The following is a 70,632-nucleotide window of genomic DNA, read 5'->3' as shown; positions in this document are numbered from 1 at the left end:
GTCTTTATCTTCTTTCAAATTTAGATGGCATTGAACCCCTAAATAAACATGGAATAAATACTAAAAAAATCAGAGATTTTAATTACATCTCCCATCCCTCCAGATCTTTCCCATGCATAGTGCAAAATTAAGGGTTGAGCCCATCCGCTACACAGATGCACCCCTTTGACAAACAGTAGAATTTCCCTGGGATCAGAAAACTGCAGGAAACATGGAGAAGTTTTCATCCAAGCTGCCATTTTCTTAGCCCTTTGATGTCAGACTGACAGTAAATGAAAATGGCCATCCAAACATGCGCTTCCACTCCATAGGGATGTTCGGTTGCCACCCCAGCAGCCAAACATCCGCTGGATCCCGTGGAGCTGTGCGAGGGGCAGCAGAGGAGTCCGCTCATGTTTATTCCCTACCAGAGCGAAGTGCGATCGTCTGAGTGCTGAACACTGCACATTTACTGATGCATAACCAGAGTTTTTCTCATTTAGCCAATTGCCCTGCACTCTGGCTGTGGGTGTGTAATTTGCATAATCATTGCCCAGGTACAGAGCAGTGTGCGCGTCCCCCTGCTCTGGCAATCAGCCACCGCTCACCCAATCAGGGATTTACATAATCCCCTTGCAGCTCTTTCCCAGCAGCTTCACTCTGGATATGCAAATCCCTCCATTCTCGTTGGCTGCTGCAACTCCTCTGTGCCAATTGGTTTCTCTGCTGCTTCATTTTTCAGATGTTTTCCAGCAATAAAGGCATTTCTTTTGCTCCCGATGTCCTTTGCCATGAAAAGCAGAGAGAAAACACGCTGGAATTTCCATGCAGATTGGTCTTTCCAGTAACTTCCCCTTCCATTGCCTTTTGATCTTCCCTATCCCATCATCCCACCCAGGGCCAGGCTCCCAGGCAATCTGTCCTGGTTGTGGCTCCACCAGGAGATCCGTGTCACAATTTCCACTCAAGCTCTGCAAGATGACAGGTACAGGCAGGCCAGGTCCTTTGGGAAGGAGAAGGGGAAAGGAGAGGATGCAGGGGGGAACACAGAAAAACTTTGGAATGGATAGATCACCTCCAGAGACACAGGTCCTGGTTACCTTACTGTGCTTAATCTATATAATTTCCACTGCTGCTTCTGGCCTTTCTGATCTTGGACCATTGAGTCTGATGTGTTTTCAGGGTGATGCAGTATATAAAAGTGGTTAAAATGAGCTCCACAATATCAGTGTCCCTCATGTATTCCATTTAATACCACTGTATATTATTATTATTTATATTAATCTATAAAACTTAGAGGTAAAATCCTGGCTTCAGAAAGGGCAGTGAATGGTAGAAGCCCATTGCATAAAAGAAGCAAATAAGTGGGGCTGATTTTCCCTTCAATTCATTTTAAATGAGCATATGCAACTCCATTTGCTTTTAATGTGTTGTACCAATCCACAAGAAAAACACATATAATGAGTGCATGATGACTCATCGATCTCAGAAATAAGGTTGATTACCAACACCAACATTATCATAATGTTGAGGTCATGGCTTCAATCTGGAAAAAGTATTTTAAACCTCAAGATAATTACTTTGTTTTGAAAAAAAAAAAAAAAAAGAAAAACGAGAAAAAAAACCAAAACCTTCCTGTAAATGATATTAACTTCAACTAGTAATGGAGTAAAAGGTGCTCCCAGTCTGACTTCTGAGGTCATAGGCTATTTATGATATACAACACCTTTTCCAAGACCTTTCAAGGAAATAACCTTAGGAATGATGTATGGCACAGCCTAATAGTCTAAGAAGAGCCTTCTGCTGACCAGTCAAATAGCCGTGCACTCAGATTCCCCACATCGCAGAATACCATAACCCATAAATCTTTGGTAAATACCTACTTGTCTCTAAAGCACCTATACACATTGTTGACAACGTTTTTGTAAAACTGTAAATTCTTACTAGTTACAGGTATTTTAATGTTTCTGCAGCTCAGATATTTACTGATCTGCCTTAGGAAGAAATATGCTTAAGGCAAAATTTTTCCTTTATTGCTGTCTGTAATAGGCAGATATTTTTCTTGCAAGGGATTTCCTGCAATAAATACCATTGTCATTCTTACGATAGAAGCTGTTGCCTTGAAACACCTTGTCCTGAAATACTGCCTTTCCAAATCATTATTATATAATTACTACAGCTTTTGACCTAGTTACACGAAACATACAGGATGCCGTTCTTTTCATTTCAGTACTCCCAGGGAAAGGACAAAGAAAAAATATTTACTTTTCAGGTGAAAAATGGCTAACTTAGAACTACTAGCAGATGGGTACAAAACACCTCTGAGTTGTGGCTGAGGCTGTACGTACTTTGTAGACCCAGCGTTAGCAATGGAGAACCACTGCAAAAACCACAGTACAGTAACAATGATGCGATTGCCATTCAACCTGTCAGACCGCAGGGTGACAGAGGAATGGCCTGAAGCAACACCAGCAACACCACAAGGGTGTCACAGACTAAGACACTTCACACTGCCTGTGAGCTCTGGCGTAACATGAACGCAGCAGAGGTGGGTTGAGAGGATGGACTCAACGAGACCGCTGTCTGCCATTCTCAGCTGGTATACAGTGTTGAAGGACCACAAGCAGAAATACCCACCAAAGTGGATCTTCCCTCTTGAATTTGTGGAAACACAAGCAAACCAGAGGAAAAGGGAGGTTCGGTGGGGACAGTCTAGCCCAAAACAGTAGCCACATTCAGCCACTGTTAGGTATGCCCAAAGCAGTACGTGCAGTCCATGTCTAGATGCTGAGGTTAAACGATGCTGCTCCCCACCAGAGTTATCCAAACCCAAGTACTCCAAATGCCTTTTGCACAGAGGGCTGTGGTTGATGGCCTCCCGTTGTCACAGAGAGGCCTGAAATTACCTCCCCCAGTCAAACAGAAGCATACAGCAGAAAAATTACTTCAATTTCTCCTCTGAAAAATCAAAAATGGCTGTGAAGCCAGGCAAGTGTGGCAGATGAAACCCATGCTTCGACCAGTCTGAACTGTTGTTCTCTTTCCCCATTGCATATACATACCAGTAAGACAATTCCAATACAATACTTGAGAATATTACATTTTTAGCAGGCAAAATGCAAAAATTCTTCATTAGTGTCACAGATCTCATTGCAGTCGTCTAACTTCATTGTTTTTCCAAAAAAAAAAATTTCTGTCTGAATTACAGTCTTGCTTTACATGCAATGAGATGTTTGCTTTCTTATTGGAGTGCTGCAGCTTCCTGTTTGCAAGTGCTAGACCCCATGCTCTTTAAACTGCAGTTGTTATTAATAAAGGGCTCAATGACTGACAAGTCCCTACTTCATGCCTCTTTATTTTACCCATGGGAGATAGTTAAGCTGTATTGTTTGATTTGTATACGTTGATATTCTGATAGCACTGGCCACTTCTGTTTCAGCTGGAGTGGAAATACATTCCTTGTTGGCTCCTTATTAAACATTTGTTAGGCAATTTTTAAGTTCAATCCGAACCTCTTCTTTTGTAACTGCTCAAACACTGCTCTAATTTTCCATCATTTTCTAATCTCCTGTAGTCTTCTGAGTGTAGGAAGAAAAATAACTCCCTCATTTATGTCTGATTCTCCCTTAACTTGCCCAGTTCTTCCAAAAATGTCTCTGTATAATTACCATGCTGTTAAACCACCTATCCAGAATTCCTTAGAAATTTACTTCTTATCTGCCTTGGAAGTAAATCACAGTTTAATCACCTGCCAAAGCTGGTATTAAGTGTCCAATTAAAAACCAAACCTTTGCAGCTTATCACTTTATGGGGTAAGGAACAGGTGCATTTTTAGGTGAGTCCTGGGCCAATTTCTATTGAATTATCTGGTAGGACTCCCACTGGCTTCAGAAGGTGTGGAATGACGCAGATGGCAGAGGATTTCTTTGGGATAAGGACCTGATGGATGTCTTCTGAGCCTGGATAACTCCCCCAGGGCTCCTTGAAGGCTGCAGGTCCAAAATTCCTAAGGATCTGGCCCTATTACATTCTACAGCCATACAGCTGTGATTTTGCACATTGAGCAGAACTGGAAAGGAACACTATTAGGAAAAGCTGCTGGAGTAGCTGGGGAATCACTGGGGGGCATATCCTAACCAAACACCTTAGTAATTGGCCCAGACTTCCTAGCCCTGTTCTGAGGTGGTGACCGGCTGTCACTGTGGCACCCAGAAATGATGTTACTGCCATCACCTGACTGATTAATTTGGCATAAAGTTTGTCCTGTTTGCATCATTGTGGTTATCCCATTATTCATGAATACAAAGTCAGGACAATTTTGTGCAAATTACAGGAAGAAATTATTCCAAGCAAGCATTCAGCCTGTGTTGTTGGGCATTTAGGTGGGTTTATGCTGGAAAGCTGCTGACGTCTCCCATCTCTCCACAGGAAATTTCAATGACTGTGCAGGAGAGCAAAGGGAACCCAACGCAACAGCAAAGTCTCAGCTCAAGCCATAGTATACCTGGAGTGCTGTGCCAGGGAAAAAGGGGTAGCAGCAATATTTGCCTTGGCTTTACCTGCTCGTGCTTTAAATCTGATCCCTACCCAGTGGGATCAGATACAGTGGAGCTGCACCAGTTCTTTTTCTGGGAATCTCTGTATATGGGGAGATAAACCAGCTGGATTTGCCCATGGAATTGTAAGTATTCCATCACCATGCACCAAGAGAGATTATTTACCTTACACTTGTGCTGTCCTATTTGTGTGGGGGCGACGGATTTCCATACAAAGCTCTGTGCAGCTCTGTGCAGCACATAGTAAGTGCAGCATCTCTTGTAAGTCCTTCCTGGCCACAAACACCAGTCCAGCATCACGGCTCAACTGTTCTTAGTGATACTAACAATCAAGCCGGTCTCCAGAGACTCTGCTTTTCCTGAACACTGTGTGCCTGTGGTGCTGAATAATGCACTGCACACTCTCTTGTTTTCAGATATTTTCATTCTTTAATCTTTCATGCCTTCTTTACACCTGATGTATGATAAAAGGTAGTTTTTCCATATCCATAAATGGTTTCATTCCATTAACAGGCCATTTTTCCATAAGGTAGTGTAAAAGATACTCGTACTCACTTAGTAAATGTCCTAAAGGTACGTCGAAGCACAGAAGACAGTGACCGAATGTATACTTAAATTCTTCTTTTTCACTCTGCTGTTACAATGTACAAAGCCCTTTCCAGTGGATGTTGTTGCAAATGGATATGTCTGGGTCAGATCTTGAAGACCCTGCCTAAGGAAAACTGCTGAACTCAAGCCCTGGGTGAGAAGTGAAGTCAGACCCTCAAAGTCTGTTCAAATAAATCAGGGCTGATTATCAGTGAGTGATGAAATCACCATTTTTGCACAATGATATGTACACATTTGGCTGTTTGAGTTTTTTGTAGTTACATTCATTTCAGTCATCTTGTTAAATGGATAACAGATGCCACCATCAAGTATTAAAGCTCACACAGATGGATTTTCACATTTCTTTTAGTGAGTGGTTTTATCAATAATACACATGAAAAGGGCCTGGGAAGTTTTATTACATTAATTTAGCCACCATAAATCAGCACAGAATACAAAACTCATTTAAATTACCACCTTAAGGCCAACATAGGAATGATGAAATGCTATGTTCCAAGCCTTACCGCAGATTTGGTGACAATCCTCTTTTTAAACATGGGTGAAGTGATCACAAGGGAGTTAGGAGTGATGTGACGGTTTCATTCTGCTCATCCAGAGAGGACAGGAAAGCAAAGGCAGGCTGGTGCACAGCAGCTCACTGCTGAGGGGAAGTTACCCCTGCCTGGCAGGGCAGAGGGGAAGAGCTGTGGCTACTGCACGCTACACCATGTGTGCTCAGCCTTAGTGCAGCTCACACTTTCACCTGGGAAAGGCATCAGTTTCCTAGCTGGTGTGTCACCCTCTGGAGGAGTCATCATGCAAAAGGGATTTGATCTGCTGGGGGCAAGCCAGAAGGAAGGGTGCACCCCATGGGTGAGCATGTGTCCTCCCCACCACAGAGCATCTCCAGGCAGGGTGGGAGCTGCCACAGCCCCTGGCTACAAATGTAGGGCTCTTTTTGTTCATGCAATAGTAGCTGGTGCTCTCAGCTCTAAAGCACTGACAACTCTATTTCAATCCCGTCTCTGTCAGCCAAGTTAGCAGCGGCCACAGATGCTTTCCTAATCCAACTACAGCTTGCATCCCACATCTCAGCCCTGCTTTACGGGAATCCCATTTGGCTGTATAATTGCTGCCAGCCTCAGACAATTGTATAATTTCCTCTTGTGAATTAATAATAATAATAAACAACATTAACTATTGTTGGGGGGTTTTACAGTTATTAATTGCTTGCTCCATCAGTCTTTTGGCCTTCCTATGGAGATGGCCGCCAATAACACCAAGCAGAAAATTGTTGTTCTGTTTGAATGCTATCACATGTCTCCTAAAGCTGGTATTGAGACCACCAGTTTGTTCCAGAGACGACATGTTCAATAACTATCAGATGATCATGACTAACTCATTTATGGAGTCAAGTTAGTGGACTAGAAGTGAAAGGATTTAGTTTTTTGTTTGCTTTTTTAATCTCAACACCAAACCTCAGAGCCAGAGCTATCCCATTTTTGTCTCTCCATCACTGTGGTTACACTGATTCGTCAAGATGGTTTGAAATTCTTTTCCCTGGTCCTTTGAGACTAGAGGCTTCTTTGTTCTTTAATATTTTCCTCTCCTCAGTATATTTTAGGATGGTTCTCTAATCCTGTCTTGTTAAACTTAATTGGACAGGACCTTAATCGAGGTGACTACATCAAATGTCATGTTTTCCTCTTCTCCGATCGGCACTGTACCCACTTCCAGGAGCTATTCTTTTGGAGAAACTGTTTCTTAGGAAGTGATTCTATGATTCTATAAATGTTTGGAAAACAAATTAGCTCCAAATGTGACTAGCCACTCACCCATAAGTCATGATTTGCCTGTTTTCCCATGCTTTGTTTCTTGTACCAGTCAAAGGAAAGCTAAAAACAAAATAGATTAAATGTTTTCGCAACATAGCATCAAAGGCTATAATTTTGTCCATTCACATAATCTAAACAAGATCAGACTAAATGAATACTTGGAAGGGACCCATTCTAAACTCACAGGAAACCTAAGTATTTCAGGAACCAGGAACGTCTGTCCAAGACGGGCAGTTGGTGCTGAAGTGATGCCACAGTGTGGTTTTCAAACAAAATTGTGAAAAATTAATCGGTTTGGATAGATCTGGTCAAAATGAGGGAACATTTTGTACAACAGATTTCTGGTTTCGGTTAGAAGCAGCGAGATTCATTAACTACAACATATCTTTTCAAAGTGCTTTTAAGCAGGGACATGGTGCTTCCCAATCACTGAACGTTGCTCACGTATGGGTTGGTTTTTTTTCCCACTGGCTCTTATTTTGACTGAAATGCAAAGCTAGTTTCTTGATCCCATGATACTTTTCAAAGCATTAAGTACACAGCTGAAGAAATATGCACCATGAACTAATTAGCCAGTAAAAACAAGCCTATATTTCTGCTTGTGAATTGTCTCAGCAGAATGTGACTTCTACAAATATGGAAGCTTACAAATCCTAACGCTTTGCTCACTTACTGTGCTAAGAAGGAAAGACAAGAATCCTTTGATTTAAAAGAACAATAAGGCTGGAGCGGAGAGCTTGCCCAGACTTTTCTGCTGATGCTCAAAGCCTGCATAACACGCTGTCCACCTCCTGTGCTGGGGACGGTACCAAAGACAGCAGGTCTTCTCCAGGGCTGCTCAAGCCCAGAGTGCCTTGGTAGGCCACAGGGCTGTGTTCAATTAGTGTGAGAGCAAGACAGAGAGACAACTGCAAGCTCCTTCTCGTGTCCAACAGGCTCGTCAAGTCAAATATGTTACATCCGTTGCACTGGAGCCCTGGTGAGCTATTACGTCATCCAGAAGGAAAAATATTCACATTTGGATCATCCAGATGCAAACCCAGGAGCTTATTAGTGAAACTGTGTTTGAGGATGTTGAATCACATTCAGTTACATCTTCTAATGGTTGTCCAGTTGCAAATCATACAACTTCAGCTTTGAGCTACTCCACTTAAATGCCTTTGCACTGCTCACGAAAACATCAATTGCTTTGTAAAGGCTAAATAAACACGTAATTGCATTGCAGTAATACATTTTTCTCCAAAACAATTCTTAAAAACACTCACAGATAAAACCATTGCCATTTAAACTGCGTATAAAACATGAGTTTTTATTCAGGGTGAAATCCTGGCCCCAATGAAATCAATGGGAGTTTTGCCATTGACTTCAGTGGGGCCAAGATTTCTCCCTTGATGCACATGATATATTTTTCCTGACATTTAGTATGATGAAACAGCCCTGGTTCTGATTAGCCCAGGGTATAAATAGTATCAGTCAACTAGAGCAAAATTCAAATCAAACCTCAGGCATCTTTGCTGATGCCGCTTTGTTTCAGAGTGCTGTGTACTGGCGAAGGGACCCGAATGGCTATTTGGAGTCAAGGGCTTCAATCTGAATCACTTTCTGTGGATTTGCATTTAACCATAAATCAATGCACGGGGAGCAAAGGGTTAGTAATCATGGAGGCATCTATTCATATGTCTTATGACATACATTTTTCCAGCGTGAATTCTTCATTAAAAGAACCCTTGATGTCTCACAGCTTGTTACCAAATTGGGCCTTGACTCTTAATATAATTTAGATGTGTTTAAAATATGCTTCTCAGAAAAGCTGCCTCCACATTTATGAAAACTATAGACCATAATATTAGGAAGAAATCTGCCACTTGTTTTGACAAGTTTTATTTTTTAACATCTTATGAATGGGCATATGAACATATTTTAACCTGTTGCTCTACGTTTGAATTGGCGGTACTGCAGGAGGAGAGCAACATAACCTGTCTTCTGAGACCATTCAATAAATTGCTTGCACATTGCACAGCAGAACAAAATATTTCTAATCTTTCCCTAAAATTTGGATTCCTGTTTTTTACACAAGAGGAGAAAAAAATGGAATGGTGTCATTGGAAAGCAAAAGTAGTGGAGAGACAGTGGCAGAGAATAATAGACGTTAAATCTAAAGGGAATCATTGCAATCATGTCATTTACTTTACAGAGTTAACCCATAGTTTCTAGGCCTAATTGCACAGCTTCCCTGGCCCATGCAGTGCCGTCTGTACAGCATCTTCCAGACGGCTCCAGCATGGATGGGAACTTGCCAGCCAGAGGGTGACGGCTCTCCAGAAGTGGGGAGGCAGCGGCACAGCCCCGCTGCACTGCTCACCTCTCCCCAACTCCCTCTTATCGCCACCACTTCATTACCTGCCTCTGCAACACATGTGGGGCTGTGATATTTCATGAGACATGATAGAGAATAAGGACCTGTTATTTGCCTGTTATTCAGGCAAAGCTCCCACTGGCATCTATGAGCCCTTAAATAGTACAGTATGTTGCAAGTGGAATTGTTTATTGTGTTCAGTCAGAGCCGGCTACAGCCAGCTCTCACTACTGACTCAACTACACGAAAACTCGCCCTCCTGTCATCCCATACTGCAATGCTCACTGGGCCCAGTTCTGTTTCCACTTAAGCGCTGGAATAAATGGAGTCAAGACAGATCCACCATCTCCTTCTGAATCCTGGCACTCTTGAAAATCAACAAGGGTGCCTGGAAGATGGAGACGGCAGGTCAGGCACGGCATCGGTGCAAAAGGCAGCGTGATTTACACAGCCCCGGGTGCAAGGGGTGACCCAAGTGCCTGGGATCTGCTTTTACTACAGCTTGCCCCTCTGCAAACTGGCACGTCGAAACCATGGAGTAGCTCGGAGTGAATTCTGACAGCTGGATTTGGTCTTCAGTGGACCAGACAGACAGACTGTCCCCTACTCTCCTGCTGGTGCTCCAGTAGCATCCAGGCATGGCCCCTCGCTGTAGATTTGTCCCCACACATCTGCAGACATCTAACTGTGGCTGGAATTAGGACTTACAGGTATTGTCTCAATTTACTTGGCTTTATAAATTCTCCTTGCAGCCTTACTCACACATACCACTTGGGAATGCTGCATGCAGCAGGTTGTATTCTCGTTGCAGCAGCGTTAAAATTCATTTGGTATCTCTTCCTTCCTAAGTGCAGGTAGATACACACTCTTGAGTGAATAGGATATGCTCCACTTGTGAAGTGTAGAAGCAGGTCAATAGACAACTTTCAAAAGGAACCATTTAGGATAATTAAGCAGCACATACACACCAGCAAGAGTTTATTTTGTATTGGAAGGCATGTGGTTAGGGAAACAATAGCAGTTTTTTCCCTGGAGAATGTTAATTAAATTGAACACCCTGGAAAACTGAACTATTCTTACCACAAATCTATAAATCAAACTGTTCTGTTTGCTTAATATAATGCTTTGCTATTCTAGTCACACTGAAGTGGGCCAGCCGCACAATGCCAAGATATTTCCATGATGAGCACATTAGAAACACTGATTGACTATAGATTTTATGGATGTAAGGCCAAACCCGTATCTCATTTACTCCAGAATAACTAAGATCAAAATCTGGCCCACGCTGTTCAGATTAGTACATAAATAACATGAAAGGTTTGTGAGCTCTCTAGCAGATGCATTATATACTTGTTATTTGTATTGTAGAAGTCCCTGGCAGCTCCAGTAATGGACCAGGACTCCACTGTGTTAGGTGCTGCACAAATACAGAGCAAAAGGATTGGTCTTTTGGCTTTGCCAAGCTGGCCTGAAAATACCTATGAGCAGATATTCATCTCCTCCACTTATCTTACTCAAATGAGAGAGTAACAGCCTCTGCCAGAGGGTACTGGAGGGCAGGCAGTAGCAGGGTCATCTACTTGGTCCCCTCTTCTCAAGGGCAAAGGGTCTCTTTTCATTAAGAGGTGTTCTAACTCTGAAGCTCGTATTCCCAGTTTTTATACCCTGGGGCCCACTTTTCAACTGGTGTAAACCAAATTTCCCAGCCAGACTGAGGCTGGCAGCTGGGGATTTGGCCAGCTCAGCAGTACTCCCTGAGAGCATCATCCTCAGCAGGGCTCAGTGCTGTGGTGGGACTTCAGCTGCCACTCGGATCTTTATCACAGGTCACATCAAAATACAGTGCACACATGGGGGCCAGTGCTCGTGTTCTCCTCCTTGCCATACTCTGAGTTGATCCAGAACCTGGTAAATATTTTCATGTTTTATTGAGTGGGCTGTGACTCAGGTTCCTACGGGAAGCCCTCACCTTTCCCATTACATGCAGTTGTTACTCACTGGAAGAAAGGCCATGTTAGTTCCAGCCTGCCAACTTGCTATCTACATCTCACTTAGATGCTGACTAGAGTTTAAGTAAGGAAGAGATCAGAAATTTCAGGTTCTGAAAGGAGCTTTGCATGCACTAAGGAAATGAGTTTAATATTGGGCTGCATGTTCTGCAAAAGCAGTGCACATGAGTGAGCGTGTGTCCCTGAGACAGTGGCAGGCTTTAGGAATGGTCATTTACAGAGAAACACAGGAGCCACACCAACCTTCCCAGGGTAAATCACGAGCTGTACAAACCAGCAGTGGATCCCTATCTCTGGAAAAGGTTCTCCTTAAATGGAAACAGTCCAAGAGATGTATAATTGGTAACGGTCTTCGTGGTGTACAGATTTTCTGGGCCATGTATGGATCACAGAGTCTGTATCAGCCAGCAGCACAAAAATAAAGAGACCTGGACTCAAACAGCCATAGAAATGTAGAATCAGGAGGAGGACACACCTGTACCCTGAGCACCTTAGACTCACCAGCTGGCAGGGCTGCTGAAAGGTTAGCTGAACGGGCTCTCGCTATGGCACCTGCATGGCATCCCAGCAGCGAGGGTAAAGGCTTCTGACACCAGTCATGGCACAAGGCAGCCTCATTTATCGCAGTGTCCTAGTCAATGAAAAAATCAAAAAAGGAGACTTCTTCCACCCGTCTCAGCATGACAGCTAAAAAACTTTGCACGGATTCCTGCATCCTTTTCCAAGCAAAGCTCACTCATTGCCTTTCAATCATACCTCATCCCTGGGCCAGAAGTGGGAAGGTTTCCAACATTTGACCTGATGGCTCCGGTCCAAGGAGCAATCTTACCTTGAATTAATAACTGTGGAGCCAATGGATAGGCAGGCAAAGACAGATATTTGTGTCACCCTAAAAAACTAAGAAAAAGTGCCAGTATGGAACAAGGGCTATAAATATGTGCACAGCTTTTCCACAATTTACTTATCTTCATTTGTAAAATTAAGATAAAATGTAAAACCCTGATTTTAGAGCATGTACATTTACTGGTCCTTAATGTATAGCCCAAACATGCTACATGCACCCACTGGAGCAGTTTAGCTGCTACTGGACTGCAGTTATTTCTTGTAAAAAAAGACAGTTCTTCAGCATTAAAATATTGTCATGAGATGCACATAGCTGGAACTTTCCAAAACATGTAATTTAGTCTTTTTAAGGGAGTTATTTTTAATTCTGTCATGTATTAAAGTTTTGGGCTTTCTCACAAGATTCACAGAAGTATGTTATATTAAGGGAAAGGTCTGGTATAAATCACAGTTGTTCAGCCAGCCATCGGTCACATAACAGGAAAAAATGAACACTTCTTTCATTCTTGCATTTGACCCCTCCAACATTGTATTGTCCCTACTAATGAGCTGAACATTTTTGCTGACTTGTTATATGTAGCAAATATAGAAGCAATGAAACCCATCTGTGTAATTTATTCATTGATGGGGACTCAAATCCAAGTGTGTTCTAAGTAGCTCTTGTCTGTGTGTGTGAGAGAGAGAGAATGGCTCATCAACAACAAAAAAAGTATTAAACTTACCTGCTTGAAATATTTATGAATAATCAAAAATACCCTGAATCTCCTTGTGTGCAACCCCACAGCCTTTGCAGAAATTCTTTACTGTTGAGTAAGGGCCACCAGTCTCAGCACTATATTTGTGGTAAGATCACAAAATCATTTTTTAGGGAGATCTCTTGATAATCCTTTCAGTTTAAAAAAAAAAAAAAAAAAAAAAAAAAAGAAAAAATCAAGGAAAGCTGAGAAGCTGAAAAACAAAGCAAACTTAAACATGCTTTATGTCCCCTGATTAGTGCTGAAAAAATACATCGTGACGTTAGTTCTGTGGGTCCCATCTGATTACCACTTTCTGTAAAATAATTTTAACTCGAGGGGAGTCAGAGTTTCTACCCTGAGCTCTTCAAAACACCACTGATTCCAAGTCACCTGTTAAAAATCTGTTTTCCTTTAAGCTCCCCAAGGGCCTATCTCTTCTTTCAGATGCGAAGCAACCTTGTGAAGGAATTGTTTTTAAACAGTTGATTTCAGCCTGTTTAAGTGTCTTTTTTTATACCTCCAGCCACTGTGTATGTTTAGTCCGGGATCCAAGGATTGTACATAGCCTTCCACCCAAACAGTCCTGCCTGGGCGAGCGGGACAGCAGCTCCTTCCATGCTTTATTATGAATGAAGGAGGGAGGCTTATGTGAGCCAGGTTTCTGAAGGGGTGAAGGCCTGCATGTACCTCCCAAACTTTCCGATCACACATCTGCTTTCTGGCCGGGAAGTGCAAAGGCAGAGCTGCGGAACAGTGCTCCCTGACTGAACGGAGATGGGGTTCCCCCAGAAACACTTCTTCCTTGATGAGTTGAAAATTAACAAGCTGACTGGGTCCAAAATGAGTCCAAGATTGTGTCTCCATTCTGCAGCTTTTTTTTTTTTTTTTCCTTTTCCCCCTTGGCTGAGTGCTGGTGGCAACAGATTAACAGGTCACCGGACTGGGTCTGAGAATTGCTGCCAATTACCTCGTCCCTGCTTGTTGCACTACAGTCTAATGGCATCATTTAACATGCACTTCTCTCCCAACACCCCAGCTGGTGACACCCAATAACAAGTGTGATAGATAGATAAATTTGCCTGTGTACATCCAGGGGGGAGCGGGCTCATCAGTTCAGGGTAAATGACCTTTCTCCTCTTAGTTTCTTCCCCATGCAGGCAGCATGACCAGGAGCCTGCAAAGGCTGCTTGCTGTGGAGGATGGGGGGTCAAGCCCCCCGGCCATCAGCCGGGCCGCCGAGGGGATGTGGCCCCGACCCGGTGCCTTCCCTCCCGCACAGGCTGCGAGTCGCTGAGTTTGAGCCTCCTCTGTTCCCCCTCAGACAGCAATTACGGGGAGAAACATCTGAATCAACACAGCATCATTTACTTAAAGAATTGACAGCCCTTCCACTTGAACTGGTTTAAATTAGCCGACGCCACATTCTTTTCCTCCTGTGTGTTTTGTTTTCTGCCTTTTTTTTTTCTTTTAAATAGGGATATATAATTGCAGTAATTCACCCAGCTGAATGCGAAACAGCCCAGTGGGGGAGCGGGGGAGAGAAAGAAACCGAGGGCACGGCTGGGGCTGGGCAAGGGAGGTGCGCACCCCGGACCCCCGCTCCCCACCTTCCGCGGGAGGCTGCGAGGGGCTCCGCAGGTGCGGAGGGCGTCGGTGCGGTCTCCACCGAGCCGGGGCGGCAGCCCCCGGCCCAGCCCGCGCATCCCCCGGGGAAGGCTGGCGGCGGGCGGGCGGGGGGCGGCCGGGTCCCCGCTCCCCCCGCAGCGACGCTTCCCCGGCCGGGCAGAGGCCGGGGGACGGCCGGGACATAGGCAGCGTTTCCCACCCCTAGGCTTCCTCACGGAACATGTGCAGATGGAAAAGTGGGGACGTTAAAATCAAATTACATACGTGTATAAAGACCGAGCCCGTCGTTGGCAGCAGGAATGATTAAACGGAGCGGCTCGGGAAACCTCCTGTATGAATATTTCATGTGAAATGATGCGATCCCCCCGAAGGTACAAGAGCCCTGCTTAATTAAACTGGTGTAAACGTTAGCTTTTACTCCTTTTTCATTTAAGTCACAGGGACGAGTGGGGAGCCTGCCCGTGTCCCACCCTTCTACCCGAAAGAGAAGCAGCGGGAGGGGGGTCGGCCGGGGCTGCGGGTCCCGCAGCGCTGGGCGCATTGGCGGGGCCGGTGGCAGGGACCAGGAGCCCGAGGGGGTGCGGGGGCCGATGACCGGGACTCACGGGGGGGACAGAGGAGGGCTGGGACTTGCTCTGCTCCGGCATCTGCCTGCCCCGCGTCCTGCCGCCACTCATCTCCATCCCTTCCCCGCGGGCTCCTCAGCAAGCGGGGGGACAAGAGGGGGCTGGCGTTGTTCCTCCCCCGTTTGCTGCCACCCAGCTCAGGGCCACCTTTCGCCCATCTTTCACCCCCATGCCCAGGGTGGAAAAGAAACCAGAATGGCTCTTCTCAGCACAGCTGCCCGCAAGCTGCGCTTCTGGCCACCGACGGTCGAAGGAGGGTCGTTTCGGGGGACTGCGCCCCTTTGCCGGCAGCAGCGTGGCGAGGGGGGCGGCTGGCGGGTCCCCGGCCGGGCACCCGGACCGAGCCGCGGGGAACTTTGATCTGCAGCTGCAGCGGTTTCCATGGCAATGCGCGGGGTGGCAGCGGGAGGTTGGTCCCCGCCACGAAGGAGACGGCTGCCCACCCCGGGCAGCCCCCTGCCTCCCTTCCTGCCCTCCCCTGCCGAGGATCGCGTCCTTGGCCAAGAGAAACACCCACCATGGAGAGGAAAGTGCCCCACCGCCGTGGGGCCGCCCTGCCCGCCCTGCCTGCCCTGCCCGCCCTGCCCTACCTTCCCTGCCCACCCTGCCCGCCCTGCCCTACTTTCCCTGCCTGCCCTGCCCTCCCTGCCCGCCGCTGCACAGGCGGAACGGCTCCTGCCCGTCCAGGGCTCTCCGCTTTGCATAGAGGGGTTCTTTGGGGGTGGCCTTGGTTTGCTAGGGAAAACCGACAGAACAGACCGACCCCAGCCTCTCAGGACTGCCACAATGGTGGGAAGAAAGAGGATTTCCGAAAGCCCTTGACTCTCCCAAAGGCAAATTGGCGTGAATTTCCCAGCCGGTCCGACGCTGAACTCACGACCCTTCCCTATGCTTCCTCTGACAATGTCCCTGAGACACTTCCATTCTGTCCCACACTGCGACCTTGCCTTCTCTGTCCACACATGACATTTCCTTCTCTTCCTTCCCTCCTTCCCTCCCTCCTTCCTTCCTCTTTCTTCTTTTTTCTTTCTGTTTTCCTCTCTTTCTCTTTCTTTCTTTCCTTTTTTCTTCTTTTATTTCTTTCTTGCTTGCTCTGTCCCTCTTTCTCTCCTTCTTCCCTATCTCCATCTCTCTCATTCTTTCGCTCTCTGTTTCTTTTTCTCTCTCTTTCTTCCTTACAGATTTTGGCCAGTGCTTTAGCATCGGTCTGGCTTCATATTATTTTACATTCCCCGGGAATTAAAATAAAATAACGTTATTCTTATTACAAGACCTTTTAGCGTTTTATTTGAACAGCCGTTACCCTTCCAAATCCTTTCTTCCTCTTTCGTCCCTTTTCCGTGGCTCTGAGCGGTGACATTTGGAGCCCAGGGGGGAGCAGGTACGGGTCGGGCTCCCGGACCGCTTCAAAAGGGCAACGTGTTTGCCGGGACAAGGAGAGTGAGACAGGAGACAACTCCCTGAAACAGGCTCTATAATCATATTTGGATCCTAAACATCCCGTTAGAGCAAACATCTCCCGTCGACGTGCGCATGCCAAATAAAATAGCCGTGATCGTGTAGATTATAAATGAGATCACAGAAGAGTTTATCTGGGAATATCTCGCTCTCGCAACCCACAAGAATGCACTTTCTTCCCTGCCTCCGATACCAACTTGCTGATCTAGAGATAAAACAACACTGCGGCTGGATTCTCCGGCCTTATGGAGGAAGTCAGGGCTTGGCGCTTTCTGTGAACACAGCAGAACCACAAAAAGGTTGTTCAAATCCTGAGAAAGCTTGGAGTGAGACCCCACAAAACACGGGAATTCGGCAGCTTCTCACTACTCAGAGGTTCGGATCAGCTGCTCTTCCAGACGTTCGAGACTTGACAGATGAGTTTCCACATCTTATCTGAGTTTATTCGGGGCTAGGTCACCAACACTCATTCAGTCAACACTTTCGCTCGGGGGGAGAAATTGTTTTTAATTCCTCCAGCTTTTTTTTTTTTTTCTAACTTTTTAAATAAAAAACACAATTATATGGGGGCGGGGCGGGGGGAATAAAAAAATAGCCGGTGAAGCCGAGCATCGCTGCTCTCTCGGGCTGTCCCTTCCCTGCCTGGGAATCGCTGAGACTTTCCAGAGCTCCATGTGTCAGGCGGGGGAGAGCGGAGTGGGGAAAGAGGGGCCACCAGTTTGTCCTCTCCTTTCGCTTTTTAAAAGGTAATCCCAAGCGAGAGGCTGGCTAAGACCGTGGTTTCCTGGTGGGGCTGTGGGGCGGCTTTCTGCCCCCTTTCAAGTCCCCAACGAATGCTTCCAGGCAAGGCGGGAGGCAGGGAGATCCTCCGCTTCCAATTTACAGCCAGGTTGTAAACGCCTCGCGGAGGTTTACTCACACTCAAACGGTTAATTAAGAAAATATTAAGGGTCCAGCTTAAACCAACAAAAGCCAGGCAGCTCCGAGCCGGGATCCCACTCGCCACACGGCGGCTGCCAGCCCCTCTCCCAGCCCGGGGCCGCCGTCCCCCCGTCCCCTCCCGGAGCTGGGACCGCCCGAGCGCCTGACCTCCGCCTGCCAGCCCTTCCCACCCCGCGCTCCTCTCACAGGGCTGCTCCTCCTCTCCTCCCCTTCCAGGGGGAATCGGCACCCAGCGTCCAAAGCCCTCCCCGCTCCCTTCCTCCCCCCCGCCCCGCACCAAACTCAGCCGAGACCTGATGTTTTTTTGCAGCACCTTCCCCAGAACGGCCAAGCAAACAGCCACCCGCGGGGAGATGCCATCGGAACCGCCTGGAGAGCATCGCGGGAGGGTGGGGGTGGGGGGGTGGGGGGGGTGATGTCCCCGCCTCTGCCCGCCCGGTCCCCACCACCCCGAGCGGAGGACCAGGGCGGTTCTACCTGTCCGGGTTTCTTCCCATCTCCCAGGGATGGTGCAACCGTGAGCAAGAGGATTGTGTGCCTGAGAGCTCCTCTGCTTTCCCCAGCGCCTGCCTCTGCCTGCTCCGCGCTATTTAACTGTCCCGAGGGGGTGGGGGGGTGGAAATCGGTCAGGTTTTCCGTCTGTCCAGCCTTAGGGAAGGAAGAAGGATTAACACGGGGGAGGCGGCGTGCGGGTGGAAAAGCATGGACTTTGTTTTAAGACATCAAAAAGGAAAGAGAGAGAAGGATGGACACTACCTTCCAAAACACTTTAGTTAGCTGGTGACAAAAACTCCGGGCATGCACTGAATGCGTAATTACCCCCAACTGAAAATTCCCTATCTAATTTGATATTTGGTGCTCAGCAGAAGCTAGCCTTCGTAAATAATATACAAAGTAAGAAACCTAATCCAGCAGGCTAGAATGTTTAATTCATCATTATGCGAGCTAATTGGAAGGTGATTATATGGTAATTGCTCATTAGTGGTGTATATTTATCGCTGTACCTTATGTCAAGGCCATGGGAATTGTGTAGAGTCTGTTCTCTCATTTCAAGGATCAGTTTCAGAAGCAGGAGCAAAGCGGGCGAGATCAAGTTCTTCCTGACGTCAGGTCCAGCCGTGGGCGATGGAGAGCGGGTCTATAAATGCTCGCCCGGAGCCCCCGCAGCAGCCAAGGCCGCCCGGGCCGTGCGGGGCACAGGGGCAGCGGGCCGAGCGGCCCCGCGGAGGGGAGGAGGCGCATCTCATCCCACCGCATCCCGCCCCATCCCAGCCCGTTTCGCCGGCTCCCGGGCAGGGGAAGCCACCTGCGAGGACGGCCGGGAGCGGTGCCCGGGAGCCCCAGAGCTGGGGCGGCCGCGGCCCCCTCGGGGAAATGGGGACCGAGGGGGCTACCGGGGCGGGGGGGTCGCTCACAGCGGACGGGTCGCCTTCCCTGCAACAGGCGCTAATTGCAAAAGGCCAATTAAAAGCGAGCAAGGGAAGGTGATTAATGGCCCTTTCGCTTTCAAGCGTGGACCAGGGCCCGGACTCCCCCGGCTGAGAGTCCCACCAGGAGCAGGGATGGTGAGGAGAGAGGTTACGGCCGGGGTCAGGAGGTTCTCTAAACTCCCGCTTCCCCCTCGCAGCGGGACCCTTTGGAGGAGTAAATCAGTCGCTGCGTTAGCTCCGAGCAGTTATGAACCGCTGGTGGACACGGGAGCAGGGATTGGGAGAATCCTGTTTATCAGGGAATCCGGTCTGCCCGGAGCTGCTTTGCCTATTTCCTACGTGGCAGGCAGATGGGCTCCGTGCTAATGAGGGGGGACCACTAATTTCCGCCAAGCCCTCATAAGTAACAGCGCGATCCATCAAAGGGGATGTAAATAAATAGCGTTTTGAAACACAACAAAGCGAGGACTCCAAAGGCCTCTGGCCTCGTTCAGGTCGAGTGGTGAGGACGGGGGTGCGTGGGTGCGTGTCTGCGCCGGCCTGGGGGTGCAAGGCGCAGGCCGCGGCAGCCGCTGGGAAGCGGCCACGGAGGCGCTTGGAGGCGCCGGCTTTGTTCGAAGGGAAAGGGTTAAAAATCCCAGGCCGGAGGGGCCACATCCCGGGCGCGGAGCTGAGCCGGGAAGGCGCAGCGCCGGGGTGAGCTCAGGATCAGGCCCTCTCCCCCCTCGCCTCGCCGCCGGCGGGGGGGCACCGGCGGGAGCCCCCCGTCCTGGGAACCGCTGCTCGGCGGCGACACGTCGGAGCAGGGCCGGCGGGGGCGGGGGGGCAGGTTGCACCGCCCTTAATCGATGGGCAGAGCACAGGGCGGAGGAAGGAGCCGGGCCGTTTTGCGGACACTTGCCAGAGCCCGTATGCGGGGAAGTGCGCACCGCTCCGCGCCCCTGGGCCGCTCCTGTGCAGCGCCACCGGCGGGCAGGACCGGGGGGCGGCCCCGGGCGGGTGGGGGCGTAGGGGGGGTGTCTCGCCTTGCCCTGCAGCCCCCTGTCCAGCCCGTGGGCCCACCTGGCCAAATCCCCGACGAGGCGCGGAGATTGCGCGGGGCCGGCCGCCCCCCGGCAGGGCAGCAGGCCGCCGGCAGCCGGCCCCCAGATTTCCTTCGAAAGAGCAGTAAAAATCCGCCCGAGACTGCAATTCGCCACCCGAAATACACCCTCCCTCCCCCACCCCTCTCAGTTATTTAATATAAAATATATTTTTAAACACCCGCTCCGATAGCATCTCGCCAATATTTATATTTCCACGTTGCCTGGCATCCACTGTCCCACATTAGACTCTGCCTCTCTCTCCCTCTCTCTAATCCTGCCACTTTAAATAGATGAATTAATAAAGCAAATGAGGGTCTAATAAGCTGACTGTCCTGCCTATTGAGGCAGGGGGAGAGAGACTAGAAAGTGCGCCAAATTTGTTTGCAGTGGATCAAGGCTAGCCGCCTTTGCTTCACTTTCTTTATCTTAATTCCGACTTGAAAAGATATAATTATCTAGTTTGAACAGAGCTGCTATCAAATCCTTCTCTAGGCAAGGCAGGGGAGAGCTGGAGTGGATTGCAGTGTTCTGAGCCGCTTGGTGCAGCCGGAGATAGGGAGTAATGAAGTTGTGGAGTCCTGAGATACAAAGGGCATTAACCTCATTAGCATGAAACCTTTTCTTCTAACCATTGTGGGACCCTTTCAGACTCCTAATCCCCCCTATTTTCAAAGCTTGGTTTGTAATAAAGCTTTTAGGGTTTTTTTTTCAAAGCTAATGGCATTCTCTGAAGATTTTATTGCTGTTACGCTACATAGGACGCTTAATTTTTTCCCCTCTCTCCCTCTCTTCCCTCACGGTGAAGGAAAAAAAAAAAAAAAAAAAAAAGGGAAGGGGGAAAAAGTATATGGTTCCTGCAGAAATAAGCCTTTTATCAAGATAGGAAACAATTTCTCGAAAGGCCCAAGTCTGCTGTTCAGCCGCGATGCGTTTAATGTTTGCCCATTTGCATGGGTTTGAAGCGGAGCGCAAGCCAACTTGGACGAGTTAAGGTGAAATGCGCTCCCTGCTTGGTTTCAAGATCTGCACCATCAGCTGTTCGAGGAGGGGCGAAAGGCAACGAGAAGTTTACCTTGGGAATAGCTCTACTAAATAATTAGCCTAGGTTTAAATGGAAGGGACTGCATTGCGACATGCGTCCTAACCCTGCCTGGGCCTCTCTCATATTTGTAGCACTGGTGAATGGAAAGTCACCGGGATTGTATAAGAAGCAATGTTAAAAACCCCAAGAAGATAGGATATTTTTTTTTTTTAAATTTACATAGTACCCGATAGAGCCAACATGAGCACAGAATGTCTAATCTTAACTTTTCAAGGCAGGATGTTTAACAAAGCTCGTATTTTCGCGATGCATTGTAACTTCGCCTTATCACAGTGTAAAGGGTAGTCAGATTGTCCTAAATTATGTCCAACTAGCCCCCCTGGATCCACGGATTAAGAGATTAAAGGAGACCACTGGGCAATGCCTCCTCTTTCCCCTTCATATTCCTGGTATGATAATTGCCTAAACTGATTTGCACTTTCACAAAAGCTCGCAGGATTCTTTGTAGCTCGAACAGAGCAGACGAGGTTTCTCTATCAATGGAAATAAAACTGATTAATGCAGTCTATCAGGCTAAGGAGCAAATGAAGCATGAAAAAACAACTGTGTACCCCCAGAAAACCAGCTAGTTTCCTCAAGGACCCAGAGCAACTTTTTTTTTTTTTTTTCCTTCTCCACGTCTTTAATGTCAGAGTTTTACTCTGTGCCCAGGATCGCTCCCTTAGAGCAGCGGGGACAGCAGCAGCTGGGGCGCAGCCTCTGCCCACCCGGACCTGCTCCTCACCGCCGCGACCTGGCGAGGGAATTTAAAAGACGGGGAATAAGAAAAAAAAAAAAAAAAAAGAAAAAAAAATCCTCTCCCGCTAAATAAAATACATATTTTTGCCAAGGACAATCCCCCTCTGCGGAGCGCCGCTGCTGCGGATCAGTTTCACCTCCCATTTACGCGCCGGTTCGCACTTCAGTTTCTAACCAGGGAAGGGGTTGGCTTTGTTGTTGTTGTTGTTGTTTTAAAGGTATTTATTTACAGCAAGTGGGTCTCTGCGGCTTATTTTTAGAGGTCTGTTTATCAGCCAGTGGATTCATTAAGAAAACGAGCCTATGGCAGCAGGAATGCGCGGCGCGGCCGCAGGAGCGCAGGTTCCGACCGCGGGGGTTAGGCAGCTAAAAACAAGGGGGTGGAGGGGTGGGAGAAACCACCACCGGTTTCCCGGAAATTTGGGGGGAAGAGGAATATATATTGCTTAAAAATTTAGGGCATATTGATAAATCTTTATTGACAAAATATTGACAATGACATACTTCTTGGAAGTATATAGTGTGTTAGAATTCTAACAAATTAAACACAAAACACAAAAATATTTACATTCTGGTATAGGACACATGAAGGAAACATTTGTCACTTTTTTTAGTAGCTCTATGATCTCGGAATATTATAAGGTCAGTGCTTGAAAATTGCCCCAATGAAAATGGCCATTAAAAAAAAAATTAAAAAAAATCAATCTGCGATTTTAAGTCCCTTTTCTCTGGATCCTCCCAGGTTGGGAGGTGTCCCCACCGCCAAACCTGGTCGCTGGGTTTGCGGTTTATTCATCTTAAAAAATAATCGTCATCCGGTTTTGCAATGGGGATGCAACTGGGGGAGGGGGGGGGATTAATTTCATTAGAATTTTTTTTTTTTTGGCAGCAAAAGTTATGACCGGCCCCAACCTTCCCCCCTCCCCCCCCCTCCGCTTTCCCTCCCATCCCTCCCCTGCCCCACCGTGTTTGTCCATCCGGAAGGAACACTATGCTTTGTTACTGCTACTTCATTTAGCTTTCACAAACACTTTGACGCCAGAAGTTATCATAAAATGTTTACAGACTGCACATTTCTCGTAAAATAAAATTAAAAAGCACACAGAACCTGTCTTAAAGGGAAAAAAATTACAATTCATTTCTGTCTTTAGGAACCGGGGTAATTTTTTTCCATTTTTTTCTTTTTTTTTTTCCTTTTTTTTTTTCTTTTTTTGCCCAGACGGCTTTACACATGCAATTCAAGTTTCTGAAACAGGTGTGGGTTTTGGCTGCTTATGGAAATTTCTCTTTCAAAGACGGAAAAAACTGTGAAGTGCAAAATGTCCTGTAGGGTGGTAATTTTTCTGGTTTGGTTGGGGGTTTTTTGTTTCTTTTTTTCCTTTCTTTTTAAGATTTTTTTCAATTTTTTTTTATTATTTTTTGACGTTATGCTTTTAAAAGTGGACTGCGAGAAACGGAATACCTGTCAATCACCTCGTCCCGGTGTTTTGGCTTTGATTGACAGATCCCCCCTTGCCAGAGCGGTGCCGGCAGTGCCACAGTTCGGACCTCTCGCGGTCTCGCCCTCGCTCGCTCCCAGCTGCCCTTCCAGGCGGGATTCGCCGTTTTGATGAAAGATCTTCGTGTCCCTTCCCTGCACCGCCACCCCGGGGGGGTGTGAGCCTTTAACACTTTCTGTTGGTGAGGTGCCTGGCTTTGAAATATCCAAAAGTGCCAGTTTTTAATCGTCCGACGTGACGTCGATTTCCTCTGGACTGGCTTGTTTGGTGGCGATTCTCCACCGGTTAATGTGATGAGTCCCTTTTTTCTTCTGTTGTGAGTCTGAACCTTCCTCTTCCAACTTTTGCCGCTTGAACTTTGTCCGTCTGTTCTGAAACCACACTTTTACCTGCGGGAGGAAAGGCACCGGGCGTTAGTTCGACGCCTGCCCGGGCTCTGGGTTCTGCTCTCTCCATGCCCTGCTCTCTCCATGTCTTGCCTGCCCCATGCCCTGCCAATGCCGTGTCCTGCCTGCTCCGTGTCCTGCCTGCTCCGTGCCCTGCCTGCTCCGTGCCCTGCCCGCGCCGCTACCCAGCCTGGAGGGGTGCGAGAGGAGCCGGGACCCCTGTGCCACCTAAACCCCCCCGGAAAAGGCACAGGCACGCTGACCCACACCCACCAGCTGCCTCCAGAGGATCCACGAGTGTAGGAGTGGGCAGCCGCACCGGTGCGCGTCCGCGGCCCCCAGGCGCGCAGCGGGCAGCGCCGCAGGTGGAAGGCACCGTGCGCGCACCTGGCGCGGGGGCGGGGACCCTCCGCGCACGAGTAGCCCCGCGCAGCGCCCGCCAGGCCCCCCACGCGGGGAAAAGCAAGCGTGGCTGCACGGCGGTGGGCTGTCAGCACGCCGGCCTCGCCGTCCGGGTAGCCGCCGGGGCGGCTCTTCTTACTGGCGAGGTGTCCCGCGGCCTCCAGCGTCGGGAAAGCGAACCGGGGCTGCGGCGGGGACAGCAGGGCCGGCGGCGAGGCGCCCCCCGACCGGCACCCCCTGGCCCGGCCGGCGGGGCAAAGCAGAGCGGGGGCCTCGTCCCTCGGAACGGGGCGGCGGGACGGGGGCGAGGGGCGGCGGGACGAGGTCTTTTCCTCTTGGAAAACCGAATAAGATGAAAGAAAAAGACCCGAAAAGAAAATCGTCCGGCGTTTTCCCGTAGCGTCTCCCCGGGACGCGCCGTCCGGGAGCGATCGTAGTGAGGCGAAACCTGTAAGTGCCATCGTAAATATGCCTCTGAATTTGTTCAGCGCCGAATAAATCTGACTTAACCATCCGGCAGCTGACTTCAGTGCTTTAATTACAGATAGTATTGATCTGAGAGCTATCTCCAGGGCTGGCCACACTCCTTGTAGCGGCCAAAGGTAAACATTTTTTTTTTTTTTTTGAAGCAGTTTAAACTCTGGTTCTGTCTGAAAGTGCCTGATAAAGGCCCCAGCAAGGGGGGAAAAGGGAACTGGAGCATTTTAATAAGCTGGTTTAACCCGCTTCGCTGCCTCTTCAGAACAGAGACCTGCCTGGCCGGACACACATCTCTGCTGCATTTTCATATTCTCCAAAAGTCCCCCATTAAAAAGCTGAGCGGGGAACAAGGGGTGAGTTTAATTTGCTTTTAGTTTGCTAATTGAAGGGGAGGACGGTTCATTTCTGCACGCTGATCTCCCAAAAGGGAGCTCATTTGTAGGGGACTGGGGGTTTGACATCCGGACAAAAGACCCCAACCAGCTTCGGAATCAAGCAGCACAAAGACCACCTTAAATACAGCTTTCCAGTGGAAATAAGCCTGTGACCGGTCCCTTGTTCGGAGAACCTCATAAAAGTGGCGATCCCTTTTTATTGTTTTGTTAGGGAGACATTTTAAAACAAAAGCTCCAACCTCTTTATTGCTTCCCCCACGAAAAGGAGTTAAAAAAAAAAAAAAAAAAAAAAAGTGTTACAACTTAATCCGCCCAGAGAACGCTGTGTTTACTGGGAACTTTGAACTAGGCTGCGGCTGGGTATTTTGGCTTTTTTTTTTTTTTTTTTTTTTTTTTTTTAAGTACAGTGCCACATACTGTAGCAGAGACAATCTCCATCTGAGCCCTCTCTCCACGAGTCTCCTAGAAGGGCACAAAACAAAAGCCCGACACAACAACAAACAACCCCCCAAACCCCAGCCTGTCTTCCGACGAGGAGAAAACCGCGTGAAAAACGCCCTCGCAGTGGGCCCGCCGCCCGTGGGTGCCCGCCGTCGGGGGGGACCCCACGCCCACCCCCGCGCCGCCGCCTCTCCCCGCCGCCCAACGGGTCCCCGGCCTCGGTACCCGCCGAGACCCTCGCCCCGGGACAGCAGGAACAGAAACGTCGCTAATCGTCCCTCCAGATAGACGACCGAAATAAGTCTCCGGTGCGGTTCTGGCCCGCAGCCAGCTAGCGGGGGGCGGGGGGCGGGGGGGGGGGGGAGGGATTCCTTGTAGTTAATAATTTCTCTGCTTTTATTTTCCATCTTTATGCCCTCCTGAACCGGCTTCTCATATCCCCGCTGCCGAACGCGCGGCTGGAAACGAGTGAAAAATCATCCAAGAAATTCTGTCTTTGCTGTAGTGTCCAAAGGGGGGTTCTCCCCTTCGCCTTTTTTTGGGGGGGAGCTTTTTCCCTAACATTCGACTACTTCTTGAGGGTCACACCAGGCCCGCAGAAAAACGTCCAGGACCGCCTTTTCCACTGCAGATGGCAGATGTCGCCGCTGCCGCCCCGCTCGGGCCGGGGCTCTCCGGCGGGACCCGACCAGCCCCGGGCGCTGCGGCTGCCCGCGCCCGGCCGAGGCACCGCGACCCCCGGCACTGGCGCTGGCTCTCACGAACGGGGGAGGATTTTATTACGCCCAGGCGAGGGGGGAACCCTCACTCCGCTCCAGCAGTTCGGGGCTGGAGGCCTAAACACTCCCAGAATTTGTTCGCATTTTTCCCCGCATCTCCGGGCCGGCCGGGTGGGTTTTCCCAAGGAGATCCCGGTACTTTCGCTTTCCCGACTGCCCGCTCCCAGCCTCCCCCTTACCTGAGTTTCCGTGAGGCTGAGGCTGTGTGCCAGCTGTTTTCTCTCTGCTCCTACTACATAATGGTTCTTCTCGAAGGCATGTTCCAGTCTCAGTAATTGGGATGGGGAGAAAGCTGTACGGATCCGTTTGGGTTTCCTGGCCAGTGCATTGTGCAATAGGAAGCTCTCCGGGCTGGTTTCATTCCCTGGGCAACAGGGTAAAACAGAGATTAGTAAAACACCTTCCCAAACGCACTCGAGAAGACTTTTTAGCGCAAGAATTTTTGTTTCACACCATTACCCGCAGGAGAAATCCGACTATAGCTTGTTTTTTAATTTTCAGCGCCTTTTTGTTGTATTTGTTGTATTGAATTTGCCTTTTATAAAGAGGTAGAGGCAACAGAGGGAGAGGACTGGGAGAAATTCAAATACTAAAACGTAACCAGGGGAGCACGACGAAAAAAAAATATGAAAAAACCAGGAGAAAAAATAAAAGCAACAGAATTAGCCAGAGCCCGGCTGCGGTGTCTGCGGCTTCACCCCGCAGCTGCCCCCCTTCCCCTGGCCCACCGGCAGCCTCACATCTTCCCTTGTTTGTTGGTTATTCACATCCCCCGGCGCGGGCGGCGGGGCAGCGGCTCGGCGGGGCCCCGGCCGAGTCCCCCCAGCCCCGGCAGCCGGCAGCCCGCTTCCCCGGCCCCCCGCTCCGGCCGGGGCCCTTCTCCCCCCGCTCCGGTTCTGCCGCTGCGCTCCCCGGAGCGGGGGCTGCCGCCGTGCCCCTGCCCGCTGCCCCGGCGGGGAAATAAAGAAACAAACTTCGGGGAGGCCACGGGGCGCCCGGACAGTCGGCCTGGTGCCGAGCGGGGCCGGGGGGGAGGGCGGTCGGTGGGTCTCTCCCCCCGGGCTGGCCCTGTGCCGCTTCCCCGGGTGGGTCCTGCCGCGGGGGGAGGCCGCCGAGGGTCTCTCCTAAGTGCATTAAAAATGGGTGCAGGAGGAGGGTGTGTTTGAAATCAGGCTGTGGCTCAACACCAGGACATTTCCGCCTTTCATCTACCGCTCTTTACCAATCGCCTGATGACTGCGACAAATAATCTGGTAAGCGAAACCTGTAATTTTATTCTGAGAGGGTAATAATCCATTTTGTATCTCTGTTCGCCTGGCTTCGGAGAGAGCGGCTTCTTTTCCAACCCGGGTGCAACGGCTCGGCTGCAGAAGGCCGGGGACACGGATATTGCAGGTGGTTTGGTTTTGTTCGGAATTAATAAATGAAAATACCAGGAAAAAAAAAAAAAAAGGCAGATGGATCCCTCAGAGAGGATGCTGATTTTTTTTTTTTTAATGTGTGTGTATAAGGAAAGAGGCAGGAGCTGGACCCATTACGGGAAAAATCGGTTCGCCCTTCGGAGAAGACGCTGCCGGTTGCAAAGGGTTAATCGAGGGGGGGGTTATTGATTGTGCGCCATTGGATTTGGTTATTTTCCTTCAAGCCGGTTACTAATCGCTTGGCATTGAGAGCCCTTCCCTGCCCGCACGGACGAATCGCCCCCTCTGCCCCCAGCCCTGGCTCTCCTTCTCAACCCCAGCTCCCCGCGCTGCTCCGGCGCTGGGATTTTATTTCCCCCCCCTTTCTCCTCTCTCGGGTTCGTTTCATTTCTCCCCCGTCCCCTCTGACAAGGGCAGAGGCTGGATTTGGGGCGGCGGCGGCGTCTCCCCGCGGCCCCGGCAGCCCGGCGGGCAGCGCCGTCTTCCTGGGGGGAACCTACATCCCGGACCCGCCATTCCCCTCTCTGCGGGGCGGCTTCCTTTGGGGAGTCCTCCGTAGCTTTTAAGCCACCGGCACAAAAAATATCCACCTTTCCCCCTGCTTTTAACGGGGGCGAGGAAGCCGCAGAAGTCTCGGCCGGCCTTGCCTTCCCGCCTGCCCCCCTCCGCCTAGGGAAACCAAAACAAACCGGGGAGAGCTGCAAAGCAAACCCAAGCCCGAGCCCCTCGGCTCTGACAGCTTCTCAAGTTCGGCGGCGGGAGGGCAGGGACAAAAGACCCTCGGCCCAGCCTAGCCGAGCCCGCGGCTCCGGGCAGCGGCCGCCCGCGGTCCCCCCGCATCCGCGCCGCGGGGACCGGCCCGGGGCCCGCCGGAGGATGGAGGGGCGGAGCGGAGGGAGAAGAAAAGTTGCACGTACCTTGAAACCTGTGGCCCAGATACCGGTAGCGGTGTATTAGCCAAGGGTAGAAGGTGGAGGGGTCCCTTTGCTGCGAGGCGAAGAGCGGGTGCGTGGAGTGCGAAGCGGGCAGCGGGTGGGCGGCCAGGGCGTGGGGAGGGGGCACGGGATGGACCGGCACGGCCGGGTTAGGCGGGTGGGAGACGGCCTCTGCAAAGACCAAGTCCGGGTTGGAGTAGACCCCCCTGCCAGTGGAGTGGAAGCCGTTGAGAAAAGGGTTCATCGGGCTGGAATTGGCATAGCTGAGCGCCGCCGGCCGGATAGGATCCTCGGAGCGAGACGCGGGCAAGGGGCTGTCTTTGGCCACCAGCGACTCGATGGTGAAACACCGCTTGGGTGTGGGCTGAAACATGCTGCCGCGGCGAGAGTCCCCGACCAAATCTCTGCCTGGCTCTCTCTGGTGCGCGGGAGACGATCCGGGGAAGTTTGCAGCAGGGAGTGACTTGAGGAGGGATAGATACACACATAAATAGACAGGGGCTGGAGGAAAAGGAGGCAGCGGCAGCCAGCGGTACCCAAAAGGGAGACACACACACGCACCACGCACGCACACACACACACACGCACAAAAAAAAGTTGCTGGGAGAAGTTTCCCTCCTGCAAGGAAAAGGCGGTCGCCCCCCCCGCCCCCCCCCCCCTAAGTCCAAAGACAATCCATGGATGTGATCGGCCCCTTCACAAGTTGTGCAAACGATTTGTTAGTTCATGAGCCTAATTAGTGCTGGGATCACATAAACAGCTTCCTCTGAAGCCTGGTAAATGGCTTGATGATTGGTCGCTATTACTCGCCTTGAGGTTGAAGGGGGAGACTCTTTAAAGTGCGTCAGAGGGGAGGCGAGCGCCGGGCAGCGCCATCGGGAGGGATGGAGCCGCGGCGCGGCGCGGATCGGAGTGCGGCGGGAGCGCGCCCGTCAGAGGGGGGGAGCGCGGCGCCCCGCGCAGCCTCGCCCGCGCCGCCGCCGCCCCCGCGCAGCGCCGCGCCCGGCCCCGCTCCGCTCCCTCCGCAGCCGCGCTGCCTCCCTCCCCTGCCGCCGCCGCCCGGCGACCAAGGTAGGGGGACCGGGGCTGGAGCGGGGGGGGGGGGGGGGAGCTCAGGGGGGTGCGCGGGGAGGGGGGCGCCGCATCACCTCTCGGGGTCGGTGGGGGGGGAGTTAGAGCTGCTCGGCTGGCGTGACACCCCTCTCCCTGCCACCTCTCGGGTGCTCTCAGCCCGGCGAGGTTACCTTGATCAGCCCCGGGGCGTCCGGGAGAGATGCCCCGCTTGGGAAAGGTTTCGTCCCGGTGAGAGAACGGGTCGCCCTCCTCCTTCTCCGAACTTATTTATTCCCCCCTTCGCTGCTCCGCACTCCCCGCACCGCGCGGTGCGGAAAACAAAGCGGAGGGCAGTTGCATTATGCAAAGCTGGGGCACGCCGGGCTCTCGCAGACGGGACAGGGGAGCAAGTCTCCGGTTCCAGGCTTGTCCGTATTTTCGCGATTACCTTTGGGTCCGGGGATGATTTTAGGGCTGAGTTCTCCTCCTCCCATTGGCTGGGGCTGCAGAATAATTATGATCACATCCTAATACTCTTGGCTGGTGCTTACTGTTTATTGGTAGTTAAGGATCTATTATCTATTCATCAGCCTCCCATTTTTGCCAATTACATTCTTCTAAAGTGAAGTACCAGCAGGTATTTTGCACATTTACAATTAATGATAAAAAATCTGGCGTACTTTAAATCTATTACGCCGCTGTGTAATTTATCTTGAAGATGCGGAATTGCTAATGTAAATGAATGTTTCTGTTGAACCAAGGGATGGGTGTGTGTGTGTGTGTCTTAAAACCAGTCTAGCGTTTCTTTCCTTCGTTCCCGGACTTTGTTTTCTGTTTTCTTTCCACTTCATACACAAAGAATCCGTTACTCCGCTGCATTAAAATATGCTAAAAAAAAATCGCTGTCTAAACGGTCCTCGCTTCTTTCCAGTAAAGGGCGAGGTGAACTCTCTTCGCCTTCCTCTCTCCCTCCTGAAAGCGCCTGTTTGCAGCTAGCCAGTATTTTTAACACAACACCAAAGCAGCGGACCCAATATAAGTGACAGGCCGGTGCAGGGCACGCACGGATGCCGGCGTTTGCACGCCTTTGTTCGGGGACGCGTTTTCCTTTGTGCACCCCGCGCTGCGCGTACTTTGTGGAGGGAGAAGTTCACTTTCCGTATGAAATGTAAATCTGTTCTGCAGGCGTTGGGCGGCTGTACGTATAGACATCCATCTCCACACGTGCATACGATTGCAGAGACAAAGTGAGAGAGATGTTTGTACGGCGTAACTCAAGTCTTCCGACAGATTTTGCAGCGAGGTGCCGTTCTCCCAGGTCTCACACGTTTGGGAAAAGCTCTCCTGCCCGCAGACACCCGGGCAGACACGGGCGCAGGGCTCCGGCCCCGCTGAGCTGAGCTGGCTGCGGAGGGGAGAGACGGATTTGCCTCCAGCCCCACTCGTGTCCCCCGTGCCTCGCTAGTATTTCAACTTCTTAAGCCCCTCGCCCCCTTACCGTGCAACTTTATTCCCCTCAACCGGCGGTAACGCTCTTCTCGCAGAGACCTGGGGTTACTGACATAAACGAGGCTGAGGAAGTGCCCTAATTACGACGGGGGTCTGATGTGCTGGTTTCGACTGGGGTCTTGGTTCCTGAGCACTGAAAAGGAAAAAAGCGAAACTTCTCCTAAGAAAAGCCGTGTTCTGCATCTGCGTATTTACACTTCTCCGGGACTGCAGAATGAATCTGAATTGGAAAAACTTCAACTCCTTTTTCCTCCTTTTTTTTTTTTTCTTTTTTTTTTTTTTTTCTCTCCAGACATCCTGACATAATCACAGGGCTCCTTTGAAAACTGCATCAAGTAATTCAGCAGTTGAGGAGGGAGGAATTATGTCCGTGTGGAAAAACCGTCACACGCTCGGAGCGGGGATAACCCTCCAAAACGCTCCATAAATTTCCCTCGACCCTCTTTATCTCCGGGGAAATATCCCCTAGCCTAAAAACCCTTCCCAAAGCGGGGGTCCCGTCGCTCTGGAGCTCAGCGGAGGAGGCTGCACTGCAGCGGGGAGCTCTCCCCTGCCGAGTCCCGCGTCCCCGGGAAGGCGCGTGACCCCGGCCGCAGCAGCCGGGAGGTCCCCGCACCGCACCGAGCCCTGTTCGCTCCCTGTGCTGCACGCAGACACATGCAGATCTATGTAGATATATGTGCGTGCGTGCGTGGGTACATACAGGCAGAGAAATCGCAAGCAGAGCCTGGGGAGGTCCAGCTCTCTCTGGATTTTGTCAGGGAGACAACAGGCCCGGCACAGGCAGAACAAAAAACAGGGGGACTCGGGATGGGATTTCCCAGGATTTTCTGCTTCCCCCTAAATTTCTGTGTCACTCTCCCACTCGTCGCCTTGGCCGTTTCCCGTGGGCGCCTCCTGCGCAGCCCACGGCCCGTGCGGACCCGGCGCCCGAGGTACCTCGGCCGGGGCTGCTGCACTCCAGCCCGGGCTGCCCCGGGAGCATCTCCCGAAGCTCCTCTCTTGAACTTTTCCTACCCAGCGTCTTGACAGGCTGCTCTCGCTGTCCTCTTGGCGTCTACAAGGAGAAAATCTGGCAGGGGCTCCCTTCCCAGCAATCCCCGATCTGCTCCAAGCGCACTTAGAGGCAGCCTCTCTCGGAGGGAGGGGTGCGCTACATTCGCAGTCAAATTACATGGCTGGCCTCAAAGGCACTAGCTTCGGATTTCCAAACTAATACTCATCTTTTAAAAGCCGAGCCAAGAAGAAAATGCGAGGAAGGCCTCAGATGCGGGAGACCTCGGGGTAAGACGGTTGTTTACGGGCTGATCCAGGCTGAACTTTCGTGGGTGGGGGGATGGCGGGGAGGGAAGTTTCAGCCTCCCCGTAACTTTCTTTTCCAGGCGGGATCCGTCTCCCCATTCTCTCTCCGGTCCCGGGGACCGTACCTACAGCGGGGAGGAGAGGTGGCCCAGGCAGGTCGTGCCTGGCGGGGGGCCGCGTGAGTTAAAGGAGCGGGTGAAATGCCTGATTTAATTCGTTTCTGGAGGCCCTAAACCCCAGCCAGTACGTCCGAGCGTGATGCGAGCCCTCCACAGCAGCGCAACCCTCGGCGGGAAGGACGGCAGCCCGGGCCGCAGAGCGCAGCCCTCCGCCGAGCCGGGCCGGGGGGCTCCGGGAGCGCCCGAGGTCCCGCCCCGCCGGGGCACCCCGGGCGGCTCCGCCGAGCAGGTGGATTTCGTCCGAGGTGTGTGTGTGGGGTCGCTGCCGGCCCCGGCTCGCCCCAGCACCCGGAGCCCCGCGCGAACAGGGCCTCGCTCCCCACGCAGCCAGGGCTCCCGAGTGGGACGGACGCACGGGGTTGCTGTCCGTGGACCTCCCCATCGAGGAGCCCTAAAAATCTTCACACACCCTATTTCGGCCCTGCAAAGCCGGGCCAGCGCTGGTGCCACCGGGGCCCATCTCACCGGCGGGCGGGGGCTGCAGCGGCCGCGGGGGACCGGGAAACGGCCTCGCTGCCCGGGTTCCTTCCGCTGGCCCCGGGGAACAGCAATCCGGGACCCTGGCTTTAGTTTTTTACTTTTCGACGCTAATTCAGAGTATGGTCCCCCCTCGCTCCCGAACCCCCCGGCCTGGCCGCGCACCGCTGGTCGGCTGCCTGCGCTCGGCGCTGCACAAGCCCGGCCCGGCGCTCCCCAGCCACGGGCAGCCCCGGCTTTGTCTCGCACGTCTATTTTCGTCTCGGGAAGGTCGGACTTGCGGTTCTGAAATGACGTTAGTAACGCGGGACATCAGGAAAAAGAGCAAATCGCCGCGTTTACACACGAAGCCGTAATGTGCACCCGTCCGCGCCAGACTGAGGCTCATTGTAAAGGTCAACGTGTGCGGAGGAAGCGGGAGAAATACCGGAGCTGCGTGCAGGCGCAGCGAGCAGCGCGGTAACGACAGCGCACCTCGCCAGGAGGGAACGCTGGGCCCCGCCGCGCATCCCCGCACACGTCTGCTGCCCGGCGCCCGCCCGGCCCGGTCCCGCCCGCTGCGCGGGGCGCGGTGGCGGCAGCCCCGGCGGGGGCCCCGGCGCGCATCCGCGGGGCGGCAGCGCCCCCTGCCGGCCTCCGGGAAGCCCCCTCCCGCCCCGAGGCCCCGCCGCCGGCAGTGGCTTTGGGCCGGGTCCGGCGGCCGCCCCGGGGCGCGCAGGCAGTTGTCCCTGGGGTCCTGCGCTCGCCAACCCCGAGAAAAAGCCGCCAGGAGCCTTATGACCCCTTCATATATATATATGTATGTATGTATGTATGTATGTATGTATGTATGTATAAGCCCATAAGGGCTTGCGAGGTTTCTTTGGAACGGCGCAGAGTGGGCACGCACGCCCCTGCACACTCGTGGATGCACGCACACGTGTCCGCAAACGCACTTTAAATCCTCCCCGGTGCGGTACCGCTGGCACAGACCTCCTTTTAAGCCCCGCCGTTCTGATACTCCCCAGCAGACCCGTTGCACGTCTAAAAACCGTCGCTGCGGGGAAGCCGCCGTCACAGCTCCCGAAGGACGGATCCAGCCCCTGCCCTTGCTTTCACACCTCGTTCAAATCCGTGGCTTGCTACACGCCACGTACGGCAACTTGTCGCAGTCGTGCGTGGTGCGATATGGCCGAGAAGCGTTTTTAAAGGCGCTGACTTCCCTGCCCGCCCGGCGGGCTGGTTGCCGGCTCGGGGGGATGCGTCCGGCGTGGGGGTCTCCTGGCCTCGGGAGCGCGCCGGGAGCCGGGGTCCCGCACGCCAGGGTCCCGCACGCTAGGGTCCCGCACGCCGGGGCGTTCCGGCCCGTTCCCAGCAGCCAGGTGCTGAACCGGCAGATGCACAGGCTTTGCCCGGCACCAGCGACTGGGGAGCCCCTGAAACCCTGGGGTTCTGATCTCCTCTGTTAAAGCCCGGGGCTGCCGCGAGGGCTCTCCCTGGATGAAAACTCGGCCAGACTCAAAAAAAATCCATAGCCAAACCCAAACAAACCCAAACAAAAAAGCCCCAAAACTAAAAGAGAGGCAGAGCTGTAGGCCAGCCAGGGGCTGCAGGTGTCCGGGCTCCGGACATCCCACGGGAAACCGCCCGTCCCATGCGAGCGGGAAGGTGCCCGAGCCGCCACCGACGGGGCCGAGGTCGCGTTTGCGGGGGAAGAGCGTGCGGGGGATGTGCCTGCACCTGGTGCTTATCGCTCTTGGTGGGAGACGGTGCATCCGCAAAGCAGAAACTCATCGTCCGCCACATCAGTCCCCGCTCTCCACCTGGGCTGGAAGTTAACTGCTCCGAGTGAGGGACACGGATGGACCCCCGGGGGTGCACAGCATCCGCCGCTCTGCGCGGTGCGGCGCGGAACTCCCTTATCTCACCGGCTCTGGTCTTCTCGTTCCCATCCGACCCCCGGCTAGTGTTCCCCATCAGTGCCGGTCCTGTGCAGCGCAGCCCGGCTTTTCTTCCGCAGCCGGCAAGAAGGAGCGGAGCTGCCACCCTGCCTGGGTGCCGGCAGGTCCCACACCGCAGGCCCGGCGGGTCCCCCACCGCAGCCCCGGCAGATCCCACACCGCAGCCCCGGGGGTCCCACACCGTAGCCCTGGCCGGGGCCGGAGGGGCCCGAGGCACTTCCCGGAGGGGGGATCACGTCCGAGGACGGGGCTGTAGTTACAAACTTCGCTAAACTTTCCTCTGGACTGAGCGCACCGCTGTCTGTACGGGGCCGGGGGTGTGTGGGGTGTGTGGGGTAGCAAACTAAAAATCTTCAAAAGCTTTGTTTCTAAGGGAAAATAGGAAATTACACTATTATTTGCCACTAGTTCTGTTCGGCACTTTTCGTTACTACTGGAGTACTTCTAGTTTCTCAGTCAAACATTCAATTTTGTTAATTATTCCTTTTAAACTTGCTTCTAGAGGGCCCGATCCTGCCGTCCCGCCAAAGCACGTTCGCTTTTCATTTCAGGAAGCCTTTCGCTGGGCAACAGGGAGGGTCGTCGCTATTTTCTGTAGGATGGAGGACTTCTAATGCAACAGACCCGTGCTGGCCTCCGGCAGCGGGAAGCCCTTGCCCGGCCCTGCCGGGGGAAGTTCCCGAGAAAACACAGAAGCCGGGGGCTGCCGGTGCCTTCTCACCTGGCAGCCATGGACCCGGAGCTTGGGTCAAGCGTGGAGCAAAGTTGGCTCTGCTGGGAGCCAGCTCGCTCTCCTCCCTCTGCTCAATGGCCGATCGGTTTTGGTTTTGCTTTTGGTCGGGTTTTTGTTTGTTTGGGTTTTTTTGGATTTTGTGTGTCTGTTCATTTTCGCTCATCGTTTGGGGAAATTCGAGCTTGCAAAGAGCAGAGGGTTTTTCGGGGGGATTCACTCTGCACCCCTCCATCAGCTTCCTCCACCCACCCGAGACATCTATCTCCCGGTGACCTGCATGAGGCAGAAGGAGTTTGCAGTGAAAGAGAGGGAACAACTCTCAATTTTCCAAGCTTCTAAAGTATAGCGATTCAGTATTAGCACGTTACAGTGTAATTTAGGATACTAATTAATATGTATTTAATTTTAAATCATGCCTTTTTTTGTGGACTTGAAGTACATAATTGCTCTCAGTGGCATCTTGGAATAGAAACCTAAGTGTCCTGCTCTGACGCGCAGAACCTCGCTGAATTCCTTCCCCAGCTGATGTGTGTTCCCAAATATTCAGGCTTGCAGGGATGCGTGCGCGGTGGAATACGGAGTGTAATAAAACAGAGCTCCTAAAGCAAAATCAGAGGTTTCCGTGGACGTTTCAGGCCCCCGAGGCCCGGGGTGATTTTTTTCTACATGCATAATGTATGTCAAACATATACGTGGGGGCTTTAGCTTAAACTGTGTGTGTGATTCCATCGGGCTATCGCTCCGTTGCGTTGTATTGGATGCTCCCATCCAACAACAGCAGTCAGCCCTAGGGTAGTTCCGAACTAAAGGCGCTTTTACAGTCTTTTTTTCTTTTCTTCTTCTTCTTCTTTCCTAGAAGTGAAAAAATAAGGGAAAACCTTGTTTCGGAGTTTCAGAAAACTTCACCTCGGTGCAGCGCACTGACGAGGGGTTTATCTGGGGCGGAGGTGCCTGCCCTTGCCCGGGTCGCATCGCTGGCCGTGCCCCTCGGGGGGATGTGGCTCGCTCGCGGCTTGTCCGGCTTTTTTCGCCGCAGGAGCAAAAGGGAAAGTCAGGTCGCTGCGGGGAGTCACCGCAGAAGTGCGGCGCCCGCCTGCACGCACCCTGCTCCGCGGGCACGCAACCGGGTTGCGAGGGGACGTCGACCGCGGTGCTCGGTCGTCCCCTGCGCCGCCGCCAGCCCTCTCCCCAAGCCCCTAGCCACACGGACCCGGGAGCAGGGCCGCGCTGGAGTAGCCGGTGCCAGGGAGCAGGGTACGAGCAGCGAGCGGGGTGGCGGCACCGAGCGCCGGCAACGCCTGCCCGGGCACGGCTTTGCCCCGGGCCGAGGCTCGCCGGGTTCGGGCCGGGGCTGCCGGCGGCAGCGACCCAACGAAAGTCTGAACTCGAGGGATAATTTTCTCCATATGGGCAAGCGAGCGCGCACACGGCGGTTGTCTCCAGAACTCGCCTACCTCCAATTGTTTTTCCTTTTCCACAGTTACAGGGGGAACTAAAAAAAAAAAAAAAAAAAGAAAAAAGAAAACAAAAACCCAAACAAACAAAAATTACGGTAAAGAAAGTGGGGTTTTTTTGATGGCAGGTTGGAGGAGGCAGCCAGAGCCCCGGGCGGAGCAGGCGACCTGCCTCGCGCCCCGCCGGGGGAAGGCGCCCGCCGCGCCGCGCCGCGCAGCAGCGGCCTCCGGGCGGGGGGCGCGGGGGTCCCGCGGAGGGAGAGCTCCACACAGCTAAAGGCAAAAGGGGTCGCGAAAGCAGAGCAGGAGCCGGGACCTCCCTGTAGGAAGGAGTGCGTGAGGCTGCGAGGGGTCTGCTCACACGCAGTGCCGCCGCAGAGCCTGGCTGCTGAAAATCTGCTCTGCAGCTTCCCCGCGCCCCAGCGCAGCGCAGCCCCGCGCAGCGCTGCCCGCAGTCCCTCTCCGCACAAGTAGAGCAAAAAGCGGGCAGCCACGCACCGCTGCGGGCAGGGCGGCGGCGAGGCAGCGCGCCCGGGGCCGCCGGGGGGCGGGGGCGGCCGGCGGCGGGGAGAAGGGCCGCCCGGTCTCCGCTTCCCACCTCCCCGGGAGGTCAGCATGGGAGGGTTGTCTCCCCTTTCGCTGTTATTTCAGGAGCTGGGAGCGGGGGAGAAAGAGGAGAAGCTCGCGGAGGTTTGGGGGAAGTCTGCGGCCGGGCCGCGGTGCGGGATTGCGGAGAGGAGCCAAGCCGCTGCTGGGGGCAGCGGAGCGGGGCGCAGCCCATGACCCTCTCGGGCAGCGGGGACCCTCGCAGTTGGTATCATGTTTTTTTTTAATTTATCAGTGAAGCTAACACAGGTATTTGTAGTCCGCTCCTTCCAGTCCAGCGAACAACTCCACGCGTCAACAGGCGAGGATGTTTATTGAGATGGCAGATGGTACCTCGCGTGGTTCCCCGCTCGTATCACGGCGGGACCGCGTTACTCCACGAAGCGATCTTCCAAAATTAGGGCGGTTCCTCACAAACGAGCAGACCCGAAGTCTTTATTTGTTTGTTCATTTGTTTGTTTGCGAGAGTTGCGCCGTTTGCCTGCTCGCAGTTTAACTGCGCGCTGCTGCAGCGAAGCCCGCTCCCGGCGATCGCCGAGTGACGTTGAGTTAAGGAAATACTACAGGTGTTCCTGCGGTGTTTGGGAATTAATTTTCCTTCCTTCCCCCCCGTCCTCCTTCCCGGAGTTATTTCCTAGCCTACCCAGATAGCTGGGAAAGGGTCCCACATACCCCGGAGCTGTAAATTGAGCGCTGAAATACTTGATCTTACTGATCTTTGGAGAATTAAATCTGGCCTCATTTTACAGGAGGAAGCGAAGTCAGTCTCGGAGGTTTTGCGAAGAAAGGCTGTTATTTCCTAGAGGATAGGCGTTTAAGTTGTTAAATATTAGTTTTTAATTACATATTGTTCTTTTAAAAAATAATATTTATACTTAGGTCCGTGCAGGTATTCAATTGAATTTTCGAGCCATCAGCTAATCATTCTTTACACGAGGGATGGAAAATAGCCCATTGTACGAGCACCCGGCTGTGCTTCCCCACCAGACAGTGCTGGAAGCCTTCGCCGTTGTCCCCCGCGACCCTCCCCGGGGCCGCCGGGCAGCGCCGGGCTTCGCATCCCCCGCGGGCGCGGAGCCGGCGTTGGCGGGGACCCCGGCCCGGGACGTGCACGGCTGCGCGGGGGCTGCGCGGGGGCTGCGCGGGGTTCGCTACAACAAAGCTCAGCAGCGAGGACCCGGAGGGAGCAGGAGAGGCTCCTTAGAGCTAAGCGGAGCAAAGCCACAGAGCTAAAGGGCTAAAGGACAGAAACTGGTAGTAATGAATAAAACCTTCGGTATTAAACGCAGCCGCGACCCCCGCCGGTGACGGACGAACGAGCTGCCTCACGAGGTCCCCGAGGGCAGCCGCGCCCCCTGTCCCCCCCGGGAGCAGGGTCGCTGCCCCCAGCCCCTGCGGGCTCCCTGGGCGCCCGGGCGGGCCCCAGCTCAGCCCCGGCTGGGGGGTGCGTGGCCCAGCCGCCGTTTACTGCACATGTGGAGGGGGGTCCCTCCGGTGAGAGGGGCCGATCCTGCCCTCCCGTAGCGCCGTCCCCCAGCACCCTCAGCTCTGCTCCTCACAAAGAACGTCCACTGACAAGTTCTTTTCGGGCAGAACCCATTTGCAAGTACCTTCAACCGCAGGCTTTGTGTCCGCGTCCCCCCCCCGCCCCGTCTGTGCCCCCGTCGTCTCCCTCGATCTGAGGCTATTTTGCAAAATTGTGCCTTCTTTCTCTCTGCCCGCGGCACCCCTCCCCACCCCCCCCCTACCCCCCCCCGCACCTCGGCTCTCCCTCCCCCCTTCCCCTGGCAGCACACCCCCTCCAGCCTCAGCACCCCTGGCACCGGGCCACTGCTCCCCCACGCAGCCCCCCAGAGTCACGGAGGAGGCCGGGGTCCCTTGCAGCAGTGGGGCTCGGGCCCACGGGCTGCAGGTTCACTTTGCTGCACTGAGAGGCCCTGGCCAGACAGGTAAACCCTTCGAAACCAGTGGTACAGGCAGTTTGCAGTGGAGCCTCCTGGTTTGGAAGTCATGTTGGCGGGTTTGGAGGGGGTAAGAGACTTATTTTGGTGTGTAAATATTTCTGCTCTCCATAAACTGGCAGAGTGGACCAAAATGAACACATGCGGTTCAGCATCTGTTCAGCTAGATGCGTCTCGCAGAGGGATATTGGCTTTTCACCTCCAGGTCCTAAATGGGAAATAAGAAGGAGGTTGGTGTCCTCTCTTCTGTTTGCAATTGCCTATCCCAGGATTAAAGAGATCTCCATTTTACTGGCTGTCTTTCATTTAACCGTTTGGAGACCAGAGATGGAAAATATTTGCTGAGAAGAAAAGAATAGCTGCATGGGATCATTTGCAATGCAGTGTGAAAATATTCTACCAAACCCATTTCTATCCCATTGCAGTTGAAAAAATAGCACAGAGCCGTCAACAGCCCATTCTGCTCTGCTGGACAGCACGGAAAGTTTTAGGCAACTCAATTCCTAATGGGAGACAGCAGCAAACAGGACAATCATGCTTTTGACTAAACTATGTGGCGGTTTTAATTGCTAGAAATGTTAGTAATGGCTAGAATATTACAGCTTTGGTAAATGGGAGGCTTCCCAGGAAGCGTAAACAGTATAGCCTATATGGGCAGAAAGCAACAGAAGCATTAGCTTCGAGTGGCACACTTGGAAGCGCAGAGGAATGAGCACTTGGAAGGCAGTCAGGATAAAAGCAGAGCCATCCAGCGTAGCACGCAGGGTGTGTGCCTGGGAGAAGCAGATCCAGAGACAACTGCTTTTCAAATTGACGCTGACAAAGAAATGAGCATCGCTTATGTTTTAATACCTTTTCATTGCCGCTGCTAACCACGGGTGGAACATTTCCTATAAAAATACGTTTCGTCAAGCAGGAACCGAGGTGGCCACCCTCGAGTCGCCCCCAGCGCCTTGGGGTTTAGTGCTGGTGGAGGAAAGCGCTGCTCCTGGGGCGGGGGGCAGATCCCCCAGAGGCTGGGGGCAGCTCCCCCTGCCCCGGGTGCCCTGGGCTGCTCCTGCCCCCGTGCTCCCCGGCGCGGGGGGCTGCGGCGGCCGGACAGTGCCCACTTGTGGCTGGCCTCGTCGGGAGCACGAGATGCAACAAGTCCCTGCAGGGAGGCCAGCCAGAGGGCTCGTGCAAAATACAGTGCTGAATCTTGCTTGCTTTGGACCCCCCGAAATGGACAGGGAGGGAGGAAGAAGGGAATTACGGGCACCTGCGTATCCACTCTGCATCAGAGCTGCACTTGAACGTCCAGGAGCCTGGAGGAACCCCAGCTCTCCTGAATCCCATCGCTACACTGTTCACGGCAGCCATGTACACTTCAACAGAACTCTGATACTCTGGCATCTAAAAGCCTTCCTGGAGGACCGTTTGGTTATGGATTATTCATTTACCTTGCCATAACATTTAGCAGACCCTGTCAAGGATTAAGGCTCAGTTATGCCAGGCTCCTCTTAAGTGCACAGTTGACAACCCCTGGCGCAGGGGTCTAAGAGAGCAAAGTAAGTGTCTGTGTCTTGAATAAAGCAAGAAAGCAATAGGTGAGAAATGGTGAAGCCAAGGACAAAATGACACTCCTAACTGCTGCGTACTGACTATTATGACCTATTTTCTGCTTTGGCTAATGTCAGTGGTAAAATGTCTCTTAGAGTGCAATCTTAAACCTTACTGCATGATGATCTAATGATCGCGTTTAGCTTTCAAATAGTGTTTCTCATCTTGTGCTTTTCTACAGTCTTAGAAAGTGCATCACCATGCAGTGCTATACATTATTTGGTATAGAGGCAGAACCGTCAAGAGTGTCAAAAAGCAAATCCCAGGACAAGCTGCAGAAGCAGGATGTGCAGTCACAGTGGAGGTGTCTCGCGTACGCAATTTAGGAATTACATTGCAATACTTAGTCTCTGAGCTACTGTGTCACTATGAACAATGCTTCATTAATACTTCCTATAGAAAACCTCCTTCCATACTTAGAACAATTAAATAGTTAGTAAGTCATCAAAAAATGGCCATGTGAGCTCAGAGGAGGGAGCTGACTACCAGATTCCTTTTCCGACAGCAATGCCACATAACCTGTACCTGCGGTCAAAATGAAGGAAGAAAACGGAGGCTTCAGAGGAATTCAATCACATCAGATTTATTTTTCCTGATTTTTCCAACTCTTTTAATAGACACTGATCCCTCACCTATTATCCTTCGATTGGAGAGGCTCAGACAAGGTGTAAGGAGCTATAGCTCTAGCGACAGATTCCTACTTACCCTTCATCAAAACCTGCCAGTAGCCAGGGAAGCTTGCTGAAAAAAATGGGAAAGTTAAAGTGCTTGCAGATACACATCTGCTCACACGTAGCCTTCCTTTTCAGCCGTGTCAGACTGGAGACTGCACCTGAACCAGCGACGAACTCCACCTTCAGCTCCAAGCACCTTTCTTGCCGTCAGACATGTTCTGGAGAAGATGCAGACTGCCATTGTTTCTGAGCAAACTATTCCCTTAAGGCTGTCTGTTGGGCAACTTTCCTGAGCCAAAAACATGTTCTGCAATTTAGATCAGAAACATTAGCAACTACCAAACAAAAACATGCAACACACGCAGGCAGCCAAAATAGAAACCGGTCAGGCCTCTGCTATGCAAATACTTCCAGTTAGGTAAAGCAGTGCTACTCTACCTTCAAAAAGTTCATTAAAAGGTTCCCTGGAGCTGTGTTTTTTACCCACAGCAGTCAGCTTTCAGGTCACTCACCACGCAACCTGCCAGAGATCATCGGGCACCAGCTGGACCCTTTGGCATTACTGTTTGCATGGCTGTTGTGCTAGGCAAGCAGACTCAGCGGCAAGAGACAAACACAGAACAAAAGGATGGTCCCTGCCCCAGAGCACTTCCAGTATTAAGACAAGATGCAAAAAACAGAGTGGGGAAAAAATAAAAAGGGAAAGAAAACAGCAGGTGGAGACAGGGAAGGGAAAAGAAAGGATGAGACAGGACCGATTAGTGTGATACTGAGCAGCCTCAGCACAACAGCTGCTATCTGGCATCAAATTCTTTGCATAAGTGATGGCTGGATGGGGCCTATCGGGAACTTGCCAGCACATTTTACCACATGAGCCATACGTTCTATGTCACAACTGCCAAAAGCGCTTTGGGGTTGTAAGGATGGTTTGTGGTTGTGGCTTGGCAAAAAGTATAAGGAGGCAAGAGCATGTGTCTTTCAACTGTACTGATATGCCAAGAATAAAGAAAAAAAAAATTAGCAAGGCTCTCAAGCCCAGTCCCTGTGACACTATCATGAAAAGAAATGTTTATTTATAACAAGAGAGCAAATTTGTGAATCACAAAACCTAACTGGCAGCCTCAAGTGGTTTGGAAGAATCAGTCTGAAAGCCTTTCCCCCCTCCCCGCTGTATTCAAGCTGCAGTTGCAGGCTAAGGCGCCCACACAGCGCTCTGCAAGCTGGAGCTCTGAAGGGAGGTTGCGAGCAGCGTTTGGGAGCTCCTGCGTCCTGCAAGGAACTGCCAGATGTTGACAGGAGGTTGTCACACAGTCAGGGTAGGAGCTGAGCTATCCTGTTCGTTTTTTTCTTTTTTTTTTTTTTTTTTTTTTTCTTGCATCTATCTGGCATGACATACACCTCAGTTTGGAAACCTTGACCCATATTAGGTTACACTTCTTGTTAAAAAATCATTCATGTCAGTTTGAAAACCACATCCTTCAAAACATAATGTACTTTAACATTCTTTTCCTTACCCCCCACCCCATGGCCTCTAATTTAGTAAGGTTTTAAGAGCATCATGTGCTTGAACTCTGAGCTGCTCCCAGGCATCTAAAAAAGTAATTGGAGTATTTAGGCTTTAAATGGATTCTCTTTTCAATCTAAATGGTATCACACATCAGAGATGTCAGTATGAGTGGTTGAAGAGAGATTAGAAATTCTCCTAAACAGTCTGGTAATTAAATCATCTGTACATCCACATATTTGGTTGAAGAAGCTCCGACTGCCTGAGGCCCCATCTCCTTCACGCTCCCACCACCTCAGAGCATGTGCTATAAAAAATCCATCCTGCCTGAAGGCACTGGGTGTTTGCCCCACTATTGGCTGTTCATCTGGGATTTCTCAGGACCTCTCCCTGAAGGAATACTGCTTTCTTAGTGGAGACTCCTGAGCCCAGGCCAAGGCAGTTATTTCGGTCCCTGGCTCCAGCCACTAGCTGATGGAATTAGACACTAAAAAACCTTCAGGATTTATGTCTTCATCTTTTTATTCCTCACTTAAAATACCTAGTGCCTATCAACCATTGCAAATAGGAATATGGTAAGTAATGGCTAAATTCTGCTCCAAGTTCAGACCCGAGAGGGGTTGTTATAACTAAGCCATATCAGTTATTTATCTTTTTTGTTTCTTTTTCTAAGCTCACAAGATTTTATTTTCTCTGAAGAGAGGTGTAAACAACAGCAGGAATGGCCCTGCCTCACATGGGGTGATGGCTGGTGCCACTGCACAAAGTGGCTGAGGATGCACTTGCACTCTGCCCCTCAGGTGTCCCCCTGCCACTGGACAGGTTATCACTGGAAGGGGATTACAGTCAGCATCAGACCGCTCAGTATCCCAGTGGTACCCTGCATGTACCCTCTCTGGAAAGTCTAACCTTTCAATATTTACATAGCAAAGATATTAGAAATAAAATCAAACCTTCATTTTTCTGCTTGCCTAATCCTAGACCCACATATTGATCTTAAAACAATGCACACTTAAAGTAGACTTTGTTGATTATGAGTAGCTCAAATGATCACTCTTTAATGTTCTTAACAATCAGCTTTGTTTTTTTCTTTACTTTGCTTACAGAGGAGCTGCTGCACATATGTTCTCATTTTCCACTAGTGTAGCTAAATTTGGAGAGCTGTGTGCAGGCTCATTCCTGATACAGAAACAGATATAGGCCCTTTTCCTACTCCTTTCCTTCCAAAACATATCACAGATATGAAGAGGTCAACAACTTAGAAGGCAATGAGAAAGTTTTCCTACACTATCGTTGTACTCGGTAACATGGAAATGGCAACAGCAGTTCTTTTGCTAACTGCACCCTTCTTGTTACAGCAATTGCCACAGTAACTCAGAAATACACATGCCCAGTTATGCCAAGAGATAATAAGATTTTAAAGACACCAGCACTGAACCTAATCATATCAACTAACCCTTAGCAAACATTTTGCCTTAAAAACCTGACAGGATTCCTCTACTTTGCCACTATGCTTGTGGGGTCCCCCTTCTGAGCATGCTGGAATGAAATGTTAATCCTAAACAATGACATCTCCTGGGTGGATATTACATTCTGCAAGATCTGTTTCTTTATGCTTGGGAAGGAGTTTGGTGACTCACACCAGCCCAGTAACTGAAGGTAACTATGCAATATACACAGTGACTCCAGCAGGTTCCCCAAGGGCACTCGTCCCACACCCTCTGCCACGAGTCACGAAGCAGCCATGTGCTGCTCACCAGATTTCAGATATTTCATGTAAAATATCGAGCCTCACAGATAGCATGTCTCAGCCACCTGGGCTTGGGGCATGCTCATCATCAAGGGAGAAAATCCCAGCACCTTAAGTGCAGTTTAAAAATTGCATCAATGTTTTTTATACATTCCCCTCCCCAGTCCTGAGCTAATAGCACTGAAGTAGTCAAGCCCAATGCCTCCAAGAGCCGAGCGATGGGGCACGACAAACTGTCTATCTCTTGAGCGTCTGCAGCCTCGACATTTGCTGTTTTATTTGGGCTTTCTGAAAATGCTCTTCAATGAACTGAATTACTTTCAGTTGTAAATCTAAGATGGAAAAATGCAGTATTAGGCATATCTGGCTCTCCACCCCTCAAGTAATAGCCATATGCACATTCCTTCCCCTTGCCAATCTCTGTTTGCTCATGACTCTGCTGGATTTTAAGTGAAGGACCTTGCATATGGTAGCAGCGCTCCACTGGTCACATTTCAAGGCAGCTGCAGATTTCTAAATGAAATACAATGTGGAAGTCCTTAAAACAAACAGAGACACTTGGACTTGTAAGTACAGAAGTGTCTGAGATTCACTAAATATACACAACAGCTCATTCTTTGTGCTTCCGAAGCTCGCTGGAGGAAGCAGGGCTTGTCATTTAGTAGAGTAATTATAATGATTCATTATTATGATTATTAATTATAATCGTATAATCACAGTAATGATTAATAATTATAGTCATTACTATTTACATTAGAAGAGATCCTAGAGGCCCCAGTCAGAATAGTGGGCCCCATTGTGCTTCATACGGTAAAGACAGATGGTTAGGGGCACCCCAATGACATGGGGACTGTGGTCAAGGACCCAGATCCTCCAGATCCGAGCACTGCCTTTGCTTAATGCAATATGCATTTTGTGGCAGGGCACCATGCAGGGTGTGCATGGAGGTATGCAGTCCTTTCAGGAACGGGGTGTCAAAAGGCGGACGGTACCTTGGGGAATGGCAATGGGACAACACAAAGTGACGGTTACAGTGTAGACAAAGGACCTGCAGCTGCAATGTCAGCAAAAATACTGTCTGCTCCTACGGATCTCCTGGTACTTGGGCGAGACGGGATGCAAGATGGGATACTGTGACAAGCACTGCCTGACTCCAGCGGCTTCCAGCTCTCAGGCTATTCATGCCCGGTCAGCTCGTGCAGATATCATTCTCTAGGTGCTTCCCTGCCCTGACTTGCGAGGGACTTATCCCCTTCTCCCCTCTCTTCTCCAGCACCAGTCCCCTCCATCTACGTGATTTAAACTCGGGGCTCTGAGATGTAAAACTACCACCCATGCTTGTGTAAATGCTCATTATATAATACCACAGCTTCTACCAAGTGGGGGACAAGAGTCTCTCCTGCCTGCAGAGCATTACCTGCAGTAATAGCTGAGCGTGTGACCCTCGGCAGCATGCTTCAGTCACTCCTGGAGTTTGCTCTCTGCAGCAATTTAACACAGTGCGTGCTAATGCAATGGTCTAATGTTGCTCAGAAGCATCCTGAAGACAAGGCACTGCCAAAACTACTGGGCCTAATCATAAGTGTAAAGATAAGTGTGTGTAAACTTTTGCAGGCTACAGCCCTCGGCCTTTTGTTCTGCCTATATGCAAATTGTTGCTTTCTTGCCACCTCCTTGTACGTGTTTGGCTTTGAAGATGCAAAAGGTTCTGCATTCAGTGCTGTGATTTCTCTGTTCTTCTCCAGTCTGCTCCCAAACTAAAATTTCTCTATTCTTCTGGTCTAGTCCCACATTGCTTGGTTAACCAGTGAAAGTTATTGGGGTTATTCTATTTAGAAACTACAGGAAAGATTCAACTACTGAGTTGTGAGCCAGCCTAACTTAATGAGCTTAAAAGGTGTCTATACTAGCTCCAGTGGTAGAAACAATTAACAAAGTCCTTTTGTAAAATGGGTGAAAATCCATTACTTCAAACATCCAGGGAATATAAAAAATAGCGATACCTTATACATCTGCCCCCCAACTCACCCAAACAGGGAAAGCAGAGGTGATAATCTTGTTATTATCAAACACTGAAAAGTCGACATCTTATTGCACAGGCACATCTGCTGCAAACTTCATTAGGAAACTTAATGAAAGTCTATTTGGCATGTACTCTGTAACACGATGCAAAAGAGAAGAATGAGTGGCCCTGGAGGTACATTGGTTGTGTCAGTAACTCAGGGAAGGGGCCTGGCTGGTGCTCGGGTGCAGATGTTCTCCTTTCTGCAGGACAGTGGTGGATCGTGTCATGTGATGTGATTCTTCAGGGGGTTATTTTGATCTTAATAAGCTCGACGGTATTCTCAATAAAAACTCCCATAGAAAGAAAATCTGAGGCTGGAAAATGAAGTTCGGAAATGACAAAGTTAAGTTTTCTTATGATCCAGTCCCTGATTACGTGATCACTTATGTATGTTGAACAGGGAGTGAGGCGGAGTTGGATACTCCAAGTGAGTGAGTTATGGTGGAGCCTTGTCTGATTCACTACAAAGGTTGGATGGTATGCTATGAGACATGTGGTCACACAGCAAACAATGAGCATAAAAATAAAAACTGAACAGCTGCCTCAGTTGCTAAGCACGTCCATCTTGTACATTGAGCAAGCCTGGGTTCCTGCAGGGGGGAAAAAAGCATCTGATCGTGTTAGCTATATATATATATATATATACTGCATACAGATACATCAATATCGGATGCTTTATAAGGCTGGGATGTGTCCTGGACTCCAGACAGATATAAGAATAAAAGACATCTTAGAGAATATTGCATTTTTGGCAACATGTGTTGGCTCAAAGGAATTGTAAAGGAAGTAAATTAAATAGTACTAAGAATGTATATATTTATAGCACTTTTCATACAAAGATCCCAAAACACCTCTCAAAAAAATTAAGCTTCACAGCGTTGCTGTGATCTAAATATCAAGCATGGTTTTTTTCTAATGTGCAAAGTGAATCAGAAAAAGACGAGGTAATTTAACGAGAACATCAAGAGCAAGAATGTTTGAATTTTAGGCTTACGTTTTAACTCTTAGACGAACTGACTTCTATGAAAACATCCAGGGAAGCTATTGATTTTCATGCTTCCTTGCCCTTCTCCAGCAATCCAGCACAGTGCTCAGGCATATGGTTAACTTAAGGCCATTGATTGTAGGCCTATGTTTCTGAAAAACTTTTTGGCATGAAGTGCATACAGTTTTGAGCAAAAAAAGTAGGTTTAAAAGAGCATCAGTCATTTTACCAACTGTGCCTAGAATTTCCTGGACGTTATGAATGTTCAGCTGAATCTCCAGTGTCAGATTGCATTAAAAGACTGTCCTCATAAAGGAACATTCCAAATTTCCATTATCTTTGCCAGTTTCCAACGATTTGACGTTTATTTGAGCTATTGTGCAAAGTTTTCTGTTGAGTCAGATCATTCAGGACTAGTTGCTGAGACCACAGAGTGTCAGCAGGACATAATTCATCTGCAGCTAACGGCAGCACAGTTTATCGGATAGGTAATGCTTCTTCATGCTGAGATATGCCACTAGGAAATTTGATGTGTTCTTTTTTTTTTCCCTATTAAAACAGGAATTAAGAATTCTGTTGCCCCTTTGGCTGTTTGTTGGATCTCTTTAGGAGGAGAAATCCCTGTAGCGCCTTCCTGGAGTGAGAAGAGGGAGGGAGAAGCAATACGTTGATTTTAAAGGATGCCTCCAGCACGCTGTTTTCCATATCGTCCGTGCTGCCTCAAGTCTTTGTTGGCTTTTGGCTGATTTAGCTTTATCGTTCTACTTCCTACATGTACACACACACCTGCTCGACCTCTGCCTTTTCAGTCTATTCCCCAGCCTGCACAAAGTGCTCATACCAAGCTCTTTACCTTCATAATAGAAGAAATGTTTACCAAGATTATGCCTTGCTTTTGTAGTATGAACTACAGTTGAATAAAACTTCCCTGTTGCACAGTGAGACCAGGTCTTTGAGCCCACATATGCTTTATGTGAAAACAACTCGCCCATAAAGGTAAAGCAATAATTTTTTTTTTTTTGTGTGAACTGTTCTCAAAAGTAAGTATGCATGGAGCTCTAATTAGCTTTTACCTCTGTAGATGGGACACCTTGGCTTCAAGATAGAGCTTGCGTTGACTTAATTGCTTAGTTCTTAAGCTATGCAAGGCTGTGCTTTTGTAGTACCTAGCAGCGCTGGAACCAAACTGAAGTTCCTCAGCAAGACCTCAATGCAAATAATGAATGAAGCTACATAAGAGGACACTGAGTGACTCATTTTAAGCCACAAGATGTTTGGACTTCAGATAAAGAAAGATATGTGGGATATAATCTACTGTTGAGTTTTAACATAATTCCTGTTAACTCTGAGCTAGACAGAGCCAGAACAATAGCAGGCTATAGATTTTGTTTCCATCCCTGACATTTTCTAAGCACTGCAAGACTAAAACATTTTGAAGGTTATACCCAGTGTCCTGCGGAACGAATGACAAATGTCAACTCTTACACTCTTGCAAGATCTGAGCAGGAATAAGACAACTCTATAGACTGAGGCAAGTTTATTATTACAAATACCTTATTAAATCTAAATGGTAATGGCATTCCAATTAGCTCATTGTTAGGAATCTTTCATGTTTGACTTTCATTTAGACTGATTACGGGAATAATGCAGACCCTGTATAAGTAATTGGCACTAAATAAAAGCGTTTGAGCTGCAAAAACCCTCCTAGAGGCTGCGGTCTTTAAAAAAAAAAATAAATAAAAGCTTCCTATCTTTCCCAGCTCATGAGCTCTCTCTGTTCACCATAATAATGAGACAACCCATTGAGCCTCCTGTGGGCCTGGTGGTATCAGAGCTCCCTTTTTACCTACCCCTCTCTTCTCAGGAGCTGTAGGGGGGCTCCTTCTCTTTTACTCGCCACCATCCTATTCTCCGCTCCCTTCATCGCAAGCCTTGGCACTGTTTTATTGATCCTACTCAACTGTGGATTCTTTCACACTCAGATCACAGGCTAGCCTCCGTCTCTCCCACACTCTCCTCCTCCTCCTCCTCCGCCTCCTCCTCCTAACAGCCCTGCCAGTCTCTCCAGACGAGCATCTGGGAACATGTCTTTCTGTGTCCTGACTCCCTGCCCCTTGCAGAGAAAAGGTGTTTTCTTTTGCAGCAGAGCCTCCACAAGCCTGACAGAGGATTTTGGTGACTCCTCACAGTGGGCTCCTGCTTGCCTCCTTCAGAGGGGAGGATATGGGAAAGGACTTCTTCAAGACTTTGCGGCAACCTGGGACCGAGGTTCTCCTTTCTTCCCCTGGTGGTAGGAGGTCCAGAGAAAGAGCACCCACCGTGGAGTCCCTCTTGCCATGCGGAGGGCTGGAGCACAGCCCTGGGATTGCTTTTCCAGGCTGGCAAGTCCTGGTTTCCCTCCATGGGTTAAGTTCCAGTTCGGCAAGGGTGCACTGAGCCTGGAGGACCTTGCTCGAAACTGGGAGAGGGCTGAGGAGGAAACATCCCATTGAGAAAGACACTGGTTTCAGGGAAAGGCATCCAAAACCATTGCCTGGAGCCCCAGCTCGTTAGGTTAAGAGAAGGAGCAGCACAAGATATTTTTTTAGAAAAGAGAAGGCCACAAGCATTCATCTCTGCCAGACCTCCCTTCCTCCTTTTCCGACTAATCTGGTGCCAGCCCTGTCCTGTTTCTGGGCACAGAGGCTACAGTAAAATGTGCAATGTAGGGAAGTTCTCCTGCTCTGCGCTGGGTATGCACCTAGGCACAGCCTGCTCTGTGCCAGGACCAGACACAAGCCTGCACCTTCTGCCCTTCCCACCCCACTGTGGTGGGAAGGAACCCAGCAGGTGGGCAGTGGGGACCTGAGACGTACTCCAGCCACTTCCCCGCCACCGGGATCAAGCTGAGAGCAGCGCTCTGGATCACAGCTTCCTGGCAGTGTAGACACAGCATGTGTTAGCCGTATGACGGCGCGCCAGGAAAGGTCTCTCTGGTGTGGGAAAGGGAAGGGCCAGCAGTTCCTACTTAGGAACTATTTGGCTTCTGCAGGGCTCTGGAGGGTGAGCTAGAAACGGCATGTAAGCCACAGCAGGGTTTTGGAAAAAGCTGGGGAAGTAGATGGTAACAGCAGGCAGCTGCAGAATAGCAGGCAACCAAAAGCTGGGACCAAGCTGCCTGAAAGCTGGGCTAGGATCGGTCCTGCTGTTCTGAGAGGAGAATGGTGGCACCCATGGCACAAAAGTGCTGGGCTAATTGGGCAGTGGAACAGGGCAGAAAGGTTGCAAAATTCCCATCCTTGGAGGTTCTCAAGACTCAGATGAACAAAGCCCTGAGCATCCTGGTCTGAATTCAGTGTTGACCCTACTCTGAGTAGGAGCTTAGACTGGAGGTCCCCAGAGGTCCCTTCTGACAGTAATTGTACAACTGAATATGGGTTGGGAACAGCTATTTTGCTCTCTCCATTTGGTGAAAGTACCTTTTATTTCTGACAGCATTGACTGAAGAATCTCTTCCATTACTGGAACTGTGCGGTGTTCAGAGAAACCTGCCCATGGGGGAGGGTATTGTCCCTGGGGTACTGGTGGTCCCCATGCTCACTGGACAGCCAGCCTGCAAACCTGTAGATCAGCTTGGTAATCCTTTGCATCTGATCTCCTGCAGGGCCTCTGTAGGGTTGGGGACCATGAGCATGCTGGTAGCCATAGCCTTCAGTCCTTCCTCCCTCCCCCCCTCCCTCCCTCCCTCCCTCCTTCCTCCCTCCCTCCCTCCCTTCTTTCCTTCCTTCCTCCCTCCCTTCCTTCCTTCCTTCCTCCCTCCCTCCCTTCCTTCCTTCCTCCCTCCCTCCCTCCCTTCCTCCCTCCCTCCCTCCCTTCCTTCCTCCCTCCCTCCCTCCCTCCCTCCCTCCCTCCCTTCCTTCCTTCCTTCCTTCCTTCCTTCCTTCCTTCCTTCCTTCCTCCCTCCCTCCCTCCCTCCCTCCCTCCCTTCCTTCCTTCCTTCCTTCCTTCCCTCCTTCCTTCCCTCCTTCCTTCCTTCCTTCCTTCCTTCTTCCTTCCTTCCTTCCTTCCTTCCTTCCTTCCTTCCTTCCTTCCTTCCTTCCTTCCTTCCTTCCTTCCTTCCTCCCTCCCTGCCTCCCTCCCTTCCTTCCTTCCTCTTGCCTGTTAAGGGCTGGTGGGTGACTCTTCTGACGAAATTATGGAAAGATTTCCATGGATTTCCATAGGTGGGTCAGGACTTTCAAGTCTCTCTGAGCAGTGATGCTTAGTGGACTCTTCATATTGGCTGGATCATGATCTGGTATGAAAATCAATAGTGTTTTACAACATTTGATCTAGCGTAACCTGGTATCACAGTCTTGTTAGGAATTAGTTGCCTTCAAAAAAAATGAATGCAAATAATGAAATGACTGCCCCAAAAAGCTGTGACAGGTGAAATAATGACAGGCTATGGGCACATAGCTAAGCACATGCTTAATTACTTTTCTGGAATGAATACGGGTACTTTCTTGAACTGAAATTCAAAATTGCTCCATAGCTGAAACATACAAAGAGACCTGTACAAGAGAGCCTGTATTGTGCGAATGAGAAATACTCCCATGGATGGCTAAGTTTTAAATTAACTCTGATTTTTATGGGACTCTTTGAACCAGAAACCACGACAGAACTTTTAATACTAAGCTGGCAGTAATTTAGGCATTGCTGTATTGTCAGGCATATTTATCCTGCCTTTGTATTTGTAACTGCTCTATATTTACTTGTCACATTAAAATAAGCAAGAATTCACTTTTGCGTGTTTGAGCCATTCTGATGAGGTATGTACAGATAAGAGCCTTGCTATCTGTCTGCAGTAATAAAGATGAAAAGTCTGCTGACATGCCAAACAAGCTGTAAACTAGGTCGTTTAACAAAGTTTGGTTTAGTGCTTAAAATTGCTGTGTCGTCACTGTAAATTAGGAACTTCAGGTGAAACCTTGGATGTGTCGAAGTCATCTGCAACAACGGATCCGGAGGCAGTAACTGGCTTAATAGCTACAAAATTCTTCTGAATAACCCTACTTACACTTCTGTCTAGAAGGTTAACCAGAAAGGAAATTATGCAGAGTAAATTTTCTCTGTTTAAAACCCGTAAGCCTTACAAATTATATTTACATTTAATTAAAAAGTAGACACATTAGCCATTTTTTTCTGCACTTTTTTTTCAGATTCTGCACTGGTTCAGAATTTCTCTGTAAGATGTTTAATAATAATCTTTTTATAAATAATAAGATAGTTAGACAGGGTTGCCTTTAACCCCAAGTCTTGATTTGTAAGTTTAATAAGTTTCCACACATATTATTAAGAATTTGGGGAGAAAAAAAAAGAAAGAAAAAAAAGGAAAAAAAAAAGCAGAGAGAACAAAGAATCCAGGTGCATTAATAATACTCAGGAGTGATACTTTTCCACCCTCAGAGCTGGATGAACTCCCTGTGTAGCCCTTGAAATTTACCCTTCTTATCTGTTTCAGAATTAAATCATTTCCTTATCTCAACTGTATAACCATACTGCATTCTTTATCACAGATTATATGCTCTGTCAACATCCTAAAAGTTATAGCCAGAATGATTAGTGATTTTGGTATCTGGATTTTGACATGAGGCTCCTCAGAGAGAGCTGGATTTGGGTTGTGATTTCTTTGTTTATTTCATGCTTTCTGCTAAGAAGCATATTTCATTGTGGGAGAAAAATAATCGGAAGCTGCTGAATGGTAGATTCTCAAAGCTGACATGGATTTCAAGCACTGGTCAGCCACCAAGAGAGCTCTGTCCTCTGCATGCACCAGCATTGCCCCATGGTATCTGGCGGAGCTCCAGGAAAGGACACATGAAACAAATCCCAAGGAGACCTTTTAAGGTTAGGAACAAAACCTTGTTCATGGGTGAAAGCAGCCCACCAGGACAATGCTGTCCCATTGTTAAATTAGCAGCATCTGAACCAAATTAAGCCTTTTTGGGACCTAGGTAATAAAGCATGGAGGACATGAATGTATTGCTCATAACAAGCAAGTTCAAATGAGAAAGATGGGATAATCAGGCCAGGGGGAGGTGAGAAAGGGAATTCTGATGATTATAGTTATTTGGAAATCCAGTGGAGGGAGGATCCCTATGGCTGAAAAACATTTCCACACCTAGAATTTGTGGAGGATGAGGTTTTGGTGGTGACTAGTTCTTTGATGTCTTTTCCTTTCCCCGCCTTTATCTAAGCTTCACTGGAGCCTCAACCAGCAGCTTGCTCCCAGGCAAGGTTAATTCCTAGATGCTGCAAGGAGCTATCAGCCAACTTCTTAAAACACTGTTTAATTAGCAGTGATATTACATTTTCAGAATGGAAGCAAGTACACAAAGGGCTGGATTTATGAATTACAGTAACAGAGGATAATCTACAGAGAGACAACAAGATGTATTAACGCAGTGCCCAGACATGCCCATGTATTGTGCTTAAAGCTGTCCCAGTGATGAGTGTATATGTGGGATAGCTGACTAAAGGCTCACATAGCAGAAAACAAAATAAAGGAAATAGAAGAAGGGAAAGAGAAGTGAAGAGGAAGGAAAAACTAAGATTTAATTCCCAAGCCACTACGCTACCTGCAAGTCTTCCACTGGAGACGCAGTTAGACAGGAGGTTTGCCTGTGTGTGGTGTGTTGCAATAGCACCAAGAAATACACATCATACTCAAAGGTCAGGAGCCTGTACTGGTAGCATGTACGTATTTAACAATACATAGTTCCCAGGTGAAAGTAATTTACCATAAAGTCAAATTTAATTCTGGGTGGTTTTCTCTTTTTCTTTATTTCTTTTTCTTTTCTTTTTTTCTTTTTTTAACTTCAGTGTTTTAAAAAAGTCTAATTAGCCAATTACTATGAAAATTATTTTCTCCTGCACCAGCAGACCCCATTTTTAAATATCAAGTTTAGAGAAACACATCCAGTGACAATCCTAGGTCCCTGTACCCAGCTTCCACTTGAAAAAACCAGACCAATTCAGAGTAAAGAGCCACTAGGAAAAACAAAACAAGTCTGAGCAGTTTGTGTATGAAAGACATAGCTGAATGGCTTGAGCAGCTTCAGGTTCTCAGCTTCTTCAACACTGAGGTTCCTGAAGTCAGTGGTGAAAGGAACTAAAAAGCATGACGGACTCATCAGATCTTTCTTTGCGTAAATCACAGGAAGGCCAGACAACTGTGGAGATTTGACCATTAAGTCAAGTAAGGGTATTTGGATAAGTTAGAATGGGTGTTAGTTGTTAGTAAGCTAGGCACAAATTAAGCTACTATTAACCAGAAAACCCAACCTATGTGATGAGCAGTATTTTAAAACAAAATAGATCTTCAACAGTAAGATACCCTGATGAGTGTTGCTCAGGTTTCTGCCCTTTTCTTGGAAGAGCAAACATTGCATTATCGTGTTTTAGAAATTCTTACTGCTTTGTTCCAAAAACACCCTGAAAAAATTCACCCATTTTCTTCTCTTCTCATTTGCAGCTTGAAGGTCCATCTACGTTTTCCACAGCAAGTTACGAAACTGGTACTAGCCTTATCCTCTTTCCATCTGGAAAGGGTGGTTTTGTCCAAGATATTCAAAGGGGAGTGAGCCACTTGAGTATCTTTAGGGATGCATTCCAACCGACTCATGAAGAGTTCAGCAGAGGAAGAGGCAGCACATGCTAGGTATGAGTGATGGAGAACTTCCCATGGGATTGTCCCAGGGTTGATGTTAGTGGTAATGAAAATACAATTGGATGAGTCACAACTTGTAAGGAATATCCAGATCCTCAGAGGTACCTAACTCTTTTGGGCCCAGATCCTTGGACCAGTATGGCTATATAATCCCCTTTGATTGCAGAGAGGTTAAGCACTTTAACAAACTTCGTGAAGGATTTGAGAAGCCAGCAGAGACCTCAGAATTCAACCTCTACAAAACAAAATGAGTGACTTTAGGATAGCCCAGAAGAGAGGAAGGAGGAATGGTATGGGATCATCAAGTACAAATAACCAAGCAGAGCACCAGGCTTGCCAAGGTCCCGCTGTACGACTCGCTGAAGTCAATGAGAGATCCTTCACGATTTCAGCAGATCAGCCCTGGTGCTTTACCTTCAGCTGAGCGGGCCTGCCTCCTGCCTCTTCCCAGGGTGAATGGAAAGCAGTCCAGAGACTTTAAGGCAAATTCATCCTTTGATTTAAATGAGGTTTGGCCAGGGCTCAGGCTGGCCCAAAGTGAGCCTCTGGTTAGATCAGCAGTTCTAAGTAACCTAGCCTGTGTCAAAGTGCAAATGACATCTCTGTCTGCCATGTGCAAACCCTGCAACAGTAAAGATGTCATTAGATACTCCACATCTGAGGCAGACTGCTCTTGCCAAGCCCAGCCCCCATGGAATTTGGCATCACTTATAAAGATTAATTTATTAGTATTTATTATCATTACTATTTAATATTATTCTCCAAATTGCAGGCAGGGGAGTTGAGGTTGTGGGTAACCTGAAGACAAATTAAATTTCAAGAAGAGCAAACTTCTGGACTTCTAGAGCTGTTCCTCTTTGCTTAGCACAGAGTGTTCCTGCCTGGCTGAGCAATACGTGGAGCTAGGGTGACAGCCTGTGGCAAAACAGAAGAATTTCAATATCTTAATCCTTTTGATTTCCACTTGCTTTTGATCTTTCCTCCACTCCCTGCTTGTCAGACCAGACAGAGGTGGTAACATTGTGGTTGCTACCATCACCCCCGGTTTGAAGGATGGGAAACTGCCATCCTTTCTCCCTCTTTTTTCTCTCCCTACTCTTCTTCATCGGTGCTTTCAGGTGCTGAATTAACTAACAGCCCATTTAACATAACCCATTTGGCTGCACAACCTGAAGGAGATAATCTTGTGTGCACCTTTGCTACTGTCACTCCAGTGGGATGGCTGGTTGGCTCCTTTTGACTCTCAAAGAGCGGAGCAATGGAGCAGCCTAAATCTTGGTTCTGCATGTTTTCATGTTTTGCTTCTGGCCTGTTCCTCCTCCTGTGACGTGGGCCCTGTTAGAGCTCTCTCATGTTGAGGTCTTACAGTTGGCAGGGCAAACCCCAGCTACCTCAAGAGCAAGCCAGCAACCTCTGCACTTCTAATAATGCTTCAGGCATTTTTCATTCCCAGAATTCTGGGTCAGGGCTTTCTTCTTCTGCTGTTTCTTTCTCCTTAGTGGTAGAGTTAAAAAAAAAATAAATCTATATTCTTTCTATGCTTTGCCCAAATTAATCAAATAAATTTTCTTTAAAGCGACACTAAATGAGTCACAGATGGTATTGCCCTTTTACAGGTTGCAGAAATCACCCATTACAGTTCTTTTAATTTATCAGTAAGGGAAAATAAGATGGCCTCTTGCTCCCCTTGCAATAATAATCAGAAACAGTCTATTTGGAGTTTAATTTACCCCAAATATGTATTAATAGTTGCAATGAGGAATACGTGACCTCTTTGAGACTCACCAGTGGATGGAAGGTGGATAGATTAGAAACCACCTTTAATAAAAAAGAGTGTTATATTGAGTATGTTTGGTGGTGTATTTAAGCATATGGTTTCCATATCAGGGGCTAAGATGGCAAACACATGCTTTACCTTCTGACAGACCTTTCTTATACTCATCACTCCTTGCAAAGAGAAAGCTGTGAGAGTTTTTATTTTATTTTGATTTATTTTATTTATTTTACAAGACTGGTTATATGGAAGAGCCGAAGAAATTTCACAAGGAATGTGAAGCTTGTGTCTCATTTGCTTATTTTTTTCCTGCTCGTACAAAGGGAGGAGATGGAATTTGTCCGTAGGTTTAGCCCAGCTCCCTCCACTCCCGGTGGGATCCCTCGGGAGGGGATCAAGCTGCCACTGCCAAGGAGCAGTGAAGATGTGCGGCGGACCCCCGCAATGCCGGGTGGCCGAGCTGGGCTCCCCATGGCACCCTGCGGGTCGATCCCTGTGGCTGGATCCCATCGCCTTCGCCCAACACCTCCCAGCAGGAACATCCCCCATGGGCCCTGCTCCGTGCCGGGGGGCTGGGGGCGGCAGGGCAGCCGCTGTGGGGCAGGCAGGCCTTGGCCTGTGGGTCGCAGCGCTCTCCAGAGAGGGGCTGCCTTGCTCCGCCAGTGATAAATCTAGCGGTCCCCTTGCTTTTTCGTCACTTGCCTAATCCTGTGCCCTTCTTTTCATGTGCGGTAATTGCTAACAGCTGCTCCCGCAGCCCCAGCCGTGTGGAGTTTGCAAAGGCAGAACAATGGCAACAGCTGTTTCATTTCGCCTCGGGCCAGCGCTTCCTGTTCAGTCTGCATCTGCCCTTCTGTGTCCAATTTATGTTCCTGGGCTGGTTTTTTTTTTTTTTTTATTCCCCCCCCCCCGACCCCACTATACGTTGAGGAAGGATTTGGAGGAGTGCACGCTCCAGCCGGCCCCAGCGGGACCCTCTGCCCACCCCCGGGCTGCGCGGAGGGGAGCGGGGCAAGGGGAGGTGGGGGATGCCCTGCCTCTGCAAATGAAAATAATAACAAATGTGGGGGGAAAAACCCCAAAATACCCTGACATAATGTAAATGAGCAGTAAAGGCTAGACTATGATGCAAGGCTCATGGCCCCAGAGCACATACGTCCCCGTGGGGTAGCCAAGGTCTGGCCAGGACTGCCCCTGGCTCTGCAGCCCCCAGACAGCACAGCCTGCCATGGTGCTGGCCTTATGAGGTGCTGTTAAGCCCTCCCACCCGAACCTCCAGGCTCCTCACCCTTCAATTCCCCAGTCCCACAACAACCACCACCCGGGCAAGGGGAGGCAGGTGAGCTCAGCCCTTCCAGGGGGAAGGAGAGCTGGTTTCAGGCTGGATCCCGCAAGTGTTCAGGGCCAGGATTGGGCCCTGTTAGGCTGTAGGCTTGTTTAAAGCTCTGGATTGGTCCAGGATGTTTCTTTTGAGTCAGGTTCATGCTCAGAATCTGGAGGATCAGCCCTTCATACTTCACCTTTTAACATGAATTCTTCCTTCCTCCTCTCTTTTCTTTTTCCCTTGAGAAAGTGGCTGCATTCTTTCCTGTGTTAATTGTATCTTTCTGGATTGGATAAGGCATATCTCATTAGAGGGGGAGAGAGATTTAATGTGAACTTCAAGCTGCCTTCTCCATGCTGCAGAATAGAAATCCCTAATCAGCACAGTATATATTTTGTATAATTGCCTCTTGACATTCCCCCTTTCCTTGCTAATTAAAGTGAAAGAAAACGGTGGTGAAATGTTCCAGTGTGTTTTTCTAGGACAAGAAAAACTAAAGCCCTCCTTTGTTTATAAATACGGGACATTTTAATGGTCCAGAGAATCAGCTGTTTTCACAGGCACGCTGCTGAAATTTATTATTATTTTTCTTTCAAGCCAGGCAATGAGCACATCTGCAGTTGTGGATCAGCTCTGCAGCAGTGAGAACAGCCACAGAGCGGTGGAGGTCACCCAGCTCCCCCCAGCCTGTCCCGGGGCTGGGACAGGTGATGCTGTGCACCTGGTGGGAAGCACCAAAAGGGCTGCCACCTCCTGCACTGTGCCAGAGCCTCAGACCAGGATAGTTTAGAATAAAACACTCAGTTTCACGTAGTTAAATACTTTTTTTCTTTCAAGAGTAAAAATTAAAACAATAAAAAGTGAGTAAAGTGTAAACAGTAGCATGGATCTGTAGCTGCTGCTGATTATTTCTAGTGCTCTGGAAATTGTACGATGATTTTTCCCAGTTTTGCTCTAGCAGAACGGGATTGTTCCCTCCTCTCTTCAGGTTTGTGTTTGGAAGGTTGAACAGTTCATCCACACACAGACACACAGACACACACCCCCTCCCTTCCTGGGATCCAGGCATGGAGATGGCCTGGCTACTCTTCTTCCCACCACCTGAATGGTCAGTCCCCATGTGCCTCCCCCACAGGAGCTCTTGCAGCCCATGAGGACCTGTACCACCTCCGGAGCAGACCTCACCTGGGAAGCAGCAGCTGAGCTGTCCTGGAAACCCTGGCACCACACTGGGGCCTGGAGCAGCTACAGAGCTTGTCCAGCTCCTGCTCCCCTATTGCTGAAACAGGAAAAGAAAAATGAGTCTCTGATGCATTGACGGAGGGGGGAAGCCTCCTCTAGAAGGTCTTTCCTAGCATGTCCTGCTCTGATTTCTCTTTCTTTAGGTTTTCCATAGGGAGGGTGAGCCTGATCCGTTATGCAGGGACTGAGCGGCTCCCTGGGGTGCTCTCTGCCAACCAAAGGAAGACTGAAGTTGTTGCTGGCTCTAGATTTTATCCAAGGTGTCCTGGGATGGATATTGAATTTCTTTTTTATAAAGCTCTGAGAGTCAAAAGGCGGGAGGGAATGACAACATTACCCTCATTATTTTTTGTATTTAGGAAACTCTGAGCTTTGGAAACTGCTGTAATGGTCACAGCAACAAGAAAAATAGAGAAAATACTTGCAGATACAAGTAAGTCCAAAACCAGAGGGACAACAACAAAAAAGAAGGTCCTGAATGTATGATTTCTTTTAAAATCTTGCCATTATTTAAGCCAGACTTTTGATTTTAAGTAGGCAATTCTTGATTTCTAGAACTAAAATCGCTGCAGCTGTTACAGTGGTGGCATTGACTGCCCTTCTCTACCCTCAGCACATGAAGTTTGTGGTAATATTTTATCTGGGTAGGAAGGCGTCCAAAGGATTTTGAGAGCAATCACTCCACAGGAATGGCTTGGACATATGTGCAAAGTGCCACACACCTCAAGAAAGGCAGTACCTGCTTGTCACTAGCAGTTAAGGATAGCTTGCTGAAAGACTGCCAGCAATTTCTTCTTAGGGGAGACGGCATTACATACATTGAATTAGTGTCTATATACAGTGTGTGTGTGTGTGTGTGTATTTCTAATGTGTATTTATTGCTGATTCCTGGTGTTTATTTGGGGAAGGCTAGGTGGCACTGAATAGCTATTGCTATGTCGACTCTCACTTGTCGTGTTCCTTGTTTATGTGAAATGCTCACACTATCTGGGACACGATCATGTCCTCTGCTACTGCAGATATGAAACCTCCTGAGTCCTACCCAAGCCACATGTGGTGGGGAATGGGACAAGGGAGACAATGCTCTGTCTTGCCCTGTTCAGCCTCATGGCATCTGTGCTTCAGGTCTTGGTACTCCGGGCATCCAGAGCGTGGTTCTGGGTGATACTGTGTGATACTGCTCACCTGCTTCTCAGATCCACCAGGGATTTCCCTACTTACGGTAGTAAGATGCTCATGCTCCCTGTAAGCCCCCACAATTGTAGTGGAGGACTGGGCAGACGCCTCCAAGGAGGTTAATGCCATCGTGGTGAACAAAGTGTGTCACACGGTAATGTGGAGTTGCAGACCACCTGCAGGTCCTCTGAGACCTGGGGATTATTCCCACAGTTTCAGGAACTCTGCCCATAAGAGGTTCATGCCCTCCTCATGAGGCAAGTATACTCTGTTCTAGAATGTGAGCATCCTGTATTTTTTACTTATTAATAACAACAATATTCTGCAAGTTTTTATGATTTGTTCTCAAGGTGGTACTAAACCCAGCTTTTTCTTTCCCTCCCCTGAAGCCCTTTTTTAAAGAGGCACTTTTATTTTTCACCCTGCAGCTAGTCTTGCATGAGGGGGCAGGAAGATCTGTGTCACCTGCATGTCCTAGCCTCGTTCCCCTACTTGCTGACCATAGGGCTGATTTTGTCTCTGGTACAGTTTTGTTTCTGCTGGACAATTACACCATTTGGGTCCCAGGAGGTCATCTAAGCCCAAGAGTGCTGCAGCCCTGATCTCACAGGCAGCCCTGTGTCACCTGGGATGCATTTCTGTCCATCACACAGTCCCCATTCGGGATGAATTCCTCTTGAAGCAGAGAAAATCCTGAAGGTCCTGGTTCTGCTCTTTGCCACAGGCTACCATCCACTCCTCTCCTCCAAAATCATCAGAATATCTGAAATACCAGCTACTCTACTTATTTGGTCTTTTATTCCTATGAGAAGGTTCTTGCCAGGGAAGATGCTACCAGGGAATCCCTACCCATTCTCTGGATGGGATCCTGCATCGTGATGCTAACTTGGTATCTTTTTCAGCCAAGTGAGAATTACTTTAAGTGTCTTCTATCACACAAAAAAAGAGATTAAAATGAGCCCTTTTTGCTAAGGAAAGCACATTGTAATATGCATTTTGTGTGGCCCTGATTTGAGAGGTACTTAGGGTATTATTTCATGTTGATGTGTTCATGGGCCACACACAGTCAGAGGGCTGCAGCACAAGTCTCTCCTTCCTGCCCTGTTGATGATGTCCACCCCAGGCTGCAGGACCACCCTCCCTCCAGCATGCCCAGTTGGAGGTGCTGGTCCCAGCAGCCCAGCGCTGAGCTGCCAGGCCACGCCACCTTGTTTGATCACACCTTTGTTGCAATGACATCAGATCACATCATTACTCTCTGGAAAAGACCCAGAAGGGTATTCAAAGCTGCTGATCACACAAGGCAGCCAGAGTAACTAGTTGCTGACAGATTTATAGGTTTTAGTCCGATTAAAATGCTGTTTATTGCCTTTAGAAGGGGACTGTTTGTTTCTAATTTTAGAAGTAAGTTTGGGAAATGACTAGCTTGGCAGCAAATTGTGAGTATGGGACCTGAAATTTTCCACTAGTGCTATTGTTACTATTAATTCATAAGTATTATTAATAAGTATTTGGCCTCAGACATCTTTCTGCCACAGCAGGGCAGGAATTCAGGACACCACCCAAACAACAACAACAAAATGACTTTGCTGTGCAAGGGCTCAGCTTTGCTCCTCTCACTCCAAATTGCATCTGCTTTGACCAGGACTGGATTAGTCTCCAGTTTTTCCAGATGCAGCCTATTGTTTTCCACCATTTCTCTGCTCTTCGTCTCAGCTTTACCATTAGCACGGCAGTAGCCATCACTCAGTAAATACCCTGTGCCAGTTAGTGATAAAAACAACTAAATACATGCGCGTTTACATACCTATATATTCATAGGGCATAGGAAGGAGGTGAGCATCTGCAGGTGACCTCCAAGGGAGTTCTCGAAGGCGATGCGCCAGCTCAGGAGCAGCTGAGGCTGATTTGGTATGTGCCATTGGTATTCGGATCTGTTGCTCCTTGTCGCCCTCGTGATCTCTTGTGATTGCTCAAATTTATGCATTTATTCATGTTAAAGAGGGGGGGGAAATTTGAGGAAAAGTGCAGTGGTGTAAATGATCACATCTATCTCTGGCTAGCAGTGATGGGGACCTTGGATGAATAAGAAGTGCAGAAATAAATCTTGTTTGAGAGATGAAACCAGAGCTGGAATTGGGACTTCTGAGTTCTGTTCATAAGCTGGTGCAGTTTTGTTGTGTGACTGTGGGAGAGCCACGTCAGCTTTTCTACTACCTAGAAAACCTGGAATACAAAGTCACTGTAAAACTTGGCTATGTATTTGTGAAGTACTTTGAGAGCCTCTGGTGAAAGGTACCGGATAGCTGCAATATTCCCTGCGGCTTATAAAAATATCCATTGATCACAATTTACCAAAGGCAATGACAGTAGGTTTCAAACGGGGAGAGACTCAACCAAAGCATGGGATTCTCACGTTTCCGGGTCCTGGAGAGGTCCACATGCTGAACAGAGACCCAAAGCTGGTGTCTTTGCAGAAGGCAGAATGAAGACCACAAACTTTCGTGTGAACCTTGAAGTCTTGAGAAGGCAGTGGCCTGACCCCATCTCCTGCCTGGTTGTTCTTAATCTCCTGCAGGAATGTGACATTCCAGAAAAGCTCTTCTCGGGGCGACAGTGGAGACCACTACCAAAGCCCAGTGAGCTGTACCTTTCCTTCCTCTACCCCAAATAATTTGTGATAATCCTTTAGCTGGGGGCTGCAGGCATAGAAAAAAGAAAAGATAAAAGGGAGCCTGAATCAACGCTGACTTCTGTGGTAGCTAAGGCTTTAAAAATGCCTAAAGATCACTTTGATTGCACATTGTTTGGGCCATGTGCCATCCTTTTATTAATTGTACAGGAGAGCTCACTGACATTCTGTTGAAAATATCTATTTCTTTTGGCCAAATCCAGGTATTTTTTTTAGCAGAAAACAAAAAATATTTTAGCTGAAATTAATTTTTTCCCAAAAGTGATTTCTCCCTGCCAAAGCAAGTAGAGGAAAGCAGGTATTTTCTGAGAAGCTTTTGAGTTCAATAAAATATACATTTTTGCTAAAATATATTTCAAGGCAATGTTTTCCCTGTAGCTAATTTTTTGGTTGTGTCTAGTGTACAGTAGTAGCTCCTTAGGAACCTCTCTGCTGTAAACAGGATTATTACTGAAAACAGAAGAGTGTGAGGATGCCAGAAGGTGAAAATGTAATCTCACCATTTTCTTTTATCCTAGCCAGGTCACTTCAATGGGCTAATAGCCAAGAAGGTTTAAATATTAATAGATCCTGCACAGACCATACCAGATGGAAAGGATCTGAGCTGGGCAAAAAGCTCTTTGTTGAAAGTTGTACTTTTAAGTAAAATCTTTTCAGAAGGGTAGAGCATCAGGCGTAGGAGCATCTCACGCTTTGGACACAATTTTGTGGAACTTCAAAAGAAAAGTTGTAAATTCTTACTTATGGTGTATATTCCTTCTAGCATGCTGTCAAACTTCCTTTTCCAATGAGGTTTGGTCCTGTGGGTCAGTGGATCCTCCTGGCAAGCTGGTGAAATGCCCTCTATGCTATCAAGGGAAATGCCTCCAGGTCAGTGCTTGCAGAGAGGTGACTGCCTCTGCCCTCCCTCCAGGCTGGGGGCTGATTTTAGACAAGGTCTTTCGGGACCTACCACGGGTTGCTACTTCAGATGGGCAAGATGCAGAAATAGCTATTATGGCAGAATGAGGACTGCTACAGTGACATGAGAACACCACGCAGCAGCCCTGGCATGCGAGCCTTGGTAAACTTGGGTGTTTTATAGATTTATGGATGCTGACAGTCAATCTGAGGAATGAATCCCTTAACATTCCCAAGCCAACTGCATTACTTGATGGAATTACTATTTTTGTATTAACTGGATGAATATTAACACTCACAAATGTATTCCTACATGTAATTCCTGTAATTGTTGATATACGATATTATACAAATAACAAATATGTTGAAGGAGATTTCAAGCCAGCATGTGGGCTCTGCTACTGACTCACTTTGTACTCTTGGGTGAATCTCTTACTTTCAGTACCTCTTACTTCCCTCTGGTGAGTTATTGCTTGTACAGCCCTGCACACAAATTAAGATGATGATCATGAGGGCAGGTGTCTTTTGGATTTCAGTGCAAGAATCCTGTAGACATTTGACTGGAGCTCAATGGGAAAAATGTTCCTGTGCATTGGAAGGAATAACACGTGGGCATGTGAATAGATATGCTAGTTGCCGTCCTGTTTTATTGTGCTGTCCCTGACACACCTCAGTGCCCTCTTGACAGCATGGGAAACCAAGAGGCGAAGCAGTGAGGCCCCATTTTCCCAGAGCAGAGGAAAGAACTTCTGCTACAGCAGCAGGAATTCACAGCAACAGGAGGATGGTGGTTAGGCTCAGTAGGCAATGGGAGCCTATTTTCAGATCAGCTGATGCCAATAGTCCATTGCCAATGGGGCTTTGGGGAGAATCCCCTCTTCTGGGCATGGCATCAATGCCCAGAAATGACCAAACCTCTGTCACGCTCAAGGTGGACCAGGATGGGTTCTGTTTCCCAGACACATTCCTGACATGGAATAAGGTCCCAAACTGAATCCCTTTGTAATAGCCGGGGGACAAAAGTGTTCCCAGAGGCTGCTAGCACACTGAGCCATTGGAGTAAAGACCTTCTAAGTAAAATCCAAGCTCCTTTTCTGGCACAAAAGTTGTGGAACTGAAAACACAAAAGAGTTCCACCTCACAGAAGTCATTTAAATGTGCAGTTGATACCCCTGAGCCTTGCTGGACATACTTTTAACACGACACAAACCCTGCCAACAGGCAATTGTGGATACAGAACTTCCCCTGTCAAAACCAAATCTGGATTAAAAACTAGTTCTTGTGTCAAATGCTTAGGAACACTGCTGATCCAAGTCTCTCCACAGCCCTCAGGATGCAGAACAGCACACCCGTTTCTGTCCCTCTTCTGTAGAATGGACTCTCTGGGCAGACAGCAAGTGTTTTCCGTGGAGCCGAAGGCTGGATCCCAGAGGCGCATGGACACACACGGAGAGCCTCTGCACCTCCAGCCACCCAGCAGGGGTCTGCCCAGGCTCTGCCCCTGCTCTGTGTGCATTGGGGTTCATTGGGGTACAGCAAAGATTTACAAGGGGCAGAGTGACACGTCTGAGATGCCCACATGTAATACAAGGGTATGGCGAGGGTTCAGCTTGGACATGGCCGGGAGCGCTGCTGTGGGAGGCTGGGATTCAAGAGGTGGGAGCGTCTCTCCGTGGCATGATCAAACACTGGCCTCTGCACTGGAAATGAAGCTGACAGACTCTTGGGCTCTTACATTAGACATAATGCCTGACTCAGCCTGGCTGTCCTGGCTGACCAAGGCGTCTGTGCTGATTTATGTCATATATCAAGTACCAAATGATGCTGATATGCAAAGAGGTTCAGCCTACATTGGTGTTGTGTTGTCAAGTGAAACAACGCTGAACTGAGCTGGAGATGTGGGAAGTTTTCTGAGTGGCATGGAAACTGAAATCTTTCTTACATGTGGAAAAAACTCGTCTTTTGTGGAGCAAGACCAAGGTCCAACAAAATGGGAGGTACAATGTCTTTAGCCAGGCTCAGCAGAGATTAATGAAAACTGATTTAAAAGGCTCACAAACACAAAGTGATTCCATCCCTTTCCTTTTTACCCAGATGCTATCCATCTTCCCTAGTGTGTTTAACCCCTAGTGTGTTTAACTGCCCCCTTTCCTACGTATGGCAGAAATGTGGCACTCTGTATCATGGCCTGTTGGATGTCTCAGGCACTGCTTCATGAAATGAAAGCCTTATTGTTTTTCTGCTTTTTTTTTTTTCTTCTCTGTTTGAATATTAAATGCCAGGAAGATTGGTAAAGATTTCAGAAAAACAAATTAACATTTGGCCTAATAAAATATTGTACACAGTTTTTCCTTTCTGCTTTGACTTGGCAGAAGAGTGTGTGAAAACTCAGAGAAGAAATATTCCATTTTTCCTGGAGGGAGGCAGGAAACCATTAACATACAGTGCTGGGGCACAATATCCTGATATGCCCTTTAAAATTAGCTCATAAAGACACAAAAATGTAAGATCTGTACATTAAGATTAAATTCAGAAATCACAAATGTTCTGATAGGAACAACTCTCTCTTAAGCAAGATTTCTTGTTGTCAGCTCTCACAATTGTTTCATGCCATTTATGACACTTTCCTTTCATGCTCCAGGTGCTGAAAGCACACAATAAGGAGAGAGTTTCAGATTTTTGTTTCTAAAATTATATTTTTTGAGAAAAGTATCTTTCAAATATGGTAAAAATGCACCCTTAAGGTTTCAGGTTCAGAAGGGGAATCAAGACACAGGCTCAAATATAGTGCTTTTATTATTAAGAAAATCCCACACATTTGGGTGCTTGACTCTTCTATCTTCAAAACATTTCAGTTCTGGCAATCTCAAAAATTGCCTCTCAGCATTTCACTTTGGGGCCACGTGGTGGATTGACAAGTCCCCACACCCCCTTACATCCTGGTTTCTCCTCCCCAAGAGCTGGGTTAGCCCCCAAGTAAGTTATTGGCACTGTCTCCCAAACAGTACATCACCACGTGTCCTCACGTGGTGTGATGTCCCCCAGCTCCCAGTGCCCTCTGCTCCAGCCCAGTCCCTCAGCATGACCTGCTGGGTGAAGTCACCATTCTCCACCTAGCAAATAACGGGGATTGACTATGGAAGTCAGCATTCCCTTGGCAGCTTTCAAAACAGGGTGTCTTGATCTGACTGCAACTGGCCGTTTCCCACTGTTAAAAAAGCTGGGCTTCTGCAGGAGGTGAAAACTGCGATTTTATCAACCCAATAACTTGGAGGGTCAAACCCTCCCATGTTGCAATTCAGTCGTGATGGCTCTCAGCAAAATTCTGTGGTGAACTGGGGGAAAGATAATAAAATTAAATTTACTATCAAAATAAAAGACAGAAGGCGTTGTGGTTTTATTCACTAAAATCATTCACTTCCCTGCTTACTGAAAGTTCTTGTTGTGTTGCCAGTTTACCATGAAGCAGACAGATGCCATCTTGTGGGACTTTGGCCATGTGAGTTGGCGGTAAGGTTTCCACGGCCTCCAGGTACAATATGAACCAGTGCAGAGCCCTGGGAGATGTTAAATGCTTTGAAGTAAAACACGTTGATTATTTTAACCTGCATAAGTGGAGATGGGTCGGCACCACGGCTTTGGGAAGATTTGCGGCTCTTTAATTTGACTCTGTGGAAGTTGAGTTTAGAGAGGTCAAAAAGGAGCAGGAGCAGAAATTACAGCAGCAAGAAGTAAGAAGCCCAGTGGCTGTAAAGGACCTGAGCTGTTCTGCCTGCAAAAAGCAGAGAGATTTAAAAAGTAATGGTTGGAAAAAGGGAGGTTGGTCCCTTCAGCCCAGATGAGCAAAGCCAAGGATGCAGAAGGAGTGAGAGACTGCAGTGTCCTGAAATTTGCTTCTATCAATTCTCAAAGGAGAAACCAGTACTGGGGAGAAAATACCCTGAATGTAGACCCTGAAAGAGGAGCACAAGTGACCACTGAAGAATTGATCCAGCCACGTTCGGGGGTTGTGAAAGTAAATCCTGGCGTCTGCCTGGCTGAAGTGCCCAGTCAATAGAGGACACCATGCTGGAACATCTGCCATGTGTGTTTAGTCTTGCATTAAAAATAGGGCACAGACAGGAGTGTCAGAAGAAAAACTGCTTTTACTACTGTCTGCACCGAGTGAGTGTATAAAGAGCTACTGGAACCCAGCAGAGGAAGGCTGTCAGCCTGGCAGAAGCTCTGTCAGATTTTCAGCTGATGTAAATCAGGAGGACTCCGTTGTTAGCGCTGAACTGGCTCACAACAGCTGAGGCTCTAGCCCAGCCACTGAAGTGGTAAATAGTGCTGACAGCAAGTTGTGGCTTAAACAACCTTAAATGAACTCCATTAAGTGCTCATTTCTGTAGAGAATGTTGTTGAAACCTGGAAATGAGGCTTTCAAAGGTTTAACATATTTGTCTGTTGTAGAGGGTTTATTTTGAAACCAGATGCACTGAGAAGCTCAGCGTTGCTCCACATGGCAGGAGAGGCAGCATGCTAAGGACGGATCCTGCTCTCTCCTTCCCGCTGAAACTGGAAGTAACCTCTGCAGAGTCAATGTCATCACATTAGTGTCAGCGAGATCAGAGGTAGGGCAAGCGTGTGTAATTCCTTTCAGTGAGATGGAGATGATGACAAGCTAAAACCTATCTGAATAATTGAAAAATGTTGGTGATGCTGCATTCTTGGAAATAAAACTGGCACACGTTCTGCAGAAATCTCAAAGTGGCTGAAACAATTGATCATGACAGGGCTGGGTGAAGAAGCGAAGCAGACTTTTGTGGGTTTGAATGACTCACAGGCAGTTTTAGTAAAAGTCAGAGTGGGCAGGGGCAAAACTAGGCAGCAAAAATCAGGGCAGTTCTATGAATCAGGCAGGGGAGAGCTCGGGACGTGGGGCTGGCCAGGCCAGCAGCAGGGCTGGGGCTTCATGCAAGGGATTATCCAAGGGGACTAACGCCCAACCCAGCTCACAGTCAGTAACAAATGCCAGCCCTAGCCTCAGATGACAGTTAGTAAGAGGGCTGTCTCGTGCCTTGATTTTTCAGGTACTCGGTTAAGACATGCCTGGGTCACATTTTCAAAGGAGTGTACCTCACTGCAGTGCTTGACCGCTTGAGCCACGCTGGGAGGAGAGCGATGGTGGTGGGGTTCCCAGCCCTGGTGACGAGGTTCCCAGCCCTGCTCAGGGAGCAGCAGAGAGATGTTGAGTCCAGCAGCCTCTGCCTGGAGTAGCTAGGTGATGGTGGGTTGGCGGGAACAGGGTGAACACCTCCAATACCAGGTGAGACTCAACCTCCTCATTATAACCAGCAGCTCCAGTGGCCAGGGGAGGTTTCGTGCAGGCGGGCGGAGTTGCACGGGTGCTAGC

General features: G+C 49.3%; 1 protein-coding gene and 1 long non-coding RNA gene across 4 annotated transcripts; one reads left to right on the top strand and one right to left on the bottom strand.

Moving 5' to 3' along the window:
• Positions 1 to 22,363: 22,363 nt before the first annotated feature.
• On the bottom strand, positions 22,364 to 32,598 carry EMX2 (empty spiracles homeobox 2). 3 transcript variants are annotated; one of them, XM_080401038.1, is made up of 4 exons: positions 32,228 to 32,598; positions 28,631 to 31,343; positions 26,472 to 26,656; positions 22,364 to 23,798 (listed from the first exon to the last, which is right to left on the bottom strand). In XM_080401038.1, exons 2-4 carry the CDS (start codon positions 29,019 to 29,021, stop codon positions 23,631 to 23,633), a joined length of 744 nt encoding a protein of 247 aa, XP_080257164.1. In that variant the 5' UTR covers positions 29,022 to 31,343; positions 32,228 to 32,598; the 3' UTR covers positions 22,364 to 23,630. The 3 variants fall into 3 exon arrangements, 2 of the variants coding, with proteins under 2 accessions (XP_080257164.1, XP_080257165.1); XM_080401039.1 differs by lacking the exon at positions 32,228 to 32,598 and having other exon boundaries at positions 28,631 to 29,111; positions 29,893 to 31,783; XR_013930310.1 differs by lacking the exon at positions 22,364 to 23,798 and having other exon boundaries at positions 26,576 to 26,656; positions 26,752 to 32,598.
• Positions 32,371 to 37,372, top strand: LOC308069185. Its single transcript, XR_013930311.1, has 2 exons — positions 32,371 to 32,494; positions 32,593 to 37,372. It is a non-coding gene; the product is annotated as an uncharacterized lncRNA (long non-coding RNA).
• Positions 37,373 to 70,632: the final 33,260 nt, after the last annotated feature.

The sequence above is a fragment of the Falco punctatus genome (assembly GCF_963210335.1).
Source record: "Falco punctatus genome assembly, chromosome: 9".
In the NCBI taxonomy this organism is placed as follows: domain Eukaryota; kingdom Metazoa; phylum Chordata; class Aves; order Falconiformes; family Falconidae; genus Falco; species Falco punctatus.
Note: the sequence above shows the minus strand (reverse complement) of the source record. Positions and strands in the feature narration are given on the sequence as shown.

Bases quoted from the DNA above. Each gene is read 5' to 3' on its own strand.
- EMX2 (XM_080401038.1), bottom strand. From the start codon at position 29,021: ATGTTTCAGCCCACACCCAAGCGGTGTTTCACCATCGAGTCGCTGGTG. The intron at 26,657-28,630 runs GTACGTGCAACT...CCTGTTGCCCAG, and splicing joins TCTGGGCCACAGGTTTCAAG to GGAATGAAACCAGCCCGGAG. The intron at 23,799-26,471 runs GTAAGGGGGAGG...TTCCTCCCGCAG, and splicing joins TCAGCCTCACGGAAACTCAG to GTAAAAGTGTGGTTTCAGAA.